Here is a 60,948-nt window from a genome sequence, read left to right as displayed (position 1 = left end):
GAACTAGACCCCGAATATATCAGGTCCTCAGCAATTTATGCTTTTCACGGCAATCGATAGAATAGGTAGAATTCTGTGGTGACAAGGTTGATAAATACCATTGTCTTTGACAGCAGAGACGTTGGTGATAATAGTCTTGATTATTAGTATTTACACGATACACATTTGTACATGAATTGAAATGATATATTTGTTTCATATTTCTATGATTTACACGATCGTCGGGAGGACAGGAAATAGTGCTGCTTCCTGATCCATACAGGATCCAGGGACATTCTTAATGCTATGACCATATCTCACATGCCTGATAACTGGTGACTGGATGTAATTTTGTTTTTACATCGCTAGGTATATCTACAATCAAAATGTCAAGGGAGGTCTCACATAAAGCCAGCAATACCGACGTGACGTATACTAACTACATGCACCATAATATCGTATCGACGTCAACACATACAATTCTCCAAGTGGGAGGCAGATGTACAGCCTACAGTATCAACGTCACCCGGGGCTTCCTAGACGCCATCAAAGACAAAGGTGGACGTCTGACATGTGAGTTACATTTATCATAATCGAGATGTGATTATGATTCGAATTGGCTCAGTAATGATAAATCAGTGAGCATATCGATGGTAACCAAAATAAGCAATAGCAATACGCCTCTCAGTGTTGGGCCTAGATAGGGGAATTTAATTCCCTGAACTGAACGTACATCACCCAGTTAGGGCTGACTCCCCGAAGCTGGTTATCTTACTGGGTTACTGACAGACAAGAGGAAAATATTCGTTCACTTCCGCAGCCCAGTCAGCCTTCCTCCGGTAGTCAAACCAACCTTACTGGAGATGGGACTTGCCCCAGTGGAAGGCAAAGAACCCGGCCAAGAATGTCTTGGTCAAAACATCTCAAATCCACACTACTTGAGTGTGCGATGGCAAGTGGATGGCCTGATAATCCACATATTGCTGGCAAGTCGCTAAAGCTACAATGGGACAATGCCATGCTCATGTATGCTTACCTGACGGACAAATCTCCGAGATCAACTCCGGCGGCTTAAACATCTAATGCCCCGTGAGCCAGTTCAATCCACAACTGGTGCCCGTCAGGAACCTTTGCAAGAGCAAAGTGCTGAAGTAGCAGCAGACCCAAAACTTCTTATGGACGTCCGTGTCAAACTCTTTCCTCTTCCTGATGGAAACTCTGATCAGAAAGAGCCAATAGGCCCCGACATTTTGGACCCTCACTCTTCCTCTTCTTCAGTTGCAGACCTTACCGAAAGTCCTGTGTACATTTTGTTTACATCTATGTATGAGGAAATTTGAATTTTGCTCCGTCAGGTAAGCATACATGAGCATGGCATTGTCCCAGTGTAGCTTTAACCTGATGAATTAGTGATTTACCTTTAGAGAAACGGAGGCCAAAAACGTGTCTTTTCCCAAAAATGAAATTGATTTATTTAATGAAATTATCTCTCTAAAACTTCCTGCGGACTGTTCATTACATGAAGTAAATTGTTGTGTCTATCCTGCCTCTCGAACTTTGGAGGAACTTCACACAGTTTCCAAAGAACAATCTCCCAATACTAAGAACAATAAACCAAAGAAAAACCGTTTTCAAGTAAGACTAACAGAAACAAGAAAACATATTTCCTGGATAGAGCTGTGCCTGAAATTAAGATCATCCTCATCAGGGAATCCTATGTCTAAACGACAAATGGCAATTTGGAGAAAATTAAAATTACAGTACAAGACAACAAAGAAAATGTATTGCTCCAAATTGTCGATTCCCTTAAGGCAAAAATAACAGTTTGGACTGAAAGAAAGAAAAAATGGGAAAAGAAAAACAAATTTATCAAACAACTTAAACTCTTTAGGCAACTCAAGACAAGTGGTGATGGTGAACATGATAAACGACCTCCCATGGATGCCAATGAAAGGTTCTAAAAACAGTTGTGGTCTGTACCCGGCGACTGTAACCTGGAGGAACCATGGGTCAGTGATTATGACCATGCAATGCATGAGAAAGTAACCAGGTCGTTTGTCTGTTACATATCACCAGATTGCGTGAAGACTGTTATAAAGAAGTCCACATCTAATACAGCTCCAGGGCCTGATGGCATTGAAAACCGGTATTGGAAACTGTTTCCCTGTGTCCAAGCACCACTCCTTCACTGTTTCAATTCTCTTGTGGATACAGGTGATGTCCCTCCATGGTTCTGCAAAGGTCACACAATACTACTGCCCAAAAAAGGAGACTTAACTGATCCCAAAAACTTCCGCCCTATCACATGTCTAAGTACTCAAGACAAATTATTCACAGGGTGTTTGACAAACCTCGTGTCATCTTATTGCTCGTCCAGTGACACAATTTACAGAGAGCAGAAGGGGACGAGAAAGGGATGTTGGGGGTGCAAGGATCAACTTCTTGTACAGAAAATGATTTTGGAAGAGGCTAAAACGTATCATCGCACCCTCTCCATGTGCTGGATAGACTACAAAAACTCTGACTCTGTCCCTCACGAATGGATTCTGAAGTCTCTTCAGTGTATTGACCTCCCTGAGCGACTACTTGATTTACTCAAGTCGTTAATGAGTTGCTGGTCGAGTCAACTTGAGATGTACTCGCAAGGGCAGGTGCAGACTTCGGAATCTATTCCAATCAGAAGGGGAATATTTCAGGGGGACTGCTTCAGTCCTTTGCTTTTTTGTCTGTCTTTAAATCCTTTGAGTTTTCTGCACAATCGGGAGGAGGGCTACCATCCCAGACCTCCTCAGCACAGATCCCCAACACCTCTTACTCATCTCCTGTACATGGATGACATCGAGTTCCTAGCCAAATGAGAGACCAATTTGAAAGAACAGGTTCTCCTTGTCGAGTCCTTTTCTAAGGATATTGGCATGACATTTGAACTCGACAAATGTAATACTCTTCATTTGAAACGTGGAAAGGTAACCAATGATGGATCGGTCAGGTTACAAGGGAGAGGAGTTGTTGAGCATCTTGTTGAACATCAGGCCTACACCTGTCTTGGAATGCAAGTTCGAGACATGCTCCATAATGCCCAGATCCAACTTCGGGCCGAGTATAAATCTCGTTTGAAGAAAATCTGGAGCTCCGAGCTAAATGCTCAAGATCAAAGTCACCAATACCTTTACTGTGCCAGTCCTCTCCTATTCCTTTGGAGTAGTTGATTGGACAATGCAAGACATCCAGAGTCTTGACCGCCTGACCAGAAGGATCATGTCTGATAACAGAGCACACCACCCTCCTTCCTCACTTAATCGTTTATATATGCCAATCAGTTCTCTAGGTCGGGGTTTGATTATTGTGGAAGCTCTTCATGATAGAATTTTATTCTGTACTTTTGTACATATGTATTTATCGGATGATCCTCTGGTGAAGCACGTCAAGACTCATGATGGAAGGAATTCCACAGCTATTTTAAGTGTGCCAAGGTTATTGGACACAATTTGAAATTTGAAGTTGATTTTGTTGATGGTGATGTACTGCTGGATGGTACAGTGATGGGAGTAAACCAGGTGAAGTCCTTCACCAAGTCTGCCCAGAGTCGGTCCTTTGTGGAGAAGCTTTCTGAGAAGCCATTGCATCGTATGTACATGCAGTGTGTGGAACAGAATAGCAATCCAGCCGACTCCTTCACCTGGATGAAGTCGGCTGGTCTCAAATGTGAAACTGAGGGCTTCCTTTTTGCTGCTCAGGACTAGTCGCTTCCCACTCGCAATCGCCAGAATGTGATTCTTAATCAAAATGTGAAATGTCGTCTTTGCAATGATTTCACAGAGACTGTCCAACACCTTTTCAGTGGATGCCCTTCCTTGGCACAAACAGCATATCTTAAAAGACATGATGGCATGGTACGCTGCTTTAACTATTGTCTCCGCCTTGTCTGTAGCTTTGACCCCGAGGTCCATCCATGGTACGACCCTGAACATGTCCAGGGCGTCCTGGAAAATGATGCTTTTAAACTTCTCTGGAATATGCCAATATACAGCCTGGGACGAATTCCTGCCAACAAACCTGATCTTGTCTTTTTTGATAAAACCAATGAAATTATTTATATCATAGAATTTTCTGTCCCTTTTGACAGCAATGCGATTGGCAAGATTCGGGAAAAGATGACAAAATATGCGGACCTCGCTTTTGAAATGTCTCGCTTGCATCCCAAGTACACTGTCGTCAGGCCCCCGTCATTGCTCCCCTTGGTTTGGTACCTCCTTAACTCTTTGCACAGATCAGGAGAGTGCCTGGGTTCTCCACCGGGAGCACAGCCCTTCCGACAATCTGGGTAATGCAGAAGGCTGAAGTGTTGGGGAGACTTCATATTCTCCGGAAAGTTCTTGGTGGGTTCGACCAGGCAGTGTTTTCTAGCGAACTCCCATTCGCTGTGTGGGCTGCGTGTAGAGGGGGCGAGGGCCGTGAGCTGATGATGAGCCTTACCGGCCTGACTGTGCCAGGATCACCCAAACCCTCTCTTCTGCATTTTAATCTTAATCTGTAAAACATAATGCACTTGTATAGCGCCTGGTATCCATCTGTCTAGTCGTTCACTGGCGCATGTAAAGTTATGTAGAAGTCAATAGAGTGAATTGGGAACAGAAGGGTTTTGACCAGGCTTTTAAAAGTACAAGGAACTTATTACCGTACAAAACATATCAACACTGTCTCCATATGTATGTGTGGGGAATTCGTCAATGTGAGACACGCTATCAATATAACAATTTCTAACCGAATGACGTATGTCGCTATATGTACATTTATTCTATTGATATTCTAATAATTCAAGGGAATAATGACATATTCACCAAACATTTACAAATTTAGTTTCAGTGTTGGAAGAGCCCCTTCTACAGTTGAGTTGGGAAGGAAACATAGATGTGTCCCAAGCGTGCACCACGAAGTGGAAGGTGGACGTATTGTCAGTTTTCAAGGGATGCAAGAGTGCGATTATGCGGGAGATCTCCAAAGACATATTTGATCCGCTCCGTCGAGAGATCATCGAACAGATATATCATGAACATGATGCCCAACTGTCAGCTTTACTTGGTGGAAGTTTGATATTTGTGTTCATGCACAGGAACAGACATGATGCAGATAAGATGATCGAGAAGAAACACGAGATAAACAAGATCTTCCAACAACTCTTTGGACACATTGGCAACATGGAGGTTAAGTTTTCACTGTTTGCTGAAAGGTCAGAAACCTTTACCCCTTTCTTTATATTGTATGATAAAACTGTTCAATGGAAACACGGCAGTAGTTCACATCAGTACTATTTGCAAATCGTTGTAGGTCTTAACATAACACAACACAGTATATATTTATCACTGCGCTAGACACCATTCATGTTTACTAGTGCATAATTACATACTCACATAGTGACATTAAGGGATTTTAACAAATTCCGTAGCTATTTCTTATGCGCCCACTATGTGTCCTTTAGGTTTGCTTTTCTGATAAGGTAGGCACAATACGTTTTCCTTTTTTATCGCATGAAACAAATAACCAGCCACTTTGTTGTCGACTTCCAGATGAATTTGCTGGTCCAGGAGTTGTTTGAATACCTAATGGGATACATGAAATATATTTGTAATTGCTCCGGATTTAGTTTGCTAAGAGTAAGAAGAAAACAATTAGTAAAAGATTATTTACAACAATCAGTTCGCAGATGATAATTAGAGTTTGTCACTAGATTGTCTGGTCTGGACTCAATTATTTAAAGGCCGCTGCCATATAGCTGGGATATTTTTAAAGGAGGTGTTAAACACCCAATCAAACAACCAATAATTAATGTTTTACCTACATTTGGTAGATCGTATATTGTTTTCAAATTGCAAACTGGATGGACTTACATGACAAACGTTCTGTCAAGAAACGTTTTTTGAACTGTTACTAATTGAGTGAGTGAGGCTACAGTAGTTAACAGTTACTGAATCACAAAGTATGTGTACTGAAAAAATAGTCATAACATCATGATACCTTCATATGCATCCTACTGATTTTACCAAGGGTGTATCCGAATTTCCAATTTCTTTCTGTGCACTCCTTTAGCAAAATGTGTGTGGAGAGTTTTCCAGTTCCTTGAAGTAAGTGCTCCTTGGGGCATGTTTCACTGAAAACGTTATGGTCGTGCATAAAGTTGCAATGACAATCGACTTTTGTTGTTGTAGTAGGCAGTGGTGAGTGCATTACCTCCCTTTCATGAAATCCCACCAAACAACTTCCTTTTTTCTGGTCAAGAGCGAGCAGAATCAAGGGGAGGTATACGGCCGTACCCAAGGGAAGACGTAATGAAAAAATTGGAAACCTCTCCAAGTTTATATTATGCAATTCCTTTTCAGAAGAAGTCTTTCTTGGGGTACAGTAGCACGAATGGCCCTGACCCTGACCGAATGAGCTTTCAAGTCCTTAGTAGCCTAATAGTTGTAGGTTCTACAAACTGCAAAGACTGCTTACTGGCTGCTTCGCCAACCTTCCCTCTGCCATAGCAGCAGAATAATTGAGAACCCTCGTCGACTTCTTTTGCTCTCTGTATGTAGGCAGTGAGGACTCAGCAGCATCCAGTGTGTGAGGGGTCTTTGGAGAGGATCCCGAGGTAGAAGGTTGGGTGAAAGAATGAAGTTTAGTAGGTGGTGTTACATGGAAGATGTGAGCAACCTTGGGATGATAAGTATCTGGTAGGCGAATGCTAACTCTGTCTTTGTGGAATACAGTAAGTGCCCAGTCTCCAGCCATTGCATGTATGTCATCCACCTTCTGTAAGAAGTCACTGCCTTAAGGAAAGCAGTTTTCCATGTAAGCAGCTGGAGTGGAAGAGACGACAAACTCGAAAATGAAGCATCAGAGAGCCAAATCTAAAACGATAGTCAAATCCTAAGGGGGACTTGTTCACCTGGTAGTAGAGCACATTCCTGCACTGGAATGGAATGCGCTGTAGAAGACGGAGCTCGTCCAGAAGTAGCACCATCGACACGGATCTGAAAGGTAGAAATAGCCGTGTAGCACACTCGAACAGTCGAGGACAACAGGCCATTGTCCAGACGGAGCTTAAGGAACTCTAATACTGCAGAAAAGAGATCTGAAACTCTCTGTCATCACACCAGCGTCGACAACGGATCCATCTGTAATCATACTGAACGTTTGTTAAGCCCATCCTCAAAGCCAGAACTGTGTCAGTAACTGGTGCAGAAATTCCGCGTAGCTCGAGTTGAGACCTGACAGAAGCTAAGCCACAGATTGAATGCGGGGATTCGGGTGCGGTGCTCCGTTCTGAGATGGTTCTGGCTCACTATTTTTAAAAAATCCATGTAAAGCTTTATTTTACCAAATAAACCCTACAGAACCCTACCTCTTCCACCCTATTTACCCTGCAGATTGGCTTGCTAAATTACATTATAGTAATGTCCGCGAAACAATTTAACATGAATCTTCTATGATCTCTTTCAAAATGAAAACTTGTTTGACTTGTCTCATCCTCACTAATGGCGGTGATTTACGAAACTTGGACCAAAACACTTGCTTCATTTGGCAGTACTTTGTGAGTTCTGAGAGAACCAAATGGAACTCCTCCTATGGGATTTTGTTGATAGTTAATGTGGAGGAAATACGCTTGCTTATCGTGTCCAACTTTACTTCAGCCAGAACTGTAATTTCATCGGGTTTCAATGCCTTATGATGACACTCCAGCTGTTATTTCGTCCCAAAACTACAGGTGGGGCTATAAAGGTGGTTAACTGCTAGAACACCTGCCACCCGTAACCCCACGCTGCCTGTCGTAAGTGTGGAATCAACCCCATCCACGACGCAGCAAGCTCTATGATACTTTCTGTATAATGCTGCCCACATATCACGGTGTTGCTTTAGTTGGTGCTTTATGTCACATAATTGTGTCAATTGTTTCATGCAACAGGGGGTACAGCAAGCCAGACATGTTTTCATTCTGAAAAGAGATCATAGAAGATTTATGTTAAATTGTTTATTTGACATTACCAGAACATAATTTAGCCAGCAAATATGCAGGGTAAATGGGTTGGAAGGGGTTAGAGTTCTGTAGATTTTATGTAGCAAAATTTTGTTTTACATGGATTTTGTTTAAAAAGTAAGCTAGAGCCATCACTCTGTATACTTCTGTTAGGAGGTCTGGTCAAAAAGGCAATAGAACAGGACGCTGAGCCAGAAACTTGAAAATTACAGGAAGGACCCTGGGGACTAATGGTAGGGACGGAAAAGCCCACAGTACCTTGCCTGTCATATCCAGTGCAAGGGTGTCGGAAGCCAACACCCTCGAACCTGGGATCTGAGAGCAGAGCACAGGGATCTGATTTGATGCAAACATATAGACCTGGTACGGTTCGTAGAACTGGAAAATAACCACGATTGTCCTTCCTTTGAGCATCCACTTCACAGGATATCTGCTCGGACATTTTCCAGCCCCAGATGGTAAGGTGGGATCTCAGACACGTACCGGTCACAACACAGTTGTAACTGACATGCTTCCGTGAGGGCCAAACACAGCGCCGCCTTGTTTCAGGATGTACGTCATCGCCGTCTGGTTTTCCATTTACAGACAAATGGTCTGGTTCTGTACATTGTTCTGGAAGGTCTCAAAAAGCTTGAAACTCCCGATTCCCCAGTCGAAAAGAGATGATCTGTCTGAACTATGAGAGATGGGGTTGAGGCCTTGAGAGGGAGCTACCATCGCGGGCTGCTCATCTGTGGTCCACCCCTGAAGATGCGGAACGTTTAACACAGTTTCGAGGTCCTGTGAGTGAGTCCACGATTGGGAAAGAACCTGTTGGTTTGGTAGCATTCTTATCGTCCTCTTCATACCACATCTACTGTAGCTGCTATGTGACCAAGCAGATGGAGCCAAATCCAAACTAGTGACCTTGGCGTCTCCCTCATTATACGGTTGGGGGATGGTGAAAGTAAATCCTTACCCTGTGCTGAATCTCACTCATAAGAAAATCAGGTCCTGAGACGGAACAAACTCACAATCCAACCCAATAGAATTACACGGTGAAACACTGCTTTGGTTGTCAACGTGTTCAATGCCTGTGCCAAAACTCGGATCAACCAGTCGTCCGGAAAAGGGTGGCAAAACTGACTGCGTGCAGGCACCCTTGGGCCCGTAGCACCTTAAACTGATAACTCACCCTCAGGTGAGGACCTGAGGTATCTCCTGAAAGAGGGGTGCACTAAGACATGTAAGTTAGCATCTGTTAGGTCATTTGACTTAATCCAATCTCCCGTGGGTACTGAGGAGATCATCGCAATGTCTCAGTTTTGAAGGATGGCACTTTTATCAGACGATTCAGTCTGCTCAGATTCACAGTGGGTCTGATTCCTCCTTCTTTTTGGAACTAGGAAGTAAGTGAGGGGTAAACTCCTTCGTTTTACTGTGGTATCGTTACTTTCTCGATCACAGCCATGTCTCGCAGTGCTTTGATCTCGACTCCGGGGACCTCTGCTTTCTCTGGTTAGTTTAGCACTGGAATGTGACAAATGTGAGTAATGTGAGGGTCTATCTTCCACTGTGGTCTTTCCTGATAGTGGACAGGACCAAGGGATCTGGGGAGATTTTTGTCTAGACCAACATGAAGTGGGCTAGTCGGCTGCCAACAGGAATATTTGAGGCCGAGTATTCACTCCAGTCTCCTTGCTTTCAGACTGTAGAGTCTGAGGGAGGTCAGAAAAAACACTCCTGGCTCCAACCAACTGCTTTTTCCTTTTAATTGCCATTCTCTTTGCCCTTAACCTGCTTTTTATTCCCTGAGAAGTTCTTCTTTTGAGGGAAGATCAACAGAAAAGATTTCCCTGTCTCCAGCTTGTACTTGTAAAAAGAAGAGGAGGGCAAGAGATGATGGTTGAACGAAGTCGGAGCCAGGAGTACCTAAGACTCCTTGTAAGAGCTTGCAGCTGCCGCTGCCCTCCCGAGTTCATGTGGGAGAGCAAGCAGGATAGCCTGGTGCTGTGGCAGGTAGCTATTATAGCTCAGCCACAATCAGCACATGCCCATAATAACGCCTATTACGCCAGCAGACACAGAGCCCAAAACATTCCCAGCTAGATGCTGTCATGCCTCAGCTAATTGACCAATGAGGACGATGCCAGGTGATGTGTCTCCAATGTCCAGTTGGGTATAGACCAGGCTGCTTTGGAGGAAAGCCAGACAGGCACTGTGCAGAACCACCTACAACTGCTGACCTGACTCTTCACGTGTCTTTTAAACAGGTCACAGTAGGGGACCCACATTAGAGAAGGTGACACAGGCCAGCCTTTTCTGGGCCCAGATGGCGCAAATGAAGATGCGTTACCCCCACCAAAGGCTACAGAGGTCAATGTATTCATCCACAACTATTGCCAATGAAAGAACCCCACTGAGAGGGGAGCACGTTATGCTGCAAGGAGCTAATCTATGGACCAGCCGCCAGCAGTGAAATAATCAAACCGCGTTTTGATGATTCAAGACAAAAATAAATCCATGCAAACCAACTCTAATGGCTGCATTTCTGAACACTTACCAGCGATGTGTTTGAACCACTAGGTGTTTCCCCATGCAAACCACCATTCCAGTCCTGCACATCCCTTACCATGCTTGACCACTGAAGCCTTTTGCAAATACTCCAATGACTTCTCATGATACAAAGCTGGAAGAACAAGTTGATAGCTTTTCCATCCTTCTCACATTTCCTACAAATCTCCGTAGGAAGGTGATCAAAGGTCTTAGAGAAACCTACTCCTCAAAAGAACCACAAACTTCTGCACCTTTATATATTATATTAGTTTAGAACCAAAACGAACGTGTTTGACAACCCATTGAACCCTGTCCACAGACTGCACTATCCACTATTTCCATGAAGGGAACCATGACAGGTTTCATTTATTGGCGACTTGAGACTCAAAAACTCTACCTTATGAGCAGAATAATGAGACCACGACTAGCGTAACCAATGACCCGTTTTTCTCCATCCGGAAGCTGAAGGAGTATATTATATAAATATAGACATTTCATATAACATCTACAGTGCCTGTAGAGAAGCATATTTCTTTTGAATAAATAAAACACCAAACAAGCATGTAGTTATGGGCCAAGAGCTAGGGTGAACTGACATTAGTTTGACCCTATAAAGCACAGAAAATATGATTACTGAATGCAATGACACGACGGCGAAAGTTCTCCAAAACGGATAAAGGAATACATACAGATGATTCTTGCGACATGATGACTTAGAAAAAGCTTAGATTCGGTCGCCTTGCGATGTTGACAGGAAAAAGCAAACAAACAAATATAAACACGTCCGAGAAAAAAATTTAAGTTGTATGGCATGATTGGTAAACCCTAGCCACGAGGTTTCATGAAAGGAGTTAATATTTTCTGCGTAAAAGTACCCCAAGAAAGACTTCTTCTGAAAAGGAATCACTGATCACAACCATCATCTTTGAAAACCACACTTTTTACTCCTGTCAATACGTTGATGATCCTTATATAAATACATTGTATAAGGATTTTTCTCTCCACTTACTGAAGCGTTGAGTTTATGTGTGTGTGAGTTTAGTTTTACGCCGCACTCAGCAATATTCCAGCTATATGGCGGCGGTCTGTAAATAATCGAGTCTGGACCAGACAATCCAGTGATCAACAACATGAGCATCGATCTGCGCAATGGGGAACCGATGACATGTGTCAACCAAGTCAGCGAGTCTGACCACCCGATCCCGTTAGTCGCCTCTTGCGACAAGCTGAGTCACCTTTTATGGCAAGCATGGGTTGCTGAAGGCCTATTCTACCCCGGGACCTTCACGGGTTGCGTTGAGTTTAACAAATATATAGTTAAAAGTATATTTTGCCGCAACTGATGGTATTGTTCATAGATTAATAATATATGTTCTAGTAGTTCCCCGCAAACACTTATAACAGGACGTTCAAGCAGATTGTTCGATTATTTTAAAGCAAGACTCAATCGCTCACTCGTCCCAAAGAACGAGATCTCTGTCTACCATGTGCTTTGCTTTTCAAGGGATGCCAAGGCACGGCAATGGATTCAACGTTTGGTTGAAGGTAAGGAGTTTTTATCATCTTCCTCAAATTAAACCCACTTTTGTTATCCCCACAACACGTTTTGCAGGGATATTATATTGGACATTGTGCGTCGGTCCGTACAAATTCGTCTTTCCCGGACTTCCGTTTTCCACGTACCTAAGCAGATACATAGTTCTGGTGTGGAAGTGGTGAATTGTGGTAGATTTGGATTTCTGAACAAAATATTTGTTTGTGTTTCCACGGGAAGAAGTTTGACTTTGACTGAAATTTGTCTTGGTGCTCTTTTCGAAATACGGACACTACTAATATGAAACATAGAATTTATCAAATATACAAAATGTATGCTTCGAATTATGAGTACTAAATGACATGGTTTTGTTATAGAACCCACTGGGAATTATCCTTCAGACGACAGTAGCGAGTCAGTTAAATCGGGCAACAGGACTGACAGTATAGTGACGGAACTGAAGCAGCTTAGAGAGGAAGTGTCTGAAATGAAGAACATACTGTGCAAAATATCGCACAAAGTCCTCAGCGATACGTACGAGTCAAAGACAACACCATTGAGTCAGACAGAAGAATGGCCGACAACCATTTTACTACCGGAGAAATACACCATGGATACCATTGTTCCAGTAGCAACAGTGGCAACAGCAACATCATTTGAGTGCAGTCCATTCTGTGACGAAAAACCAGCAGAGGATGGTGACATGGGGTTAGTATGGCCCAGTGTTTAGAAAGGACCACTAGATGTGAAGTACAAGAGATGGTGGTGGCATGGGGTTAGCATGACACATTTACACACCGAATCATTAGCCAGTGTTTAGAAGGATCAATGGAGGTACAGTATAGTAGATGGTGGTGGCATGGATTTATTTAGTATGACAAAGATATATACCCATTCACTAACCAGCGTTTAGAAATGATCACTAGAGGTGAGGAGCAGCAAATGACGGGGCAGTGGGGGCAGTATGACAAAGTGAGTGTGTTTAGTTTTACGCCGCAATCAGCAATATTCCAGCTATATGGCGGCGGTCTGTAAATAATCGAGTCTGGACCAGACAACATGAGCATCGTTCTGCGGAGTTGGGAAGTGACGACATGTGTCAACCAAGTCAGCGAGTCTGACCACCCGATCCCGTTAGTCGCCTCTTACGACATGCACAGTCACCTTTTATGACAAGCATGAGTTGCTGAAGGCCTATTCTACCCCTTAAACTTCACGAGTCAGTATGACAAAGATATACACGGAACAATCAACCAGTGTTTCGAAAGGATCACTTGAGGTAAACACCATTCGGTAAACCCACTCAATGATGAGTATTAGGTTTCATAATTTGGAGTGCGAAATAGCATCAACATATAACAATTTTCGATATCTAAAATCATGTTAGATTGAGGCAGCATCCGGGTGAATGGTCACATGTCTAGTCGAAACAAGAGTACCCAACAGAATGATTTTGGCCTGAGGCCTCGAGGTGTAAGGTCAAAAGTGAAGCTGGTTTTGACATTGTGATTGTGCATAATTATACATAATTATGAATTCAAACAATAATAAGATTCAGACTAACGAATTTTGACACCTATATCTGCATTTCGACTTGAACTGAGTTTTAATATCTGAAAGTTATAATGAGAACAGAGCCAAATGTACCTAGACAGTAAGCATTACGATGTGGCAATATCTTGGCCATCACAAGAGGGTTACTAATGGCTTGGGGGGTTACTTGGGGTGGGGGGTGGGGGGGACACCCAGGAGAATGGCCACATGTCAAAGTAAAACACGAGTACCCAACAGAATGATTTTGACTTGAGTAGGAGAGGTGTATGGTGGAAAGCCATGCTGATCTCGACATTATGAAACGGGTATATACTTATGAATTCAAACCATGGACAAATCCCGACACCGGAATTGTGACACCTATATATCTGCATTTGGACTTGAAACAGGTATTAATATCTGAAAGTCAAACTGGGAAGAAGGCTAACTGTAGCATTACGATGTGACGATGCCCACCTCACTCCTTTGCAAGAGGGTTAGTAATAACTGGTACATTGTTCACGATCTTTCCTTCTATTATCAGATCAGGAGCTTCCTGTGGTAAAAAAGAAGTTCCAAAACAACATGGCCAAAGAGATCCATCACATGCAGAATCTAGACTTTGTGATCAAAGACATGAAATGAAACGAAAAGAAGATATAATGTATGTACTTCAGTTTGAATGTGAGCTTTGGGGACACAGTTAGCACGCTTGATCCAGGAACGGTATTTTAAAGTTTCCCTCTCTTACACTTTAATATTTCTAATCTTTGAAAATAGTAGTTTAGTCGATTATGTTTGATTCTTATATGCCTTTTTCAGTTTGGAACACTCAAGACAACAGAACAGACTTGATCTTACAGTAGCAAGTAATACTTTTGTTATTAATATCTCGACATCAGTCATATGAAACATCTACAAGTGCAAATTACATACATGCGTTTGGTAATATTAAACCCTTTTGTACTTTCTCATCTATATATGTGTAATCGATTGCCCAATGTTTACTTGTAGTCATGCAATTGTTTCATTGACATTACTAAAATATATCATTTGCACAATACGTTCCGATAACGTACACAATGTATATAGTCTGTGTCTTTACTAAGCAATGCAAATACCTTTCAGAGAACTATGAACGCGCGTTTATGATGTTAAAAAACCTCCCCGTTTGCAATGATGTGGACCAATTTAACCGGCTAGCAATGTCTGTTGCTGTGGCTTTAGAAGATGGTAAGTTAATATCAGTATTCATTAATGTTTGCTCCTTTAATAAACACATATATTTTGACATGTATCTCTTAACATATATGGATGGATTTGGCTATGAAACTACACACATTTTCTCACATTTTCAGAAGACCCAGAGCCACCTAGATCTGTTTCACTAAGTACTGTGTTGTGTTTGGACGTTTCTGAGAGCATGGGGCAAAAAGGTTTTGAGGAAGTGAAGCAAGCAGCACACAAGTTTGTGGATGGTCAGTAATTGTATTGTATATATTGTTGTCAAAGGAAAATCAGGCAAATATATCATACCTATTTTGAAAACTACAATTTCCCAATCAAACGAATCAAACGAAATTCGAACTCACACTCGCAGATGCAACTAATCGCCAGAAATCAAGTCTGCCATCTAACCTACTCAGCCACCACAATTTCCATTACATGAACGTCTGGCAACTGGCAGTTTACATCTGACTATGTGTAGCCCTCTGACAACTGTAATCTCAGGGAAACATGAACTAATACCACATTTCCCTGCAATTCCCGCAAACCTCACTGATATTTATTGTTCTATTTTGTGTCGGTTTTTCAGGGTGTAAGCCTACCGTTCAATACATCGTTTTATGAATGTCTTTCAAATGAAATATTCCCCAGAAACATATCGAAATGCTAAATGTCCATAACATGGCTTTAGGCATAGAAACGATTGCGGAGAGGCACGAATTGGTGGAGAACCTGGCCTTGGTCGTAATGGGAGGAGGTGCCAGAGTGGTCAGACATCTGACCAACGACTACACTGCTATTAGAGATGCTATCGGTAAGGAATGAGTAAGTGAGTGAGGTATAATATACAATTATAGACTGGTGTTGAGGTCAATATCTGTTTTTAGCTGCTAAAAGTAATATTGACCGAGGAGGATGACCAAGATTAATATTGCTTTTCGCTGGTCCATAAAACAGGTATTGACCTAATTCACCAGCCTATGATTGTTTTATGTAATTACCACAGAAAAGCTCTCAATTCAGTATTACTTTTGGTCGGACCTGAGTTGGAGTCTATATGCGTTTCTGTCGACGATCACGTGACCGCGATCACGTGACTCTAGACCAATCAGGTAGTCGCAAGAAATATGCTTACGTAATAACAATGTATGTAATCTTGGTAGCAAGTAAACAACAGTTAATGGTAGAGTAATAAAATAATCACAAATCATATTTGAAGTTATTACAAAATAACACCATGACATTCAGTCTTCATTTCCAGATGGGGTTTTCATGGGAGGAAGGAGTCCTATTATCGAAGCTTTGGTGGTTTGCATTGCTGCTCTTGATATGAAAGGTTCGTGTACACGTGTTAGTAGTGCCTGCAGCGTTCATTTATTACCCATATCCTGCATGCATTAATTACCACAATACCGTATTTGTGTTATTTTAAAGGTTTCAAACCGAACACTATTTGCATGACGTGACACTGTAATGGCATCACTACTGACGTCACGGTGAATATCCCTTGCCATCGTACAGCCTCCCATAGTGACCAGCTCAGTAGCACTCCGTTTCTTGTATTTTAGTTGCTTCACTCTGCTAACATCACTGGTAGAGACACTGCGTTCATGTTTTTCAACGGATATAATGCCTCGGTTCGACTCACAATTAAACAGCGACACGGGAACGTGCCCATACATATACGTTGTACAATGAATAGATTTACGTGTATGTTATGTGAGAACGTGATCTAAGTGATTGGAAGTTGAGTTGAGTCGTGCGTCAGGAGGCACCTGACTTGTGAGCTCTCATGATTTTATGCAATTTCTGCATATATGTCTCCACATTTGGTGTCTATACAGACAAGGACATTGTCGTCATGCTCATGAAGAAATCTTTGTAATAAAGTGTCTGAAAATGCAGTATGTATTGAGAAATACTTGCTACATATTCTGTTTCACTGAAATCTTGATTGTGGCTGGTTATTGTTTTCCAATCACCACCCCAAGCTTGCTCCAGTGTTGCCTCACTAGGGACATGAGGGACCTAACATACTACAGAGAGTAGCTGATTGACTTGAGGACGAAAGCTCACCAGAGACAATGGATAGAACCAAGTTTGTTACATCAGCTCAGGTCTCTGGGTATCTGTCAGACCAGTCCGACAACTCAGCGGAGAGGATCTTCCTGAAGATCACGATCTCCAGTTCAGCCTCCACGAGCTGTTCTTTCAATATCCTTCAGTGGAACTGTAGAGGCCTTAAAACAATTTCAATGATTTCCAACTATTACTTCAAGACTTCAAGCCAACAGCATTATGTTTGCAAGAAACCTATCTAAAACCCACATATAACTTTGATATCAGACAAAATGATTCATACCACTGTTTCTCACCTCCCGGTAATAAAGCTACTGGTGGACCTTCTATCTTGGTGAAGCAGGGAACTATCCACAGTCTTGTTCCTCTCACTACCCCTCTTCAGGCAGTTGCGGTCCGTGTTACTCTGCATATTGTTGTTACCTTGTTTTAATTGTATATTCCGCCATCATTGACTCTGCAGCAATCTGATCTTTAGATCCTTTATGACGAACTCCCAAAACCTTGTATTATCATGGGAGACTTAAATGGTCATAACTTTGGGGTAGTAGTAACACCAATGGGAAAGGAAAGATTCTTGAGGATTTCTTCACGAATACTGAATAATTCTCATACATATCTTCATCCTGCGACAGGTTCATACTCCTCTCTTGATTTATCTGTTGCTGATTCCAGTTTACACAATGAATTTGAATGGTCAGTCCACGATGATCTTTGTGGAGGTGACCATTTTCCCACTATACTTTCAATAAACCCCAGTGACGCTGCACCGTCGTCTAGATGGAACTTTAACAAGGCAGATTGGTCTTTATTCGAGACCTTATGCACTAACAGACTAAAACCAGAATTCTTTCTCAATGTGTCTGATCCTATTCAGATGTTTTCTGATGAATTAAATGAGTGAGTGAGTGAGTTTAGTTTTACGTCGCACTTAGCAATATTCCAGCTATATGGCGACGGTCTGTAAATAATCGAGTCTGAACCAGACAATCCAGTGATCAACAACATGAGCATCGATCTGCGCAATGGGGAACCGATGACATGTGTCAACCAAGTCAGCTAGTCTGACCACCCGATCCCGTTAGTCGCCTCTTACGACATCTGATGAATTAAACATGATTGCTGATGATTGTATTCCCAAGTCCTCTATGGTTCCACATATTCGGATGCCATGGTTTACTATTGATTGTAAATAAGCTAGAAGGGTTAGAAAAAAGGCCGAAAAATATTTCCGTCGACATCCAACAGTCCGTAACTTAAACCAGTTTAAAATTTCAAACGCCAAGGCTCGTCGTACATTTAAACAAAGTAAACGACTGTCATGGCAAGATTATGTTTCTAGAACTAACTCACGAACACCTATTTCTAAGGTATGGAATATGGAAGAAGATAAAAGGTAAAGGTTCCAAATGTAGTGTGCAGAATCTTAAGGAGGGTGACACTCTTTTAATTGGAAACGCTGCTATTGCTAATAAACTAGGTGAAACGTTAGCTAAACATTCCTCCTCAGAAATTTAAAAACCATCAAGAAAAAAAAAAGAATATTAATTTTAATTCAGATAATGGGGAGGATTATAATGAACTATTTTCTATTCATGAGCTCAATACTGCCCTTGGGCAAGCTCATGACACTGCTTCAGGCCCCGATAATATTCATTATCAGCTCCTTAAACATCTCCCTGAATCGTGTTTAGAAACATTATTGAATATCTTTCACAGTATCTGGACTTCTGGTAATTTCCCACCATCTTGGCGAAATGCCATAATCATTCCTGTTCCTAAACCTGGCAGGGATCATACCGATCCATGAAATTACAGACCGATTTCTTTAACTAACTGTGTTTGCAAGACAATGGAACGTATGGTTAATAATCGTCTAGTCTGGTACCTGGAAACCAACATCCTCATCACTAACATTCAATGCGGGTTCCGGAAAAATCGTAGTACCATCGATCATTTGGCACGCTTAGAATCTTTTATCAAAAATTCTATGCTAAATAAACAACATACTATATCAATATTTTTCGATCTTGAAAAGGCATATGGAAGTATGGCATTTTGAAAGATCTCCATGATTTTGGTTTAAGGGGTCGTTTACCCCTGTTTATATCACAATTTTTAGACGACAGACAATTTCAAGTCCGAGTGGGGTCTATCCTGTCTGATCATTACAGTCAAGATCAGGGTGTCCCACAAGGCAGTGTTTTGTCTGTCACACTGTTTAGTGTTAAGATCAACAGTTTGTCAAAGATTTTAAACGATTCAATTGAAGGATCACTTTTTGTGGATGATTTTAATACTTCTTGTCGTGGAGAACATATGCATACTATAGAACGGCAACTACAGTTGTGTTTAAAAGAAATAAACAATTGGTGTCTTGAAAACGGTTTTACGTTTTCTAAATCCAAGACTAATTGTACACATTCTTGTAGAAAATATAAACCGCATAAAGATCCTGAACTGTTCATAAATGGAACTCCCGTCAAAGTTGTCAAGTAGGACAAGTTCTTGGTTTTACTTTTTGACTCACATTTAACGTTTCTACCACACATCAAATCCCTGAAAACTAAATGCCTGAAGGCACTTGAGTGAGTAAGTGAGTGAGTTAATATTTAACGCCACATCGGCAATATTGCAGCCATATCGAAGTTGTGTCACAGATTTGTTGAGTGCTGCCCAACAAAAGACGATGTCGTATTGGCCAGTAGCAAGACCATTATATAATTCAATAATTTCTATTAAAAGTTGATGTTTGTAAGAAAGATATTTAATAGCCTGAAGGCAAGAAAGAGCGTAAGAATAGATTATATACTGGTTATGTTTAGGGTGGCTTTGAATATATTTAAGAGCTGTTAACATGGCGTTAGCTTCCGCTGTGGAGCTGTTCCCCAGCAAGCTCAGGATCCAATGACAGTGGCACAAGCCACCGCGCCACCGTTCTTGGATCCGTCTGTAAATAAGGATTTATAATTGCTATATCTATGATTTAATTGATGATATTCTTGTTTATATTGTAATTCATTTGTTTCTGATTTTTAAAATGTAGTTAATGTTAGGTCGACCTGTGGTCTAACCAATTGCCAAGGAAGAGAAGAAAGAAGACGGGAAGGAGCTATATCATCCAGCTCAATGCCGGCAGCAGAAGGAAGTGGTTTTATTCTCAAACCAAGAGGCGGAACAAGGGAAGATTTCTTATCGTGTAAATCCTCATAGAGAGGATTGAAGACACAGTTTTATGCAGGGTTTGACTCATTCGAATGGAGTTTCGTTATTTTATACGGCGTTGTTCAAGAGATGGTTCATCAGCCTCTACGTACAGGCTGTCAACAGGTGAAGTTCGAAAGGATCCAAGACACAGTCTTAAACCTTGATGATGGACTGAATCTAATAATTTTAAGTTGCTCTTGCAGGCTCCACCATATACGATGGAGCCATAATCAAGCTTGGAACGGACCAGTGATCGATAGAGGTGTAGGAGGGTGGCTTGATCCCCTCCCCACTTAGAATTTGAAACAACATTCAGCAAGTCAAGTGGCTTTAGACATTTAGCTTTAAGGGATTTAATATGTGGCAGAAATGTTAAATGAGAGTCAAAAATTATATCCAAGAATTTGGCCTCCTCAACTACGTGGAATGGAGTACCATTGAGAAACAGTTCCGGATTTTCATGCGGTTTATATTTTCTACAAAAATGTATGCAATTAGTTTTTGATTTAGAAAATTTAAAACCGTTTTCAAGACACCATTTATGTATTTTATTCAAACACAGCTGCAGTTGCCGTTCAATTGTATGCATATTCTTACCTCTACAAGAAATACTGAAATCATCCACAAAAAGTGATCCATCAATTGAATCAGTTAAAACCTTGGATAAACTGATCTTGATGCTAAATAAACTGATAGACAAAATACTGCCTTGTGGGACACCCTGATCTTGATTGTATTGATCAGACAGGGTAGAACCCACTAGGAGTTGAAATTGACTGTCGCTTAAAAACTGTGATATAAAAATAGGTAAACGACCCCTCAAACCAAATTCATGTAAATCCGTCAAAATATCGTGCTTCCAGGTCGTGTCATAAGCTTTCTCATGATCAAAGAAAATTGATACATCATGTTTATGAAGGATTCTAAACGTGCCAAATGATCAATGGTACTACGATTTTTCCGGAAACCACACTGAATATTTGTAATGAGGTTATTGGTTTCAAGATACCAAATCAATCTGTTATTTACCATACGTTCCATGGTTTTACAGACGCAACTGGTTAAAGATATCGGTCTGTAACTGGAAGGGTTAGTGTGATCCCGGCCAGGCTTGGGTATAGGGACTACAATGGCAGTACGCCATGAAGGAGGAAAGTTGCCAGACGTCCATATGTTATCAAATATATCTAAAAGTGTGACTAGACATGTTTCAGGCAAATGTTTCAGTAGCTGATAATGAACATTGTCATCACCTGCCACAGTGTCATGAGCTTGCTCAAGGGCTGTATATTGCTCATGTAATGAAAAACATGCATTATGGTCTTCACCGTTATGTGATTCAAAATTGATTTCGGTCTTTTCGTGTTGTTTCTGATATCTCTGAAACTCGGGCACATAATTTGTCGATGAAGAATGCTTGGCAAGTGTTTCGCCAATCCTATTTGCAATTTTAGATTTACCAGTGATTAAATTATCACCGTCTTTAAGATGGTGAACCGCAGATGCTGAACCTTTGCCTTTAATTCTCTTAACCATGTTCCACACCTTGGACATTGGTGTACGTGAATTAATTTTGGAAACATACTTCCTCCAAGATCGTCGTTTGTTTGAAGGTACGACGTGCCTTCGCATTGAGTATTTTAAATTTATCTAAGTTGAGCGGAAATATTTCTCTGCATTCTTCCTCTCTTTCCTGGCTTGCCTGCAATCAGTATTAAACCATGGTTTCCGAACGTGTGAAGTTTGTAGAGGACCTTGGTATGCACCCATCAGCAACTGCAATTAAAACATCAGAGAAAACCTGAATAGGATCACTAATATCATTGAAGCATTCGGGTCTTAGTTTAGTTGTGCATAAAGTTTGAAAGGCAGACCAGTCTGCCTTGGTAAAGTTCCATCTTGTATAAGATAAAAGTTAAAATTGTCTGCCTGCTTCAGGTAAGTTTCCTGTACGCAGAAAGCTGATGGTTGTAAATCCTGAATCAACAGCTGTAAGTCATTAAAGGTGGTCTTTAGTCCTCTACAATTCCACTGGGCAATACATGGAGAAACTATTTCTATGGGGGATTGATTGGGGATCTACCCCTTATCTTTTTTGAGGACGACAAGCTACGAGCCCTACACTGGATGCTTTCAGAAACATCCATATCTTCAAGAGATCCACACTTATTATAAATTTGGACTGTATTTTCTGCTGCTTTTGAGGTGCTGTCGTTACGGTATGTTTTTGCAGATTCATTTATTGGTTTGATTTTTTGTTTTGATGGCTGCTTCCCATTATTCCCAGGGGAAGGTTTGGAAATGGGCTGTGATGATGATTGTTCCTGAGAAGATGGCCGAGATTGAACTTCTGCTCTAGCAGTTGTTGTTGATGTAGAGACAATAGTTTGCGTTGACTGGTCAGGACAGTAGACCTCGGGCGCAACAGTGCCAACCCATGTCGTATTAGTTTGGCATTGCGTTGATGAAGTGGACACTGGTGAAGTTACAGTTTGATTTGTTGATGTTCTCACAACTGAAGGATAGGACTCGTTTGGTTCTGGTGTGTGAACAACAGGTGTTTTTGCATCAGCAAAACTAAGATTCCTTGTGAATGTAATTTTGTTAATTTCCATTTGTTGTTTCCAGATCGGACACTCTTTTGAAAAAGATGAATGTGTTCCAGAGCAGTTGGTGCATTTTTTGAAGTTTCTGTCACAGTCCTCAGTAACATGGGCTTTTTTCACTGCAGTGAGCACATGTAATAGAATGTGTGCAGTTGTTTACACCATGACCATACCTTTGGCATTTGAAACATCTCAACGGGTTAGGAATGTAAGTATCAACGTTGAGATGACAATATCCTGCTTTAATTGATTTTGCAGCTGTTGGATAAGAACAATGGAATAGGTAGGTGTTTGTTGGTTTAGTTTCTGAGTTTTTCCGGGTTGTGAATCGTTTCACAAACATCACTCCTTGTTCTTTCATTTCTGTGACCATATCAAATTCGCTCATATCTGCACATAGTTGATCCCGGTCTCTGACAATTCCTTTGCTAGTGTTCAAAGTTCTGTGTGGAGATACCGAAACCGATATTTCCAACAAACAGCTGTGTTGACATCAAATTTGTTGGTTGTTGTTTCCTGCTGCATTCGATGAGCAAAGAGCCTGATCGCAGTCGTTTGATATTTGGGACCTCACCTGCAATACCTTGTATACCTTTAGACACTGCAAACGGGTGTAATTTTAAAGGTGACTTGCCAAGTGTCCCAAGAACTAAAAATCGTGGCCAGTATTCAGTTGAGTTAGAAGGTCGTTGGTCATCATCATCACTGTCCATCATCATTGACGTTTGTTTCGTTTTTTTTTGGTTTTTTTTGTTTATTTTTGTTTTTGTTTTTGTTTTTTTGTGGGGGGGTGGGGGTGGGGTGGGGGTGGGGATGGGGGGAATCATAAAAGTCTTGTATGAACAATTGTGCAAGACCACAAGTAAAACATTTTCAAATCAAATTTGTGTTATGGGATATAAATACAAGTCCATACACAGGGCTGGGCGTGACTAGCCGATTGATAGAATCGGGCCGATTCTACCATCCGTCTAGGTGAAGTAAGGGCCAAAGTGGTGTGTTGAGCAAAAGGAACACTCGCGTTCAGACTCGCGTTGCCCTCACCCACCAGACTACCGTCCTCCACCGACACGGGACGCAACCCACGGCAAACAGGTTGCCCAATTTGGTCGCCTCTTACGACCAGCAATGGGGTGCTGTGGACACAAGCTGCTCCGGACCCACGCGGGAGAAGAGCGCTTAGCGTTACCCAGCACCCACCACGAGGAGGTGGCTCTTCACGGGTGCCTGAAGGCACTTGACTTGTTGAAAGTCGTTTCAAATTCTAAGTGGGGAGGGGATCAAGCTACCCTCCTACAGATTTATCGATCACTGATCCGTTAAAAACTTGATTACGGTTCCATTGTATATGATGGAGCCTGCAAGAGCAACCTAAAACTTTTAGATTCTGTTCTCCATCAAGGTGTAAGACTTTGCCTTGGCTCCTTTCGAACATCACCTGTCGACAGCCTCTATGTCGAGGCTGATGAGTCATCTCTTACCCAACACCGTGCAAAATTGACTTTACAGTACATAACAAAGTATATTCCAACGAATCAACCCCTGCATATAACTGTGTCTTTAATCCCTTGTATGAGGATTTGCATAGCAGGAAGTCTTCTCTTGATCCGACTCTTGGTATCAGAGTGAAACATTTCGTTTCTGCTGCTGGCATTGAACTAGAAAATATAGCTCCTTCCCATTTACTTTCTTCTCCGCCTGGCAGTTGGTGAGGCCACAAGCTGACCATACACTGACAACATTTAAAAAATCAGAAACTAGTGATTTACAATATAAACAAGAATATCATCAATTAAAAAGTAAATACAATACCTATAAATCCTTATTCACAGATGGATCCAAGGATGGTGGGGCTGTGGCTTGTGCCACAGTCATTGGGTCCAAGACAATTTCTTTCAGATTACCAGCTGACAGCTCTATTTTCACAGCAGAAGCAAACGCTATATTAACCGCTCTTAAATATATTGTACAGTAGGACTTAGTTGTTAAAGTCAGTAAACTGCCTCTGACATTTTCATCATTTGAACATCTCTCATGTTCAGTTACGAGTGGGATGAAGGCCTTCAAGGCTGTCTGTATCCACAGGCCACCACTGTCAAAAGCAAGTGAGTGAGTTAATATTTAACGTCACGTCGGCAATATGTCAGCCATATCGTGACGAGAACATTTAACACTGAAATGAATGATATGTATTTCATAAATAAAAATGTCAGCAAAGGACAGTAAAACAACTAGAATATCAGAGTTACAATTGAAGACTAGTGTGGAAAGTTAAAACTAATATTACTATTTGGGCAACACAATATAAAACACGGGCTATATATCACCAACGACAGAAGGTAGATCACATACTAGGGACCATGTGAACGTACAGTACATTTCCTTCCTGCATGAGTTATGGAACGTTTTGATGTACTTTAAATGTTTTGGGACTTACGTACCCTCTCAGGAGGACAATAGTTTTACAGTGCTTTAACCCCCCTCGAGGATACAGCCACTAACATTCTAAGCCACTAATTCAAACTTCCAAGAATAAAATATTTATCTATTCACAATTCATTTAGCAAATCTAAGTCTTTTAAAAATGCAATAATTAAATGAGAGCCAACATTATTAATGTTTTGTTACCAGAAATGCCTACGTGACTGGGTAACCAACAGAGGACGATGTTGCACTGGCCAGTAGGAAGATTACTATACAATTCAATAATTTCAATTGAAAGTGGATGTTTACAAGAAATATTTTAATAGCCTGAAGGTAAGAGAGAGAGTCGGAACAGATGATATACTGTTTATGTTGAGGGTGTCTTTCAATATACTTAAGAGCCGCCAGTATGGTGCTAGCCTCAGCTGTAAAAACAGAACCGTTGTCTGGTAATCCAGAAGATACTGTTTTGGATCCAGTGACTTGTGGCACAAGCCACTGCGCCACCATCCCTTGACCCATCTGCAAAAAAAGGGTTTATAATTGCTATATTTATGTTTCAATTGATTATATTCCTGCTTGTACTGTAATTCATCAGTTTCTGATTCCTTAAATGTAGTCAATGTCAGGTCCATCCGGGGCCCAACCAACTGCCAAGGAGGAGAAGACAGAAGACGGGAAGGAGCCATACATTCCAGCTCAATGCTGGCCAAAGAAAGAAATGGTTTAATTCTTAAACCAAGAGGCGGAACAAGAAAAGATTTCTTTGTGTACAAATCCTCATACACAAAACTGAAAACACAGTTATATGCTGGGTTTGACTCACCGGAATACACTTTTGTTACATACTGTAAAGCCAATTTTATACGTCGCTGCTCAAGAGATGGCTCATCAGCCCCAACGTAGGCTGAAGGTGAAGTTCGAAAGGAGCCAAGACAAAGTCTTAGACCTTGATGGTGAACAGAATCTAAAACGTTTCAGGTTACAGGCTCCACCATACACAATGGAGCCACAATTAAGTTTTGACCGGATAAGCGATCGATAAAGCTGCAGGAGGGTAGCTTGATCCCCTCCCCACTTAGAATTTGAAACGACCTTCAACAAGTCAAGTGCCTACAGGCATTTAGCCTTGAGGGACCCGATATGTGGCAGAAACGCCAAATGTGAGTAAAAAAATTATTCCCAAGAACCTGGCTTCCCTTACAACCTTTATGGGAGATCCATCTAGAAACAGTTCAGGATGCTTATGCGTTTTATACAAAGGTGTACACAATCAGTCTTGGATTTAGAAAACTCAAAACCGCTTTCAAGACACCATTCATCTACTCTATTCAAACATAGCTACAGCTGCCGCCCAGTAGCATGCAAACCCCTACGACGACAAGAAACATTAAAATCACCACAAACAACGATCCATCAATTGAATCGTTTAAAACCCTTGACAAACCATCCATCTTGATACCAAAAAGTGTTACAGACAAAACGCTGCCCTGTGGAACACCATGACCCTGACTGCAATGATCAGACAGTGTAGAACCCACACGGACCCGAAATTGTCTGTCATTCAAAAAGTCTGTCATGAACTCAGGCAAACGACCTCACAAACCGAAATCATGCAAATCTCTCAAAATGCCACTCTTCCAAGCCGCGTCATATGCCTTTTCGAAATAAAAAAAGATAGACACAGAGTGCCGCTCAGGAATCAGCGCGTTTTTCACAAATGACTCCAGTCACACCAGGTGATCGACAGCACCTCCGCATTTACGGAAACCATACTGTATATCCGTTTTGAGGTCACTTGTCCAAACAAAAAAGTACCAAACAAGTCGACTATCTATCATGCGTTCCACGGTCTTGCAAACGCAGTCCGCTAATGAAATCGGACGACAACTGGACGGATCCGCAAGATCACGTCCACGTTCAGGCACTGGCACCACCATAGCGTCATGCCATGAAGAAGGAAATCTCCCGGAAGTCTAAATATCATCAAAAATATACATGAACGTCTCTAAACAGGATTCTGGTAAGTGCTTCAGGAGTTGACAATGTATGCTACCAGCTCCTGCAGCAGTGTCATGAGCCCGATCAAAAGCAGTATGGAGCCCACGAATAGAAAACGTCCCACTACGATCTTCCCCATTATCAGAACTGAAATCAACAGTTCTCTTTTCTCGTTGTTTTTGACATTGTTGAAATTCAGGTGTATAATTAGAAGAGGAAGAATGTTTAGCGAGAGCTTCGCCCAGTCTATTCCCAATATCTGACCCATCAGCAAGCTACTGATCTCCTTGTATAAGATGATGGACAGTACATCTGCTACCTTTACCCTATATTTTCCGGACCATGTTCCACACCTTGGACATGGATGTCCGAGAACCTATTTTAGACACACAGTTATGCCAAGACTGGCGCTCGCTCTGTTCAAAAGTACGCCGCGCTTTAGCATTTTAAAATTTTAAATTTATTGAAATTATGCACCATAGGATGGCGACGGAAACAATGTTCCGCCTCTTTCCCTGCCCTCCCAGCCTGCTTGCATTCATCGCCGAACCATGGCCCTCGAATATGTGGAACTGCAGAGGACTTCGGCACACACGCATCACAGTTCCTCAGAAAAAAACCAAAACATTTAATAGCATCAGGAACGTCAACAGTGCCTCATACAAAGCCCAGTCAGCCCTTCCAAAATTCCGCCCCGATGACGGAGGAACATCAGATGGAGCCACAGCCTTCAATTTGGCAGGAAAATGGTCACTTCCACAGACGCCACCATGGACCGACCATTCGAATTCATTAAGCAGCTCTGAACTTGTCAGTGACAAGTCGAAAGCAGGTCCCTGCACCAGGGTGTCAATATGTGCTGGAATCATCATTATAAATACGTAAATCATTGTCAGAACAAAAGTCCTCCAACATACCTTTAGCGTTAGTATTTACACCACGTCCATTCAAATTTCCCACTACAACACAGGGCCTCGGGAGCCGGTCATACAGAGCCCGAAGATCAGCTCTGGCAAACGTGGAAGATACCTTTAGCGTTAGTATTTACACCACGTCCATTCAAATTTCCCACTACAACACAGGACCTCGGGAGCCGGTCATACAGAGCCCGAAGATCAGCTCTGGCAAACGTGGAAGAAGGCAAAATATATAGAGAGCACAGCGCAAACGCCACATGTAAAGCAATTCTCACTGCAACAGCCTGCACACCAGTAATACTGTCAAAAGTGAATAAACTAACAAATTCAGTGTTTGTTGCAGATCTGTCGAACTTATGCGATAATCTGCATAAACACTCAACTGAGATTCTTCTCTTGGGAGACTTCAATGTGCATTATGACGTGTGCAGTGATTCACTTACGAAGAAGATATGTGCTATTCTTGATGCCGATGACTTGATGCCATGTGTCAATGAGTCCGCGCGGGACATATACTTGACTGGGTCGTGAGTCGAAAACACCTTGATGTTCAGGTGCTAGATACACAGATGTCAGATCATTGCATTCTAAGGTTTATTTTTGATTGTCTGAGGCCGAAAGGCGTCCGGAGAGAAGTGCAGATGCGGAATCTGAAAACTATTTTTACCGCTGATCTTGTGATTGAATTGACTAGTTCTCCTCTTGTAGTAGACCCTCCGAATGACCTGGACACACTAGTCGACATGTTCATTGTTACTCTTCAATGTGTTCTTGATACACATGCTCCACTGAAGACTAAAAAGCTGCGTCCAAAAGATGCGTCACCATGGTACGATGATGATGTCTTGTCCTCTAAAAGACGCAAGCGTATTGCCGAACGACGTTAAAGTCTCGGCTCGAGATACACCGCCAGATGTATGATGCTGCTCGGTGGGAGTTGAAAAACTTTATCAGAAAAACTAGGGCAGATTACATTAAATCTGAAGTCATCACATCTGAGGGTTATCCCAAACTGCTGTTCTCAAAACTTAATGGCTTATTAGGTAGAAAACAAGATGTCATATTACCTCAAGGAAGTGACCATACCACTGCAAACAGTTTATACAAATAGTTTATATATATACAAATCATGCTGATATGTTCCCAATAAAACTTAACATTGAAGGGGAATTTTCAAGACTAGTTGTTCATAAATTGCATCACATTTCAACGCATAGAAAGACCACTCTTTAGATTCAGGATGTGCTACCATTACATCATTTTGTAGACCCTTTCTTGGTATCAGGATGTGCTACCAATACATACTTTTCTAGACCATTTTGACCCGTGAAGGTCCCGGGGTAGAATAGGCCTTCAGCAACCCATGCTTGCCATAAAAGGCGACTCAGCTTGTCGTAAGAGGCGACTAACGGGATCGGGTGGTCAGACTAGCTGACTTGGTTGACGCGTGTCATCGGTTCCCAATTGCGCAGATCGATGCTCATGTTGTTGATCACTGAATTGTCTGGTCCAGACTCGATTATTTACAGACCGCCGCCATATAGCTGTAATATTGCTGAGTGCGGCGTAAAACTAAACTCACTCACTCTAGACCATTTCAAAGTATCAGGATGTGGTAACAATGCATAGTTTGAAGACCATTTCTTACTACCAGGATGTGCTGCCAATACATAGTTTTGTAGATCATTTCTTTGTACCATGATGTGTTACTAATAAACAATTCTTAGACCATTTCTTAGTATCAGGATGTGCTACCACTACATAGTTTGTAGACTATTTCTTAGTATCGGGATGTGATAACAATGCATAGTTTGGAGGCTATTTCTTAGTATGAGGATGTACTACTAATACATAGTTTTGTAGAATATTTCTCACTGTCAGGATGTACTACCAATACATAGTTTGTAGACCATTTCTTAGTATGCAGATGTGCTACCAATACATAGTTTTGTAGATCATTTCTTAGTACACGTATCATGATGTGTTACTAATACACAATTCTTAGACCATTTCTTAGTATGTGGATATGCTACCAATACATCGGTTTGTAGATCATTTCTTAATATGTGGATATGCTACCAATACATCGGTTTGTAGATCATTTCTTAGTATGTGGATATGCTACCAATACATCGGTTTGTAGACCATTTCTTAGTATGTGGATATGCTACCAATACATCGGTTTGTAGATCATTTCTTAATATGTGGATATGCTACCAATACATCGGTTTGTAGACCATTTCTTAGTATGTGGATATGCTACCAATACATCGATTTGTAGACCATTTCTTAGTATGTGGATATGCTACCAATACATCGGTTTGTAGATCATTTCTTAGTATGTGGATATGCTACCAATACATCGGTTTGTAGACCATTTCTTAGTATGTGGATATGCTACCAATACATCGGTTTGTAGATCATTTCTTAGTATCAGGATGTGCTACTAATACATAGTTTGTAGACTATTTCTTAGTATCATTATGTGGTAACAATGCATAGTTTGTATACCATTTCTTAGTATCAGGATATGCTACTAATACATAGTTTGTAGACCATTTCTTAGCATCAGGATGCGGTACCAATAAATAACTGTGCACATAATTTCTTGGTATGTATATGTGCTACCAATACCTGCATAGTTTCTAGGCAACATAATATGCAACCGATACCTGCGCGGATCAGTCTTGACAGCATCGGGGTATTTCTCGGTATCAGGATGCGCCACCAACACATAGTTGTGTACATCATCCTTGGCATCAGGGTGTGCTACTGATGCATAATTTATCTGGAGTAGGACAAAGTTGTTTAGTGTTGTCTGTAGTGCCATGTATGTGTAATAATACAATACAGTTAATGCTGAATTCATTACATTTCACAGGAGGAACACTTATGATAGATAATGTCCACAAGGTCAAGCAAAGAATCATCTTCCTCACTGACGGATATGCTACAGATGAGTCTGTTGTTGAAGGACCTGACCTGACGGAAGTGGATGGACACGTTGGTGAAACTCTTTACTTCGCTTAATCCTCAACACTCGAACTTGTTTCAGATCATTTAACCAAACTAATGAATGTTTAGATGTACGGACTGAAGGTCCAGATGAGCTGCAGCTATCTGTGTAGACTTGCGGTCCTCAGTAGGGAATGATGCCTCAGAGACTGTTGAACAATCACTAACTTGAAATCATTTAGCTTTTGCTACCTCTGTATTGCAGGGCCGGATACACTTAATACAGTTAACCCGTGCAATTACGTCCACTGACGTGGTGTGGGTTGCAGTTGGGAACGCTGACGAAGTATGTAACTAAACTTTGGCTGCGAACTGTTTGTTTTCCTTCGCCTCATGTTACTAACGTTGCCATATACTCATCGTTCAATTATACTTTAATGAGCAAGGCTCGTACATATTTTCACATAAACATATTGACACCACACCGCACAGGACATGCTCTAAGCGCATACAAAAATGAATGAACAGCTGTAAGTAGTTATTAAAAAAATGGGTCTTTAGACCAGATTTAAAAGTAGCAAAGAAACTATATATTATCTGGTAATCTGATAATCAAAGCAACAACAACGTAGAAGCTACTCAGAAACGTCGCTCATATTAATAGTAAAGAAATTATATATCCATAGAACTCTCATCACTCTCTAAATGCCTCTAAAAAGTTGTGTCAAAATAGTCTTATGATTTATGGTTCCATCGGATCTGTTTCCAGAATTTCCTACGTTCATTGTGCACTCTTGGCCATGGGTCATGTGTCGAATGTAAGAAGATTGAAAGTCTCTGGAAACATTTCATGCTACAGGTAAGAAAATAACACAGATGTTTAACATTTTTTTAAAATGGCATGTTTAACTGCTTCCACTCTGTTGTCAAGTGAGGATGTGTACCATTCACCCCTTGACGACAAACTCTTTTGAGATGCTTTGCTAAAACCTGAAATAGGCTGACAGTGCTTCATCCTGCGATACGGAACTACTTCTGAGTTGTTTACCTAGGTCACATTTTCTTTTTCACATTACTGAAAATTTAAAATATTACAAGCACCTGTATCATTTGCCAGTTTACCAATATTGATATCGAATTAAATCAGGATAAGAGAAACTTTTAGGGTCCTATGACGCTAAACCAATTTGCGACCCATGAAGTTCCGGGTTCGAATACTGGTCTTCAGTAGCTGGAATATTGTTGAGTGAACTCACTCACTAAACGAATTTGCCTTTGTTTCATAATTTATGTAAAAATAGATGACACAGTTGTCCAGTAGACATTAACTTTATAACACCTGCGTTTTATGTTGGAACGTTAAATTTCAAAATAAGGGCAAAATAACATGCTTTTTTAAAGAAGTCCGTGACAGGTGGAATTTAAATAAAAAATAACCCAAAAAACAAACAAACAAACAAAAAACAAAGCAGCAACAAACAAACAAAAAAACCCAAAACAAACCAACCAACAAAAAAACCCCCAAAACCCTTACACTATAAAAAAAAAACGAGACAGGAAAAGATGGCTTATGGAAACAATTTGCAAGAGTTTCGATGGTAACTAGGAAAGATCGATATTCTGAAATTCCCAATTCCGAATTCGGCCAATTAAAGTGTCTTGAAATGCGACGTCAGATTAAATGGTAATGACATTTCCTCCTTCATAGCCTGGTTATGAAAATGGTGAGTGAGTGAGTTAATATTTAACGTCACATCGGCAATATTGCAGCTATATCGTGACGAGAACATACGTGACATTAAAACCAAATATATATGCATATTATGAAGAACCTGTCGACGAAGGACAGTAAAACCACTAGATTATCACATTTAGTATTTAAAACTAGCGTGGAAACTTAAAAAATAATAGTATCACTATTTGGACAGTACAATATAAAAAGAGGCCATAGATCGCCGGCACCCGTGGCGAGTCACCTCCTCGTGGTGGGTGGTGGGTAACGCTAAGAGCTCGCCAACCTCCGTGGGTTGAGTCCCGTGTCGGCGGAGGACGATAATCTGGTGGTTGAGGGCAACTGGGCCTTTAACCATGATCTGTTTGCCTAACACACCACTTCGCCCCTTACTTTACCTAGACGGGTGGTTGAATGGGCCCGATTCAACCAATCGATTGGTCATGCCAAACCCTGTGTATGGATCATAAATATGTCATTGCACAGATTTTATTTGGACTTTTAATTTCGGACTGGGCTCAATTATTCATCGACTTTTCTGGTTTTGGAATGTATTTTTGAAGTTCTGAACATTGCCTAGAGTCTTATGCCCAGAAGGCGGTGGCTCATGGGCCAATCTAGTGGATTAATAATTTATAATTCTTCTGTTGGAGTATATCATCCGGGTATCCTTGGTGCTGCAAGCTAGAGACCCGCTTGCTCTAGCATTGTCCCTGTGATACTCCGTGGTGGGTGGGGAGCTCGGATGATGAAACCAAAATAACCCACCATGGTTTACGAAACCCCAACTAAAAAGCGCAAACGTCCTCTTGAAAATGACCCTGTTGATGACCTCAGACCGTCTAAACACATCGACTACTGGACACGTTTTATCGTCATCGAAACCAAAGATAATGCACCTTTAAAGTTAAACCCTTTTGTGCTGTCTAAGGGTATCCAAGGCATTGCCGGTGATTTAAAGAACATTAAATATTTACGTTCTGGTGAACAGTTGATCGAGTGCGCCAAAAGGCAACAGTCAACGAACCTTTTCAACACAGACACTTTCGTTGGCACTCCGGTTACCGTCACGGCCCACAAAACACTGAACACGAGTAAGGGAATCGTACGTGATCGAGATCGCTCGCTGGCAGACATGTCTGAACTTTATATCGCTTCCGAAATGAAAGATCAGGGTGTATTATATGTCAAACGTTTCACAACCCGTAAAAACGACACAACTATTCAAACTAATACCTATCTGTTTTCTTTCTCATCACCTACTACTCCAACATCACTTAAAGCTGGATACTGTAAAATCAGTGTGTAAAAGTACATTCCGAATCCCCTTCGGTGTTTCAAATGCCAAAGGTTCGGCCACGGTGTCAATACTTGCAGGTTGTGTGTGCTCACTGCAGTGAAAAGACACACACAACAGAACATTGTGACAGTATTGTCAAATAAAAATGCACCAACTGCTCAGGCGACCGTTCCTCATTTTCTAAACAGTGCCCTATTTGGAAAGAGCAAATGGAGATAAACAGACTAAAGTTTACTCAAAATATCTCCTTTACTGAGGTAAAAAAACTGATAAAGAGGTTTGATCTTCCAGAAAGTTATGCTACAGTAGCAAAAACATGATCGGAGTCTACCTCTAAAATAACAAAATCATCCACAGGCTGCCAGACTACCTTGACTTGGGTAAATTGCGATTCTCCACAGCTTTTGTACAATACTATATCATCTCAGACTGAGGAATCACTTTCTAGTACCTCAAAGTACTTCTTCTTCTTCTGATCACAAATCATCATCATCTCAGTCACTCTCGAAGTCTCAATCGACAGCTGATAGTCAACAAACTGTGAAAGGTAAACCTATGCCTAAGCCTGATGCTTCAAAACAACAAAGTGGTAGAGCTCCCAAAGGGTCACAAACTAAAATTCAACTGTTCAATAAATATGGGTCTCTTGAAGACATGGACGTTTCTGAAAACGTCCATTCTAGGGCACTTAGCTTGTCGCCCTCCAAAAGAGTGCGGGGTAGATCCCCAATACATCCCCCCAAATGATAGTTTATTCCAATAATATTGTACAGTGGAACTGCAGAGAATTGAGGACTACTTTACATGAATTTCAGCTATTAGTCCAAGATTTTACACCATCAACGTTATGTCACCAAGAGACATATTTCAAACAAACAGATGCATTTGACCTTCGTCAGTTTAATGCATATCATGGTTTTTCACCTCCGGGTGATAGAGCCACTGGCGGATCATCCATTCTAGAGAGAGAAAACGTTATTCAAAGCCCTGTTCCATTTATTACTAATCTGCAGGCTGTTGCAGTGAGAATTACTTTACATGTAGCGTTTACACTATGCTCTCCCTATATTCCGCCGTCTTTGCCGTTTGCCAAAACTGATCTTCAAGATCTATATGACCAACTCCTGAAGCCCTGTATTATAATGGGAGATTTAAATGGGCACAACCCACTCTGGGGTAGTGTAAATACAAACACTAAAGGGAAATTGTGGGGGGACTTTTGTTCTGACAATGATTTATGTATTTATAATGATGGTTCCAACACATATTTACACCCTGGTACAGGGACTTATTCTGTTCTCGACTTGTCATTGACAAATTCAGAACTAATAAATGAATTCGAATGGTCAGTCCAAGTGACCATTTTCCTACTGTATTAAAAGCTGTAACTCCATCTGATCTTCCTCCATTATCAAGGTGCAATGTTGAAAAGGCTAACTGGGCTTTATATGAAACACTGTGTGTTGCGAAAGTTAAACCTGAACGTTTTATTGACGTTCCTGATGTTTTTTTCTGATGAACTGAATTCCATAGCTGATTCGTGTATACCAAAGTCCTGTGCTGTTCCACACATTCGAAAACCATGGTTCAACGATGACTGCAAACAGTCTAGGAAGGCAAGGAAAAAAGCAGAACATTATTTCCGTCGCCATCCTATGGTTCATAATTTTAATAAATTTAAAATTTTAAATGCTAAAGCGCGTCATACTTTTAAACAGAACAAACGCCAATCTGGGCAAAATTATGTATCCAAAATAAATTCTCGGACACCCATGTCCAAGGTATGGAACATGGTGCAGAAAATTAAAGGTAAAGGTACTAAATCTAGTGTCCATCATCTTAAACATGGAGATCAGTTACTTACGGATAAATCAGATATTGCAAATAAACTGGGTGAAACCATCGCTAAACACTCTTCCTCTTCAAATTATTCACCTAAATTCCAGCAGTATAAAAACAACAAGAAAAGAAAACTATTAATTTCAACTCCGAAAATGTGGAAGATTATAACGAAACTTTTTCTATTCATGAACTCTATACTGCTCTTGATCAAGCTCTTGATACTGCTACAGGAGCTGATAACATATACATTATCAACTCCTGAAGCACTTACCAGAATCCTATCTAGAAACTCTAAATATTTTTGATGATATTTGGACATCGGGTAACTTTCCTCCCTCATGGCGTGACGCCATAGTTTTACCAATACCGAAATTTGGACGTGATCACACAGATCCGTTCAATTATCGACCGATTTCACTAACTAACTGTGTTTGCAAGACAATGGAACGCATGATAAATACTCGACTTGTTTGGTACTTGGAAACAAATAACCTTATACCAGATATACAATGTGGTTTCGGTAAAGCAGAAGTACTGTCGATCATTTGTTAAAAACGCACTAATTAATAAACAACACGTTGTGTCGATCTTTTTTGATCTTGAGAAAGTATATGACACAACCTGGAAATATGGCATTTTAAGAGACTTACATGACTTCGGTTTGCGAGGTCGTTTGCCGCAATTCATAGCCAACTTTTTAAATGATAGACAATTTCAAGTCCGTGTGGGTTCTGCCCTGTCTGATCATTACAATCAGGATCAGGGTGTCCCACAAGATAGTATTTTGTCTGTCACACTCTTTAGTATAAAGATAAATAGTTTATCGAAAGTTATAAATGATTCAATTAATGGATCGTTATTTGTGGATGATTTTAATATTTCCTGTGGTAAAAATATGAATACCATTGAGCGGCAGTTGCAGTTGTGTAAAAACAAACCGTCTTCCATCTATCGATCACTTGTCCGTTCTAAACTTGATTATGGCTCCATCGTATATGGTGGAGCCTGCAACAGCAACTTAAAATTATTAGATTCTGTTCATCATCAAGGTCTAAGACTTTGTCTTGGGTCCTGAAGAACATCTCCTGTTGATAGTCTATATGTTGAAGCCGATGAACCATCTCTTACACAACGCCGTATAAAATTATCTTTACAATATATAACAAAGCTATACTCTAACGAATCTAAACCTGCATATAACTGTGTCTTCAATGCTCTCTAGGAGGACTTGTACAACAAAAAGTCTTCCCTTGTTCCACCTCTCGGGCACAGAATTAAACCCTTTCTTTCTTTGGCCGGCATTGAGCTGGAAAACATAGCTCCTTCCCGTCTTCTTTCTTCTCCTCCTTGGCAGTTGGTTAGGTTAGTCGACCTAACATTAACTTCATTTAAAAAATCAGAAACTAATGAATTACAATATAAACAAGAATATAATCAATTAAAAAGTAAATATAGCAATTACAAACCTTTATTTACAGATGGTTCCAAGGACGGTGGTGCAGTAGCTTCTTCCACTGTCACTGGATCCAGAACAATATCTTCTAGAATTCCAGATAACAGCTCTATTTTTACTGCAGAAACCAGTGCCATATTAACTGCTCTTAAATATATTCAAAGACACCCTAAGCGTAAACAATATATAATCTCTTTCGACTCTCTTTCTTGTCTTCAGGCGATTAAAAATATTTCTTGTAAACATCCACTTTTAATATACATTATTCAACTGTACAATGATCTTGCTACTGGCCAATACGACATCGTCTTTTGTTGGTTACCCAGGCACGTGGGCATTTCTGGTAACACACTGGCTGACCTAGGTGCTAAAGCAGCGCGCAACAAATCTGTGTCACCACTTCTTATTGCATACACTGATTATAAAGCTAACATTAGATCTTATATCCGTGCTCCGATGCAGAAGAAGTGGGACACTCAAGTAGGCATCAATAAAATACATGAAATAAAACCGTATTTTGGTTACACCTACATGGGCTGTCAGTCCAGATTTGAAGAGGTTATTTTACGACGATGTCGTATTGGCCATACTAGATATACTCATGCATACCTTTTAAAAGGTGAAGATCCTCCATTGTGTATCCCTTGTGATGAGAGAGTCATAGTCAAGCATATTCTGCTTGATGGGTGATTCCCTGAGCAGTTGGTGCATTTTGTAACAGAACTGTCACAATCCTCTGTTGTATGTGTCTTTTCACCACAGCGAGCACACACAACAGATAATGTACAAGAATTTACACCACGTCCGAATGTTTGGCATTTGAAGCATCTGAGAGGATTCGGAATGTATGGGTCAACATTTAAATTGCAACAGCCGACCTTGAGTGATCTTGGAGCAGAAAGTAGGGAAAAAAGGGAAAAAGATAAGTGTTGGTTTTGACAGTTTCGTTATTTTTACGAGTTGAGAATCGTTTCACATAAAGGACACCCTGATCTTTCATTTCAGAGGCAATATTTAATTCTGACATGTCAGTGAGTAATCTATCGCGGTCCCGTACAATCCCCTCACTCGTGTTGAGCGTTTTGTGTGCCGTGATGGTGACGGGAATGCCGACAAATGTCTTAGTGTTCAACAGGTTTGCTGATTGTTGCTTTTTGGTAAACTCAATCAAGAGTGCACCAGAACGTTATCTTCTGATATTTTTTACATCTCCGCCAATGCCTTGGATACCCTTCGACAGAGCAAAAGGATTTAATTTCAAGGGTACCGGTGTTCTATCTTCAGTCTCAACAACTAGAAAACGTGGCCAATATTCAGTAGGATTGGACAGTCTAAGGTCAGTATCAGCATGATCTTCTTCAAGCAGACGTTTTGTTTTGTTTTTTTTGTTGTTTTTTGTGTGGGGGGTTTCATACGCCATAGTTATTGATTTTTCATTTCATCGTCCGAGCTCCCCAACCACCACGGCAAGCGGGTCTCCAGCTTGCAGCACCAAGGATACCCGGATGATATACTCAAGCAGAAAAATTAAAAGGTTAATTATTCCACCAGATTGGCCCATGAGCCACCGCCTTCTGGACATACGACTCTAGGCAAATATGTGAGACTATTTGAAATTTTGACCTGTTTAAAAATTGCCAAGTCTAATAGCATACTAAAAAAAATTCAAAATGATTAAAACATTACAAAATGTAATGCTCTTGGACCAGTCGATTGGTTGAACCGGGCCCATTCATCCTCCCGTCTAGGTGAAGTCAGGGCCGAAGTGGCGTGTTGTGCAATAGGAACACTGGTCCTGCTCCCATGCCCTCAACCACCAGGATCCCTTCCTCCACCGACACCGGGCCGCAATCCCCGGGCAAACAGGTTGGTGGACCAAATATTCCCCCGTGTCCACGACGGGGGTGAATGGCTCTTAGCGTTACCCAGCACCCACCACGAGCAGGTGGCCGTTCACTGGTGCCGGTTATGAAAAAAAACCCAAACAAACAAAATAAGCCAAAAAAATAAAAAAAATATAATGGAATCTAAAAATAAATAAATAGATGAAACAAATCTAAGTATCTACTGTCAATAGGAATAATTACCGTCTTGGCGACCCACAGATGCCTTAAACACCTTAATTTAAGGACCAAGCGTTATATTAAAAAGTATCATTACACCAAGACAATTCCCACATTTAATAATACTAATACCTCTGATCAAACCACAACTTATAAAAGTCATTTCAGGAGACATAACAAATTTGCAGAAGCATTCTCCCACCCCTATCATCTCCTACAAATTTAGATTGATGGAAATCAAAGCAATATATGTGAAGCTGTCTCCTATTTCCACGTTCTTACTTTTCATTATTCCTGTATCATTTCCTTGCTACTTTATTCACACAGCCCACTTATGTCCTCTCATGTTTAGTTCGAATCTGTAATATATGTATGTTCTGTAGTATCCATCTGTATGGATATTGTATTTTATTTGCTATTGTAACGAAAAGAACAACAAAAACAATAACCCTAAACAAACATTTTCTGACACTGCTTGCCTCGAATTTTGTGAAACACAATAACACAGTATTCTCTTTCCGTGACCCCAATATATTTGCACTGACAGTGTGTTCAGTGTATTGTCTTGTTTTAAAACAATGTGCATATCTTTTTCAGCGTAACATAGCCAGAATCTACCACTATGTAAGAGCAGCCAAGTTCGAAGAAACGCCAGAGGCAATAGGAGAGGTTGTCCAAGCATTGACTGACATGGACGTAGAGGACAGGGTATGCGTTAATACGAAAGGCTCTACAAGTGTACGATCAAAATCTTCCTATGTTCACTAATATGAGCTTAAATATTACAACATTGTCTTCTCTCTTTCAGAAATTTGTTACAAAAGGCGTAAAACAAAAGTTCGAAGTACCAGATAAGGGACAAATGTCTCTTGACTACCACAATGTACAAGAAGTGAGTGCGTTACCTCCCCTTGGTACTCGAGTTGTCCGAGGTCCAGATTGGCAGCATGAAAACCAAGACTGTGAAGGAACCGGGACTATCGTCAATCACGCAAGTGACCGAGGTAAACACATTTATTCATAACCATGATCTTTTACAATCCAATCCTAAATGAAATCATTGTCAGCTGGTTAGTGTGGGGTAACCAGCTTATATCCTTAAATAGAATGTAGAATTCCTTAAGTCAGTGATCAGTCAGGGAGATGTTTCAACATTTATTGTGAGGTCAAGTGTGTAATACATAAATACATATACATAAAAGATATTTAAACAATAATCGAATATACACATTTTGATGGGGAATTAGCGTCTCAAATGGTCGAGCTTAAATCTGTAACAGTTATAAGATTTCCTTTTTCAACATAACATCAAATACTAATCACAATGGGAAATCATATTAATACAAATCCTCTTAACACATATCTCAATTGTGCCTCAGCTGTCGTTATCTAAACCATATGTAAATGATATTTGCTATTGAACCAAATTTTCACTTTAGTTCACTGTTAGCATAATAATGATGCAAAGTACATCTAATGTGTCCATACATGAGTGCAACACAGGCACAACTAATCCATGACAGCACATCTAGTTCACTTACATGTTCAAATAACGACTGAGATATTATGCATGACGATGTTCATGCAAAGACAATATTACATAGTCAGTTACGACTTTGACATTATGCATGATGATATTCATGCAAAGACAATATTACATAGTCAGTAACGACTTTGACATTATGCATGACGATGTTCATGCAAAGACACTATTACATAGTCAGTAAAGACTTTGACATTATGCAGGACGATGTTCATGCAAAGACACTATATACATGATATTGCCACTTTCTATTCATAAATAAAACATTTTAGTCATTGCATTACATAATATAATATCAGAATTGTACAAGAAAGCTTACCTTAAATAGAATGTAGAATTCCGTAAGTCAATGATCAGTCAGGGAGATGTTTCAACATTTATTGTGAGGTCAAGTGTGTAGACAAGAAATCACTGACCTCTTTTTATAGCCGAAACACCACTGATCAATGTTGGAATTCTTTTGTGATTGGCCAAAAAGGTACAATCGGTGTTTTAATTACCATTTTGATTGGTTGACCAAGATCGGATATTTTTTCTATTGGTTACTGATTGAACAAGCCGAAATGAATTTTTGGAAGGGTAGTCACGTGACCGTGACAGGATTATTACACCGACTTAATTACGGTTTGTTTTACAACTTCCTACAGCTGATGTCACCTGGCCGTGACAACAGTAGTTGGGACTAATTAGCTTTGGGTTAATTAAACTGGATTTATTGCAGTTGTGGTCTGGATGTCTATACCACGTGTCATAAAGACATTTACTGGTGCAATAAAGAATAGCTTGAGTTTTAAGCGTGACATGTTCAATGGTATATGGCCTGTGTTAATTATCCTTGCCAGGTGCGTTACATCAGTTTGAACCATGACATGAAGGCTAATTAAAATGACATTTCAAAATTGCAACTCCTCAAAAATGAATGTAAACACACAGAAAGATGTAAGTGGCAAACATATACAAGATGCATACATACAAAAAAATATACAAATATGAAGAAAACAATGATAAATTGTGCACTGTCACATCATTATCAGAAGTTCAACAATATATAATCATCTTGAATCGTCCTATGGTATTATTTAAAAACGATACCTGTAAAACATTCTTAAGAAGCATTATCTTCACACCATGACATCATGCTTTACGCAGATCGGCTATGGGTGTTGTGGGACTTCAACGGCGTCTGTGGTCAGTACAGGTTTGGTCATGACGGAAAAATGGATGTCGTCGAAGTAGAGGACCAGCCACGCATCTTGCTGGAGGATGAACTGATAGAAATCGGAGTCAGAGTCAAACGAGGTTTGACATGCTTTTTAAATATAATTGACACTCCATGGTGTAGAACTATCATTACACAGATGTATGTTTTCGTTGCTATACTTCAATGACTTTCCTCCTTACAACCACTAGTTACCTTGTCCTTCTGTTTACCTGTAGGGGTAGACTGGTCCCACGGAGATCAAGATGGAGGTGAAGGGAGTACCGGAGTTGTCGTTAGAAAACGTGAGGATGGTGTTGTAAAGGTATGGGACAAGGGAATATTTGAGGATAAGGTCATCATTATTCCACTTTTACTACGGAATTGTCCATCCAAATTTTGCATTTGCATAACCTTTTTACACTATTATCATTGAACTATTTGCAGGTAAAGTGGCAAAATGGAAATCTGAAATCTTACAAATATGGACTGGACGGGAAAATGGAGGTTGCTGTCTGGTATGTGCTTCCACGTCTCTGTCAGAGAATAAACGCAGTAGTGTAAGGAACCATGTGCCATGCATTAGACGCGTGAGTGTTCGTTAACGTACATAGAAAATTGAATGCTGATAATCTAACAATTGTCAATGTGCCCTTACATCTATCTCTACAGTGAACCGGACGACTTTATGAAAGTGCCAAGCGGTTCACAAGATGCCACTACCAACACAGAGAGAACAAGCATCGCGGATGGTAATGAAATGACCTTTAGAGTATTGTGTCACACACTGAAAATAATTGAAACGTGTGTCCCATGACATAAATCTCTTTCTGTCTGATATAAACACCGACTGAACACTATGAACACCCATATGTGTCTCATAAGATATCTCTCTTCATTGTAAAATATATATGCTGAATCAATAGTTATAACATCCGTATATGCCACAGACGATATGGACGTTCTATTTATCTTGAAGTGGGATGTGCAACACCAACAGAAGAAACACCCCATATAGTTTGGCAGTGGCAAGATGACAAAGAGAAGTGGCATGTGTACCGTGACTCAGATGCGGACAAGCTGGAGAAAGAATTCACAAGGAAGCCCTTTGGGTCATGTGTCCTACAGAAGGAAGGAAGGAGGTAATTGCATGCATCTATAGTGAGTGAGTGAGTGAGTTTAGTTTTACGTCGCACTTAGCAATATTCCAGCTATATGGCGACGGTCTGTAAATAATCGAGTCTGGACCAGACAATCCAGTGATCAACAACGTGAGCATCGATCTGCGCAATTGGGAACCGATGACATGTGTCAACCAAGTCAGCTAGTCTGACCACCCGATCCCGTTAGTCGCCTCTTACGACAAGCATAGTCACCTTGTATGGCAAGCATGGGTTGCTGAAGGCCTATTCTACCCCGGGACCTTCACGGGTCGCATGCATCTATAAAGGTGTTTAGTTTATCAACATATCTTCTTGATCATGCTATATGTGTCATGTGTTAGAGGTTTTGGATTTCCGTTCAACATTACAGTACATGTATATGTTGTCGTTACCCCTGCTAGAATATCTCTTGAGTATTTTTTATTCTTTAATATACAAGTAAACAATACACCGTATCATTCTATATGTTTCAAACTTACCCTTGTTCGGTAAGTTCTACACCTTTTGTATGACTGATAATGCTGCAAATATGTTTATGTATTTCTGCTTGGTTACAGTGTTCGTGTCTTCTTTAAACATCCCATGCTTGAGAAAGAAGTTGACAGTGGAACTTGTTGTACAGTCAAACGATCAGGTTAAACATCCTTTTAAAAATTACTAAATGTTTATCTGTTTAACGCAATTATAAATTCGATAGGACGTTAAATCTTTGACTCCCAAGTATTCGGAAGCCATTGTTATAAATCAACATATATTGTTTGAACACGTGAAACTGACTTTAATTTGTCTTTTTGCAGCTGTAAGTCAAGCGGAACTGCGTGAGCTGAAAGGGGAATGAACAAAGATATTGGGGTCTTTTCCCATTCTGTCAGATTCTCTATGCTGCACAGAGAACAAATTCTCTATGCGCCAGAGAACAAATTGCCTTTTGAGACTGCGATCATTGTATTTATATGCATGCATCCACTTATCAAACCGATGCTCTTTGTTGTAACCATAAACTCACTAGACAGAATTAAAAAAACCCTTAATTCTGATATCATGATGACTTGTCCTATTTTGATATATAGTACTCGACCACATGCAAATGCAAGTAAATGAAGTAGACGGCACAAATGACGGTACAAGCCACAATATATAATAGTACATTCACAACGCCACACACTGATGGCCACCTCAGGTCTAGTAATGAAACAAGGCCAGACAGTATGTATTATGCAGGCTGCAGTCGAACGAGAACTGGATCAGGGATTGATTTGGTACTCTACTGTAACACATGTGTTCGAAACATGACGACAGCTGAGGAACCAGTTGCAAGGACACCTTTATAGAAATGTTTTCTGATTCCGCGTTCAATGTGGAACTATTTATGTCATAATGTTCAGTATACTGTTTTCCCATTACGTTGGGTGAGTGAATGAGTGAGTTAATATTTAACGTCACATCGGCAATATTGCAGCTATATCGTGACGAGAACACATGTGACATTAAAAACCAAATATATGTGCATATTATGAAGAACCTGTCGACGAAGCACAGTAAAACCACTAGATTATCGCAGTTAGTATTTAAAGCTAGCGTGAAAACTTAAAAAAAGTAGTAGTATCACTATTTGGACAGTACAATATAAAAACAGGCTATAGATCGCCAACAACAGAAGCTAGATCACCATACTAAGGACCATGGGGACTTACAGTGCCTTTGCTACCTGCATGGTCCCTAGCCGGATTGACACCATCCCCTCGGCTGATGGAGACTGTATGCAAAATTAGCCACAATTTAAAATGACACATATTCTACGTCTAAAAATGTGGCAGATTTAATCTGACTTCAACTGTTTTGGGACTTACGTACCCTCTCAGGAGGACAATAAATTTACGGTACTTCAACCCCCTTCGAGGATACAGCCACTAACAATCTTAGTCGCTAATTCAACTTCCAATTATAAAATATTTATCTATTTACAAGTCATGTAACAGGTCTAATTCCTTTAAAAAAGCAATGATTAAATGAGCACTAGCGTTACTAAAAAGATGCTTCACACTTCTTGATTTAAGAAAGTTATCCCTTGTGATGGAATATTCAACACAGTCAAGCAAAACATGCTTGACTGTGATTCTTTCATCACAAGGGATACAAAACGGAGGATCTTCACCTTTAAGCAAATAATCTTCTTTATATCATGTGTGGCCAATACGACATCGTCGCATTATGACCTCCTCAAATCTGGACTGACAACCCAAGTAGGTGTAACCAATGCAGGGTTTTATTTCACGTAATTTGTTGAAACCTACTTGAGTGTCCCACCTCTTCTGCATCAGATGACGGATGTAAGACCTAATGATAGCTTTATAATCAATGTATGGAATAAGAAGTGGTGTCACAGATTTGTTGTTTTACTAGATTTCAAGTGTGTCTTTATTAATATTGTAATTTGCCTAGAGTCTTATACCCAGAAGGCGGTGGCTCATGGGCCAATCTGGTGGAATAATTCTTTAATTTTCCTGCTGGAGTATATTATCCGGGTATCCTTGGTGCTTCAAGCTGGAGATCCGCTTGTTTTAGCATTGTCCTTGTGATACTCCGTGGTGGGTGGGGAGCTTGGTTGATGAAAAATTACTCATTCACCATGGCTTTTGAAACTCCCTCGAAAAAAAACAAAACGTCCACTTGATAACGATGATGAACAGCGACCTTCACAATCTGTTGGTTACTTGCCACGGTTTCTAGTGATTGAGACTATTGGTAAAACATCCTTGAAATTAAATCATTTTGCAGTTTCTAAGGGCATTCAAGGCATTGCAGGAGGCGTGAAAAACATTAGACGCTTGCGTTCAGGTGCTTTGTTAATTGAATGCAGCAAACGACAACAATTGCAAGCATCCAACCTCCTTTCCATTGAGTCATTTTTGGGTACACCTGTGTCCGTTTCTGCACACTGAACTCTTAACACAAGTAAAGGTGTTGTAAGATATCGGGATCGATTATTCTCTGACATGACTGAACTGGATATAGTCTCAGAAATGAAAGACCAAGGTGTCACATTTGTCAAACGATTTACCACCCGTAAAAACTCAGAAATCCATCAAACAACTACCTATCTCTTTTCGTTTACTTCTCCAACTGCTCCTCAATCAATAAAGGCTGCAGCTGGTTACTGCAATATCTGGGTTGAAACATACATTCCCAACCCTCTCAGATGTTTCAAATGTCAAATGTTTGGCCACGGTATGAACACCTGCACATTGTCTGTCACATGCGCTCACTGGTTGTGACAGCAACTTCAAAAAGCGTGCCAACTGACTCGTACAATCTCCAGAACAATAACCTGCAAAACAGACTTGACATGGGTGAAAACTTCTACTCCCGAGAGCCTTTCACCAGAACAATCCACACAAACAACAGTTGCAGCCCAAATCCAATCTGAGTCTTTGAGTAATCATGACTCATCGACATCACAGGAGATATCACCATCTCAGTCAACTGGAAATGTCAAACAGATCAATCCAAGCCCAGATCTTTCTAAGAAACTTCAAAGTGGCAGAGTATCCAAAGGATCAGGTGAGCGAGGTGGCTAAGGCCCCAGGCTAGTGATCCAGTGAGGTTTCGGTTTCGGGATCGAGCCCACCTGTGACCGGGTGTAAAAAACCTTGGAGTCACCTCTGTGTGCAGACTCTTTCAGTGTTGTCACAACCCTGTGCACTTAAAAGAACCCACGAATCCGTTGGTATATGACCAGATGGAACACACCCATCAAAAGGCGCATAGCTTGTCGCCCACTACCCCCTAAAATATAGTCCGCTCCAAAACTATAGTACAGTGGAACTGTAGAGGGTTAAGGACCAATTTCAATGAGTTACAGCTACTCATCCAGGATTTTTGCACCATTAGCCTTCTGTCTGCAGGAAACCTATTTGAAGCAGACAAATACCTTTGATTTACGTCAGTTCATTTCTTATAATTATTTTTCACCTCCATGTGATAGGGCCACTGGAGGGTCTTCAATTCTTTTAAAGCTGGATGTTATCCATAGTCCTGTAACACTCACAACAAATCTCCAAGCTGTTGCGGTAAGACTTACTCTTCACGTTACCTTTACACTATGCTATCTGTATATTCCACCTTCTTCAACACAATCTGATCTTCAAGCTCTCCATGACCAACTTCCTAAACCCTGTATCATAATGGGTGATCTCAATGGCCATAACCCAATTCGGGGTGGCACAAACACTAACACTAAAGGTAAAATACTGGAAGATTTTATAGCCAATAATGACTTGTGTATATACAAAGATGATTCACTTATTTGCATCCTGCAACCGGCACCTACCCTTGTCTAGATTTGTCTTTTGCAGAGTCTAATCTACTTAATGAATTTGATTGGTCAGTCCACAAGTCAGTGGAAGTGACCACTTTCCAATTATCTTATCAGGTAATACTCCATCTGACTCTCCATCATATACGAGATAGACTTTGCAAAGGCAGACTGGTCCTTATTTCAATCTTTATGTGCATCTAAATTACGACCCGAATGTTTCAGTGATATAACTGATCCTATCTATGACGTTTTAAATGACATTGCTGATGAGTGTTTACCAAAGTCCTCTACAAATCCACATGTACGGAAACCATGGTTTTAATACTGATTGTAGGCAAGCCAGGAAAGCGAGGAAAAGGCAGAAAATTATTTCCGCCATCACCCAACTGTCCATAATTTAAATAAATTCAAGATACTCAATGCGAAGGCGCGTCGTGCTTTTAAACAAAATAAACGGCAATCTTGGAGCAAACTGTGTCTCCAGAATTAACACACGTATGCCAATGTCTAAGGTATGGAACATGGTTCAAAGAATTAAAGGCAAAGGTTCAAAAGCTGCTGTTCATCATCTTAAAGGTGGTGACAATTTAATTACTGATACACCTAAAATTGCAAATAAACGTGGCGAAACACTTGCCAAAAAATGATCATCGACAAATTATGTTCCTGAATTTCAGAGATATCAGAAACAACAGGAAAAGACAAAACGTAATTTCGATTCAAATAATGGTGAAGACTACAATGAAGTGTTTTCATTACATGAGCTACATTCTGCTCTTGAGCAAGTTCATGGCACTGCAATTGGCGATGATAATATAAATTTTCAGCTACTGAAACACTTACCTGAACCATGTCAAATAACAACACTTACCTGAACCATGTCTAATGCCACTTTTAGATATATTTGACCACATATGGACGTCTGGGGAATTTCCCCCTTCATGACGTAATGCCATTGTAGTCCCAAAACCAAAACCTGGCCGGGATCATACAGATCCGTCGAATTACAGACCGATATCTCCAATCAGCTGTGTCTGTAAAACCATGGAACCTGATCAATAACCTGATCACAAATATTCAGTGTGGTTTCAGGAAAAATCGTAGTACCATTGGTAGTATCATTTAGTACGTTTAGAATCCTTCATAAACAACATGCTGTATCAATTTTATTTGATCACGAGAAAGCTTATGACACGACCTGGAAGCAGGATATTTTGAAGGATTTACATGACTTTGGGTTGAGAGGCAGTTTGCCTCTTTTCTTGTCGTGCTAAAAATATGCGTACTATTGAACGGCAACTACAGTTGTGTTTAAATAAAATAAATAGATGGTGTCTTGAAAACGCCTTTAAATTTTCTAAATCTAAAACAAATTGCATACATTTTTGTAGAAAATATAAGCCGCATAAGGACCCTGAACTGTCTTTAAATGGCACTCCCTTGAAAGTTGTAAAGGAGGCCAAGTTCTTGGGTTGAATTTTCGATTACAATTTAACCTTCTTACCACACATTAAATCCCTTAAAACTAAATGTCTGAAGGCACTAGATTTGTTGAAAGTTGTTTCCAACTCAAAGTGGGGAGGCGATCAAACTACCCTCTTACATTTATATAGATCACTGGTCCGTTCAAAACTCGATTATGGTTCCATCGTATATGGTGGAGCCTGTAAGAGCAACCTTAGACGTCTTGATTCTGTCCATCACCAAGGTCTAAGACATTGTCTTGGATCTTTTAGAACTTCAACTGTTGACAGTCTCTATGTTGAGGCTGATGAACCATCTCTTATACAAAGCCGTATAAAATTGTCCTTACAATACATTACTAAATTATATTCTAATGAATCTAACCCTGCCTATAACTGTGTTTTCAATCCCCTTTATGGGGATTTATACAACAAAGAAATCCTCGCTTGTCCCGCCTCTAGGACATAGAATTAAACCCTTTCTTTCTTTGGCCGGCATTGAGTTGGAAAATATAGCTCCATCCCGTCTTCTTTCTTCTACACCTTGGCAGTTGGTCAGGCCACAACAATATAAAATCAGAACCAAATGAATTACAATACAAACAAGAATTTCAGCAACTAAAACTTAAATATTGCAGTTATAAATCCTTATTTACAGATGGTTCCAATGGCGGTGGCGCAGAAGTCTGTGCCACTCTCATTGGAACTAGAACGATATCTTCTAGAATTCCTAACAACAGTTCTCTTTTTACAGCTGAAGCTAACGTCATACTAACAGCTCTTAAATATATATAAGACACCCTAAACATAAATAGTATATAATCTATTCCAACTCACTTGCTTGCCTTTAAACTATTAACAATATTTCTTGTAAACATCCACTTTTAATTCAAATTATTGAATTGTATAATAATCTTGCTACTGGCCAATACGACAGATCGTCTTTTGTTGGTTACCAAGCCACGTAGGCATTACTGGTAACGCAATTGCCGATCTTGCTGGCAAGGCAGCACTCAACAAATCTGTGACACCACTTCTTATTCTATACTCTGATTACAAAGCGAGCATTAGAACCTACATCCGTGATCTGATGCAGAAGAAGTGGGACACCCAAATAGGAGTAAATAAACTACATGAAATAAAACCGTATATTGGTTACACCTACTTGGGCTGTCAGTCCAGATTTGAAGAGGTTATTTTGTCGTATTGGCCATACTAGATATACTCATTCATACCTTTTAAAAGGTGAGGATCCTCCATTTTGTATCCCTTGTGATGAGAGAGTCACAGTCAAACATATTCTGCTTGATAAATATTTCAATGTCAAAACTGTTAAGGATCTTTTTACAAATGTTAATTCTCATTTAATTATTGGTTTTTTAAAAGAAATTGGTTTTATGGTTGACTTTTGAATAATATGTTCTGTAAATAGATGTATTTTAATGATTGGTAGTTTAGATTCGAAACTAGAATTGTTAGTGGATGTACCCTCAAAAGGGGTTGAAGTATTGTAAAATTATTTTCCTCCTGAGAGGGCACGTAAGTCCACAAACATTCATAGTAAATGTAAACTTTCCACTGTGCGTAATCGTAGCATATTTGTATTTTCAATGTTTGGTTAGATATATCTAAATTGCTAACAGCTGAAGGGATGATGTAAATCCAACTAGGGTCTATGCAGATAGCAAAGGTACTGTAAGTCCCCATGATCCATAGTATGGTGATCCACCTTCAGTTGCTGGCAATCTATTGCCTGTTTTTATATTGTGTTGTCCGAATAGTGCTATTAGTTTTAACACCCGTGAAGGTCCCGGGGTAGAATAGGCCTTCAGCAACCCATGCTTGCCATAAAAGGTGACTATGCTTGTCGTAAGGTGGTCAGACTAGCTGACTTGGTTGACACATGTCATCGGTTCCCCATTGCGCAGATCGATGCTCATGTTGTTGATCACTGGATTGTCTGGTCCAGACTCGATTATTTACAGACCGTCGCCATATAGCTGGAATATTGCTAAGTGCGACGTAAAACTAAACTCACTCACTCACTATTAGTTTTAACTTTCCACGCTAGTTTTAATCCCATTTGTGATATTCTAGTTGTTTTACTGTACTTCGCTGACAGTTTTTTTTTAATGTACATATGATCTTTTTCATTGTTGAATGTTCTCGTCACGATATGACTGAGATATTGCCGATCTTACGTTAAGCATTAACTCACTCACTCACTCACCCACCCACCCACCCACCCACTTGGGTGTCCCACTTTTTCTGCATCAGATCACGGATATGAGATCTGATGATGGCTTTATAATCAGTGTACGAAGTGGTGTCACAGATTTGTTGACTGCTGTTTTAGCAGCAAGGTCTGCCAGTGTGGTACCAGAGATTCCTACATGACTGTGTAACCCACAGAACCACAGCTTGGTTGAGTGCTGCCTTGCCAGCAAGATCGGCCATTGTGTTACCAGAAATGCCTACGTGGCTTGTTAACCAACAAAAGACGATGTCGTACTGGCCAGAAACAAGATCATTATACATCTCAATGATTTCAATTAAAAGTGGATGTTCGCAAGAAATATTTTTCATAGCCTTAAGGCAAGAAAGAGAATCTGAAAATATGCTATATTGTTTATACTTAGGGTGTCTCTGAATATATCTAAGAGCCTTTAATATGGCGTTTGCTTCTGCAGTAAAACAGAGCTGTGATCTGGTATTCTAGTAGATATTGTTCTGGATCCAATGGCAGTGGCACAAGCCACTGCGTCACCGTCCTTGGACCCATCTGGAAATAAGGGTTTATAATTGCTATATTTAGTTATTAATTGATCGTATTTTTGTTCATATTCTAATTCATTAGTTTCTGACTTTTTAAATGAAGTTAATGTGGCTAGTGGCCTAACCACCTGCCAAGGAGGGGACGAGCGTGTGAGTGAGTGAGTTAATATTTAACGTCACATCGGCAATATCTCAGCCATATCGTGACGAGAACATTTCATGCTGAAATGAAATATAAGTCTGTTATAAGACCTGTCAACAAAGGACAGTAAAACAACTAGAATATCACAGAGTAGAATATAAAACTAGTAACTATGCCTAAAACAATTTATCTATAGAGGGCAATACAATATAAAAACAGGCTATAGATCGCCAACAACAGAAGGTAGATCACCATACTAGGGATATTGGGGACTTACAGTACCTTTACTACCTGCATGGACCCTAGTTGGATTTACACCATCCCTTCAGCTTCTGGCGAGTGTACAAAACGCTAGCCAAAATTAAAACAACAGGAATACTACGATTAAAAACCTGGTAGACTTGAATTGACTATGAATGTTTGTGGACTTACGTACCCTCTCAGGAGGACAATAATTTTACAATACTTCAAGCCTCTTTGAGGGTACAGCCACTAACAATTCTAGTTACGAATCTTAACTACCAATTATTAAAATACATCTTTCTACAGAAACAAATTGCTCAACCAAAATTCAACCAAAAAATCAGTTTCTTTTAAAAAACCAATACTTAAATGAGAACTAACGCTTGTAAAAACATCCTTCATTGTTTTAACTGTAAAATACTTATCCCTTGTGATGGAGAATTCAACACAGTCAAGTAGAATATGCTTGACCGTAACTCTCTCATCACAAGGGATACAAAATGGAGGATCCTCACCTTTTAAAAGGTATGCATGAGTATATCTAGTATGGCCAATACGACATCGTCGTAAAATAACCTCTTCAAATCTGGACTGACAGTCCAAGTAGGTATAACCAATGTAGGGTTTTATTTCATGTAGTTTATTGATACCTACTTGGGTGTCCCACTTCTTCTGCATCAGATCACGGATATAAGATCTAATAGTAGCTTTATAACCAGTGTATGGAAGTGGTGTCACAGATTTGTTGAGTGCTGCCTTAGCAGTACGATCGGCCATTGCGTTACCAGAAATGCGTACGTAGCTTGGTAACCAACAGAAGAAGATGTTGTATTGGCCAGTAGCACGATTATTACTCAATTCAATAATTTGAATTAAAAGTGGATGTTTACAAGAAATATTTTTAATCGCCTGAAGACAAGAAAGAGAGTCGGAATAGATTATATACCGTTTATGTTAAGGGTGTCTTTGAATATATTTAAGAGCTGTTAATATGGCGTTTGCTTCTGCAGTAAACATAGCGCTGGTATCTGGTATTCTAGAAGATATTGTTCTGGATCCAGTGACAGTGGCACAAGCTAGTGCACCACCGTCCTTGGAACCATCTGTAAATAAGGGTTTGTAATTGCTATATTTAGTTTTTAATTGATTATATTCTTGTTTACATTGTAATTCATTAGTTTCTGATTGTTTAAAAGAAGTTAATGTTAGGTCCACTTGTGGCCTAACCAACTGCCAAGGAGGAGAAGAAAGAAGACGGGATGGAGCTATATTTTCCAACTCAATGCCGGCCAAAGAAAGTAAGGGTTTAATTCTATTTTCTAGACGTGGAACAAGAGAAGACTTCTTGTCGTACAAATTCTCATTAAGTGGATAGAACACACAGTTATAGGCAGGGTTAGATTTATTAGAATATAGTTTAGCAATGTATTGTAAGGACAATTTTATACGGCGTTGTATGAGAGATGGTTCATCAGCCTCAACATAGAGACTGGCAACAGGTGAGGTTCTAAAAGATCCAAGACAAAGTCTTAGACCTTGGTGATGGACAGAATCTAATAGTTTAAGGTTGCTTTTACAGGCTCCACCATATACAATGGAGCCATAATGAAGTTTAGATCTTACCAATGATCTGTATAAGTGAAGGAGGGTAGCTTGATTCCCTCCCCACTTTGAATTTGAAACAACCTTTAACAAATCTAGTGCCTTCAGACATTTAGTTTTAAGGGATTTAATGTGTGGTAAGAAGGTTAAATGAGAACCGAAAATTCAACCCAAGAACTTGGCCTCCTTTACAACTTTGATGGGAGTGCCATTTAAAGATAGTTCAGAGTTCTTATGCGGCTTATATTTTCTACAAAAATGTATGCAATTAGTTTTGGATTTAGAAAATTTGAAGCCATTTTCAAGACACCATCTATTTATTTTGTTTATAACATAACTGCAGTTGTCATTCAATTGTGTGCATATTTTTACCACGACACGAAATATTAAAATCATCCACAAAAAGTGATCCATCAATTGAATCATTTAAAACCTTGGATAAACTGTTGATGTTAACATTAAACAAAGTGACAGACAAAATACTACCTTGAGGGACACCCTGATCCTGATTGTAATGATAAGACAGGGTAGAACCCACTCGGACTTGAAATTGCCTGTCTTTTAAAAACTCTGATATAAAAATAGGCAAACGGCCTCTCAATCCAAAGTCATGTAAATCCTTCAAAATACCATGCTTTTAGGTCGTATCATAAGCTTTCTTAAGGTAAAAAAAAATTGATACAGCATGTTGAGTATTTACTATTGCATTTTTAACGAAGCATTCTAAACGTACCAAATGATCAATGGTACTGCGATTTTTCCTGAAACTACATTGAATATTTGTGATAAGATTATTGGTTTCAAGATACCAAACTAATCTATTATTTACCATAGGTTCCATATTGTTACAGACACAGCTAATGAGAGATATCGGTCTGTAATTCGACGGATCTGTATGATCCCGGCCAGGTTTTGGTATTGGGACTACAATGGCATTACGCCACGGAGAAAATTTTCCAGACGTCCATATTTTGTCGAATATATCTTAAAGTGTGACAAGACATGGTTCAGGCAAATGTTTCAGTAGCTGATAATGAATATTGTCATCACCTGCAGCAGTGCCATGAGCTTGGTCAAGAGCTGTATATAACTCATGTAATGAGAAAACTTCATCATAATCTTCACCGTTATTTGATTCAAAATTAACTTTTTTCTTTTCCTGTAGTTTCTGATATTTCCGAAACTCAGGGACATAATTTGTGTTTCGCCAATTTTATTTGCAATATGAGACTTGTCAGTAATTAAATTATAACCATCTTTCAGATGGTGAACTGAAGATTTTGAAACTTTACCTTTAATTCTTTGAACCATGTTCCATACCTAGGACATCGGCGTGCGGGAATTAATCCTGGAAACGTAGTTCCTCCAAGATTACCGTTTTTTTTGTTTGAAGGTACGACGGACTTTCGCTTTGGGGATATCAAACCTATTCAAGTTGTGGACAGTTGGATGATGGCGGAAATACTGCCTTTTTCCTCGCTTTTCTGGCTTGCCTACAATCAGTATTAAAACCATGGTTTCCGTACATATGGAGCAGTAGAGGACCTTGGTATACACTCATCAGCAATTTCATTTAAAACGTCATGAATAGGATCAGTTACATCACTGAAACATTCGGATCTTAATTTAGATGCACATAAAGATTGAAATAAGGACCAGTCTGCCTTGGCAAAGTCCATCTCGTACATGATGGAGAGTCAGATGGAGTATTTGATGATAAGATAGTTAACAGATGTTGAGCAGTAGAGGCTTGGTATACACTCATCAACTATTTCATTTAAAGTGTCAGAAAATACCCGAATAGGATCGGTTACATCACAGAAACACAGCGGCCGTAGTTTAGATGTGCATAACGTTTTAAATAACGACCAGTCTGCCTTGGAAAAATTCAATCGTGTATAACATGGAGAATCAGATGAATTAATTGCTGATAAGATAGTTGGAAAGTGGTCACTTCCACAGAGGTCATTGTGGACTGGCCACTCAAATTCATTTAGTAGAGAAGAGTCTGCAAGAGACAGATCCAGAGTGCAGATAAGTGCTTGAATCATCATTGTATATACACAAGTCATTATTGGCTATAAAATCTTCCAAAATCGTTTAGATTTGTCCTGAATCCTCTACAGTTCCACTGTATCAGAGGTGAAGAAACAATACCTACGGGGGATGAACAGGAGATCGACCCCTTACCCCTTGTTGTAGCGGAAGCAACAGGAGAAGCAGTTGCGGCATCATGAGATAGGCCGGTAGATTCCTGAGCCATGACGTATTTCGTAGCCTCAGAAAAGGTGATATTTCGTTCATGTTTGATTTTTTTTTATTAGAGTTTCCATGTCGGGCATACTCTGGAAGACGAGGGATGACTTCCCAAAACATTTGACGCAAGCACATAGGTTATTGCACAATGTACTGTCTTCACATTTGCCTCCACATCGGTGGCAGGCAGATGGATTATGGCAAGATTTGGAACCATGGCCATACTTTTGCCAACTGTAACATCTCAGGGGATTTGGAATGTAGGCATCTACCCGTAGTTGACAATTACCAGCTTTGAGTGAGTTCGAACGTGATTGAAGACAGATAGTAAATAAGTATGTATTACTTTTTACAATTTCATTTTCTCTTTTGAATGTAAATGATTTCACAGCAGTGACTCCTTGGATTGTAACTCGGAAACAATGTTTCAGTCATGTAAGATAGGCAACGTCCTGTATCACGGACGATGAATTTGCTATTGCTGAGAGTTGAGTGTCATGCGAAAGTTTTTTAAGTGGGGGTGCCATGATTGTATTAAATTGGATTCGCTCTCTTAGCTCCCCACCCACCATGGAGTGTCAACAAGGACGATGCCTTATGTCTGTGGATCTCCATCAGACGGCACAAGAATACTAGCAGAGTATACTCAAGCAGGAAAATACCGAAAAAGGATAGATCCCACCAGATCTAAGAGCCACCGCCTCCTGGCATAAGACTCGGGGCAAATGGTGAAGACAATAACTTGTGCTTTTAGCAAATGTGAAATAGCCAAGACCACACAATAATTTTTTGAAAAATCAAAAGTGTGCAAAAATAAGTACCATGCACAGGGCTTGGCGTGACCAGCCGATTGGTCGAACCGGGCCCATTCGACTAACCGTTTATGCAAAGTCAGGGCCAGAGTGGTGTATTGAGCAACAGGAACATGGTCGCGGGCCCCTATGGCCCTCAACCACCAGGATCCCTTCCTCCGCCGACACAGGGCCGCCACCCACGGCAAACGGGCTGGTGGACCAAATATGGCCCCGGGTCCACACGGCAGGTTGGAGAGCACTTAGCGTTACCCAGCACCCACCACGAGGAGGTGGCTCGCCAAGGGTGTCTTGATGACATCGCAATGCTATGACATCGTTGAACTGTAAAACCTAATGCCAGTGCTGTTTTCAGGGATGTACATTTTTCAGACCAAAGACAAGTGTAAAACATTCAAATATTGTATTATTAAGCAAAGAGAGCACGTTATACAAAGTCACAGGTAAATTTCACAATTCTGATTTCGAATACAATACAAATAAGACAAAATCTAAGACAATGTGTCACAAAATATATAGTAAACTCACCAAAGTCTTAGTGCGAGTGGGAGTGCGAGTTGATTCCAGAGAGTGGGTCCTGCCACCTGAAATGATCGATCACCAAACCTGGTGCTGAACTTGAAGCGTGGGACAATAAGAAGACCTAGGTTTTTAGATCGGAGACTTCGTTGGGGCAGATATCTAGTGATTAGGTCAGATAGATACTCTGGGGCTGAATTATTGAGACACTTGCAAACAAGAAGATTGACTTTGTGTCATTGGCAGAAAGGTAGAGGGAAAGGATGTAACGTCGCCCTATATCTCCGAAGGGACAGGTGTATATCGTGAATAACAAGGGCCTATGACAGATCCCTGTGGGACTATCTGGTCGCCCATTACAACACGTTAGTACGAAACTCTCTGAAAGGTATGAACGAATCCACTGAGGCACTGTGCCACTGATGCCTTATCTTTCCTTCAGGGTGCTGATGAGAATGTCATGGTCCACTGTGTCGAACGCTGCCAACAAATCTAAAAGAATTAGAATTGCAGCGCCTTACTTGTTAACTCCCACAGTAAAGAGGGCTTCCCAAGCAAGGCCTCTCTGCGTCACTGGTTAGTTACAGTATGAGAGTCTGTAACAGAGCGTGTTTAGTGTTGACTTAAATGTATACAACTGCGTCTGTGATCGGAAGTCAGATGGTAGGCTGTTCCACTAATATAGTCCGGCGTTTTCGAATGACTTGTTCCCGAACTGGCACCTGTAATAGCAAATGGTCGCCTGAACTTGGTTACCCTGATTGTTGGCACTGGTCATGAGTGAAGCGAACCTAGAGCTCTCCCCGAGGCGTGCACGTGACATGTCGGAAAAGAACCATGTATAGAGGACCGGGAGAGAAGAGAGCCATGAATCAGTCCTTTCTCGTCACACATTTGTTGTTCTAATTTGATCTAATTTTGTATCATCATTGCATTACACACTACGTTCCAAGTGTTTGTCACACGTTCAGCAGCAATTTAACAACGCTTTTGTATATCCCAACAATGTCACTGTTGTATAATACACAGAACACCACCAGTATAAAATCAGACCACCGCAATCGTTTAATACACATACCATTACCATTGTATAATACACACAGCAATAACAGTGTATACTGAAACTACTATATATTTCAACGAACCCAACAAGTGTATACTCAGACCATCACCATTCTATAATTCTCGCATCACCATTATATAATACACAAGGAACCAGCAGTGTATACTCAAACCGTCACTATTATATAACACACAGAACACCATCAGTGGATACTCAGACAACCATCACTGTATAATACACAGAACACCATCAGTGTATACTCAGATCATCGCCATTGCATGATACACAGAGCACCATCAGTGTATACTCAGATCATCACCAGATCATCACCTTTGTATAATACTCACATCACTATCAGTGAATACTCAAACCATCACCATTATATAATACACAGGGCACAACCAGTGTATACTCAGGTCATCACCAATGACTAATGCAAAGACCATCACCATTTTATGATATACAGACGACAACCGGTGTATACTGAGACCATAATCATTGTATAGTGTAGAGATCAGTATCAGTGTTTCTTCAGACCATCTTAACCATTGGTTAAGTTTGTCCTGTTTACACTAATTGAAAGAGAATTAATCTTGCATATACGTTGTGCGTTGTATCGTATATCACCATCCATAGATCTCTCATTCATGTTAGTGAACGATATTTTATAGCTGAAATATTTTTTAAAAAGGTATGTGAGGTTGTGTGCATGCATTACTGAAATCAATACGTCCAGTATAATTTTGCTAAAAATGCTTGAATCCCACTTAAAAACTGTATGGTGACCGTCTGTTAAGTTAATGCAGCATATAAAATATCACAGTTACCATACACGGACCGGCATAACTTATTTTCTCCTTAATCCCCGCTTACTTAAGGCCAGCTGTTGATGCAAAGCAAGAGCCACCTTTCCGTTTGTCGAATGCTTGAGGTATTTTAGTCTGTAGAGTCGGGGTACATTCTCCATTGACCCAACCAATCCTGCCACTGCCAGATAACATGGGCATTGGACATACGTCTTGGTATCAAGAGAGATATACAGCCAAACATGTGATTGACATGTTATACCACTGCTACTAAGACTACTGCTCCTACTCATGAGTATATAATACCAATACATATACTCTAGTACTAACACTAATAGATGATGTGTGGCAGCCTTTGTTTTAATGTGAGATATGTGAGATGTGTACGAACACAAAACAAACGTGGATGAAGCAATATGTACTCTACATTTGTATGTTGATGAATTTGGTTCCAGCCCCATTGGGGCCTCATAAGGTGGAAGGATTATCGAAAGAAGTGTTGTGAATCCACGGGTACTGAACGGTACACATCCTGAATTATAGCTGAGAATTATAAACTCGATCTGCGAGACTGAAAAGCGTCTTATACCACTTGGTCATTTGTACACTGCAGAGGGCGTTACCTGCCTGCTGCATAACCTTGAGTGAAGATGGACTTGTGTCAGAAACTGCAAGTGGAACATGTTTCGTTTGTGAATCGAAACGCTAACCTCGGTCTGGTGTGGTGTTAAGCTCTTTATCTTCAAATTTTCCGCAGTGTCTGTCAGCATTAAGTTCACTCTGATCTGCGGATTCAACATGACGTAGATAATTACTATACACATGAAACAAGGTCAATATTAACACAGAATACACAATTGTTTACTTTACGCCATTTTTAAAAATTTATTTTTCATGTAAGATATATACATGCTCATTTGGATGGTATGAGTCTGAACGTCACACCACAGACATTATTAATCCTTTACAAACATGTCAGTATTTCTTTGATTTTACAGTGTCGACCACTTATCATGCAAGTGGACTTTTAACTCTTGAAATTTATATTCATTTCTGTCTAGATCTAAGACAGATCTCAACAATAATCCCCATACAAAGGGGTGATCAAAAGGTGATCAAAAGGTGATCAAAGGGTGATGATCCTATTTAACAATGTAATAACTGTTCCTCAACAAACGCGAAACAACCCCTGACTTCCTCATTATTACTATAACAGGGTCAAAATTGTCATGTTTTACTAAAATTCGAAAACTATTCTACAATGTATATTTGACTTTATTCTACTCTAACTAACTCTACTTGTGCTTGGTAGATGGCATATCATCACTTATTGCCTCAGCATACGATCTGTCGTAACTGGTCAAGCGATGCTACGTGCAATTCAATGTTAGGTCACTTTGCATCTTAATCGGAACACAGGACTTTGTCAACGCTGGGAGAATTAAACTCGCGTGTACGGACTTGCTTTCGAATTCGGAGAGGAGTACTCGGGTATATGTACAGGATGGCCGCGCACTAGAATCATTCCTGTTTTGCCTGAGATCCCTCTCTGTTTGTGTTTGAAGGCGTGGAGATCCCAGCGTTAATTCCCCGTAATAGTTCTAGGCATAAACAGGTCCCTACACAAAGCCTGTTTCATTA

General features: G+C 40.3%; 1 protein-coding gene across 1 annotated transcript; it reads left to right on the top strand.

Annotated features, from left to right (window-relative positions):
- Positions 1–365: 365 nt before the first annotated feature.
- LOC137278926 (uncharacterized) lies at positions 366–44,130 on the top strand. Its single transcript, XM_067811426.1, has 20 exons — positions 366–552; positions 4,840–5,209; positions 12,036–12,076; positions 12,443–12,773; positions 14,421–14,467; positions 14,727–14,831; positions 14,957–15,076; positions 15,517–15,639; positions 16,087–16,161; positions 30,941–31,062; positions 31,280–31,360; positions 31,784–31,873; positions 40,002–40,112; positions 40,213–40,408; positions 42,097–42,246; positions 42,385–42,470; positions 42,593–42,663; positions 42,818–42,897; positions 43,125–43,287; positions 44,106–44,130. Exons 1-20 carry the CDS (start codon positions 366–368, stop codon positions 44,128–44,130), a joined length of 2,574 nt encoding a protein of 857 aa, XP_067667527.1.
- Positions 44,131–60,948: the final 16,818 nt, after the last annotated feature.

Source organism: Haliotis asinina, chromosome 3 (genome assembly GCF_037392515.1).
Source record: "Haliotis asinina isolate JCU_RB_2024 chromosome 3, JCU_Hal_asi_v2, whole genome shotgun sequence".
NCBI classification, from domain to species: domain Eukaryota; kingdom Metazoa; phylum Mollusca; class Gastropoda; order Lepetellida; family Haliotidae; genus Haliotis; species Haliotis asinina.
Note: the sequence above shows the minus strand (reverse complement) of the source record. Positions and strands in the feature narration are given on the sequence as shown.

Excerpts from the sequence above, each read along its gene's own strand:
- LOC137278926 (XM_067811426.1), top strand. The coding sequence starts at position 366 with ATGTCAAGGGAGGTCTCACATAAAGCCAGCAATACCGACGTGACGTAT. Across the intron at positions 14,468-14,726 it reads ACTTGATCTTACAGTAGCAA|AGAACTATGAACGCGCGTTT; the intron begins GTAATACTTTTG and ends AATACCTTTCAG. Across the intron at positions 43,288-44,105 it reads CTACAGAAGGAAGGAAGGAG|CTGTAAGTCAAGCGGAACTG; the intron begins GTAATTGCATGC and ends GTCTTTTTGCAG.